General features: G+C 46.5%; 1 protein-coding gene across 4 annotated transcripts; it reads left to right on the top strand.

Annotated features, from left to right (window-relative positions):
* Positions 1-12,743: 12,743 nt before the first annotated feature.
* Positions 12,744-67,883, top strand: EIF4B (eukaryotic translation initiation factor 4B). 4 transcript variants are annotated; one of them, XM_044285489.1, is made up of 15 exons: positions 12,744-12,783; positions 31,291-31,506; positions 36,168-36,376; positions 43,805-43,921; positions 47,242-47,296; positions 50,801-50,953; positions 51,040-51,165; positions 53,734-53,931; positions 54,871-55,114; positions 55,835-55,926; positions 57,558-57,762; positions 58,366-58,418; positions 58,503-58,590; positions 60,298-60,343; positions 66,573-67,883. In XM_044285489.1, the coding sequence occupies exons 1-15, from the start codon at positions 12,771-12,773 to the stop codon at positions 66,645-66,647; spliced, it is 1,890 nt and encodes a 629-aa protein (XP_044141424.1). In that variant the 5' UTR covers positions 12,744-12,770; the 3' UTR covers positions 66,648-67,883. The 4 variants fall into 4 exon arrangements, with proteins under 4 accessions (XP_044141424.1, XP_044141422.1, XP_044141423.1 ...); XM_044285487.1 differs by having other exon boundaries at positions 58,500-58,590; XM_044285488.1 differs by having other exon boundaries at positions 58,363-58,418.
* Positions 67,884-72,089: the final 4,206 nt, after the last annotated feature.

Here is a 72,089-nt window from a genome sequence, read left to right as displayed (position 1 = left end):
GAGCCATCTGTAACATAGCCAAGACGGATCCGTCATGCACTCCATAGTAAGTCAATGGGAGACAGATTTGTTTTCTATTGTGCCAGATTGTGTCAGAGAAAACACAATAGAAAACGGATGTTTCCTATTGACTTTCAATGGAGTTCATGACGGATCCGTCTTGGCTATGTTATAGATAATACAAACATGGATCTGCCCAAAACGCGAGTGTGAAAGTAGCCTTAGCAAATGTAGTGCCAATATTCAAAAAGAGTCCAAAAACAGACCCTGGAAACTATAGGCCGGTAAGTTTAAAGGGACACTGACAGACCCAATTAGCATATTGAGTTATATATATCACAGTACAGGTCATATAAAGTGTATTAGAATCATGTAAGTATCCCCCCTGCCCACCTTATAAATACGGAAATATAAAGTTTTATAACCTGCTTGTCCGGTCTCCAATCTGCCCAAGTGGCGGCGTTTCATCTGAAAATGCGCCCAGCCAGCCGCTCCCAACTGCCGTTCTGAAGCCCCGCCCAGCTCATCAATATTCACGTGGCTGGGCGGCGGCTACAACTCTCCAGGTCCCGATCCTGCGCATGGGCAATCGAATCCTCCTGGCATCGATCGTGTGTAATCTTCTGCGCCTGCGCCCCGCCGTGGTTAGATCGCGCCTGCGTACACACCCTGCCTGCGTCCCCAAGCCTCTGCCTCATGCGCATGCGCCTGAAGCGCTGCTGCTATGAACAGTGTCTGGCGCATGCGCATGAGGCAGAGGCTCGGGGACGCAGGCAGGGTGTGTACGCAGGCGCGATCTAACCACGGCGGGGCGCAGGCGCAGAAGATTACACACGATCGATGCCAGGAGGATTCGATTGCCCATGCGCAGGATCGGGACCTGGAGAGTTGTAGCCGCCGCCCAGCCACGTGAATATTGATGAGCTGGGCGGGGCTTCAGAACGGCAGTTGGGAGCGGCTGGCTGGGCGCATTTTCAGATGAAACGCCGCCACTTGGGCAGATTGGAGACCGGACAAGCAGGTTATAAAACTTTATATTTCCGTATTTATAAGGTGGGCAGGGGGGATACTTACATGATTCTAATACACTTTATATGACCTGTACTGTGATATATATAACTCAATATGCTAATTGGGCCTGTCAGTGACCCTTTAACATCTGTCATGGGTAAACTGTTTGAAGGTTTTCTGAGAGATGCTATCTTGGAGTACCTCAAGAAAAATAAGCAAATAACGCCATATCAGCATGGCTTCATGAGGGATCGGTCATGTCAAACTAATTTAATCAGTTTCTATGAGGAAGTAAGTTCTAGACTTGACAGCAGCGAATCAATGGATGTCGTGTATCTGGACTTATCCAAAACATATGACACTGTACCACATAAAAGGTTAGTATATAAAATGAGAATGCTCGGACTGGGAGAAAACGTCTGTAAGTGGGTAAGTAACTGGCTGAGTGATAGAAAACAGAGGGTGGTTATTAACGGTACACACTCAGATTGGGTCACTATCACTAGTGGGGTACCTCAGGGGTCAGTATTGGGCCTTATTCTCTTCAATATATTTATTAATGATCTTGTAGATGGCTTGCACAGTAAAATATACATTTTTGAAAATTACACTAAACTGTGTAAAGTAATTGACATGGAAGAGGACAGTATACTGCTACAGAGGGATCTGGATAGATTGGAGGCCTGGGCAGAGAAGTGGCAGATAAGGTTTAACACTGACAAATGTAAAGTTATGCACATGAGAAGGAATAATGCAAGTCACCCGTACATACTAAATGGTAAAACACTGGGTGACACTGACATGGAAAAGGACCTAGGAATTTTAGTGAACAGCAAACTAAGCTGCAAAAACCAGAGTCAGGCAGCTGCTGCCATGGCCAATAAGATAATGGGTTGCATCAAAAGGGGCATAGATGCCCGTGATGAGAACATAGTCCTACCACTTTACAGATCATTAGTCAGACCACACATGGAGTACTGTGTACAGTTCTGGGCTCCTGTGAACAAGGCAGACATAGCAGAGCTGGAGAGGGTCCAGAGGAGGGCAACTAAAGTAATAACTGGAATGGGGCAACTACAGTGACCTGAAAGATGGTCAAAATTAGGGTTTTTCACTTTAGAAAAAAGATGACTGAGGGGAGATCTAATTACTATGTATAAATATATCAGGGGTCAGTACAGAGATCTCTCCCATCATCTATTTATCCCCAGGACGGTGACTGTGACGAGGGGACATCCTCTGCGTCTGGAGGAAAGAAGGTTTGTACACAAACATAGAAAAGGATTCTTTACGGTAAGAGCAGTGAGACTATGGAACTCTCTGCCTGAGGAGGTGGTGATGGAGAGTTCACTAAAAGAGTACAAGAGGGGCCTGGATGTATTTCTGGAGGGTAATAATATTACAGGCTATAGCTACTAGAGAGGGGTCGTTGATCCAGGGAGTTATTCTGATTGCCTGATTGGAGTCGGGAAGGAATTTTTGGCTGGTACCTCACAGTTTTTTTTTTGCCTTCCTCTGGATCAACTTGCAGGATAACAGGCCAAACTGGATGGACAAATGTCTTTTTTCAGCCTTATAAATTATGTTACTATGTTGCTATTACATCAAAAGTCTGAAGATCAGTACAGACATAATACTGCTTACAGCGGTATCATACAGTCTAGGAAGATAATCCTGTGCAAGCTCAACAACCCGACTATGAAGAGATAGTAAAAGGCACCAAACAGCTCAGTTCCATCCTTTAACTGCCACCAGCCATATCCTCTGTTAGAAGCTGTGACAGGAAGTTTACAATCACATGACCGCACAGTGTTTTGCAGTCTGCGGATGCCGGCCGTGTGCATTCCGCAATTTGCGGAACGGAACGGGGCGCCCATTATAGAAATGCCTATTCTTGTCTGCAAAACAGACAATAGGACATGTTCTATTTTGCGGGGCCACGGAACGGAGCAAAAAATGTGGCTCAGATGCGGACCCAAACAACGTTCGTGTGCATGAGGCCTTACAAGGAGAGATCTGCAATGGAAAAGCCATATCCCCTGAGAAAGGACACGCCAATTGGGCTGCCAGCTTGAAATAAATCTAGTAGAGAATTGGAGCAATGAATGTGGCGATCTCTGGATCCATGTGAGGTACACGGCTGGTTCTAGATTTGTTAGAAAGAGACTCTATGATCTCAAACTACATTAGTCATGGGATAACCCCTTAAAGGGTTTCTACCACTTTGATTTCACATAATTAGGTGTCAGACACTAGCGATCCGCTAGTGTCTGCTCTGCCAAACTATCCTGCTATAATAGCTTTTGGGGCAGCCGTTTACCTAAAAAAAGAACTTATATGGATATGTTAGTGACCCTCTAGGTCAGTGGTGGCTAACCTTGGCACTCCAGCTGTGGTAAAACTACAACTCCCAAGATGCCCCGCTTGCTTGGCTGCTCTCAGAATTCTATAGAAATAAATGGAGCATGCTGGGAGTCGTAGTTTCACCACAGCTGGAGTGCCAAGGTTAGCCATCACTGCTCTAGGTGCTATGGGGGGAACCGCCAAGTGAACAGCGTGCAGGGGTTGTGACGTTTCGGCTGTGACGTTTTCTTTGAAAAAATCAAGAACTACACGCTTCGACATAAAACAGAAGTTGAGAAAATCAAAAGGGACAAATGGCATCGTGATCTGGATGATTACCAGACGGGCCAGGTGTATAATTGGCAGCAACAGACGCAGAGCAAACCACGCAGAAAGAAGGGGAGAAGGTTTGAGCAGAGTCGATTCGGCTTCACGACGGGCGAGTCTGACTCTTCGGATGACACAGGCAAATTGGCTTTTTTAGGCCCCCCACCACACGGCCAAAACGGAGGTGCCGTAGGGGGGGAAGAAACCATCACAGATCCCAGAAAAACCTTACCTCCACCGTTTCAAAAACACAAGAATGCACGGGGACGGACGACGAGACGCAACCAGATTTAACATCAAAACTGGTTGTCAACATTTCTACAAAACCACTATCCACTGAACAACATCGTGTTTTGGGACGTGGACTGTCCTTTTGCCCTGGATATGACAGGGACTGGTTTGAGTTGGAACTTGACCTCCATCGCTTTTACCGTACATTGAGATTGAAGGCCTTCTTTCTTGATAAGGAGGAAAGGAAGGCAGTATCAGCTTCTGAGGGAGCTGGGAATGCTGACTTTATTTTGAAGACATTTGATTTGAGAAACAAAAGTGTTTTTTCTCCACCGCGTAATAACCACGTTGTGGAGGCATATATTGATATTGTTTCTAAACAGATTGAGACATTGAGAGAACATAAGGAGAGGAGGGCTACATCGAACCTGACAAGGGGGGAGAAAGAGGCACTTAGACAACTGACAGGTGACAAATCCCTGACGATTAAATCTGCTGATAAGGGAGGGGCGGTGGTGGTGATGGACACAACAAGCTACGAACGGGAGGTACATAGACAGCTGGGTGACCGGGAGGTATATATTGAGCTTCAGAATGATCCCAAATGGGACATCAAACGTGACTTAGAAACAATTATCGGTGAAGCCCTGGTGGAGGGTATCATCGATAAGGATGTCAGGGACTTTCTCCTGGTCACACACCCGGTCACTCCCCTGTTCTATGTACTTCCCAAGATACATAAAAGCTTGGTCGACCCCCCTGGTCGGCCGATTGTGTCGGGCAGGGATTCGATTTTTAGCAATATAGCCATATTCCTTGACAGGGTTTTGCGAATCCATGCCACCAGCGCCCCTTCCTATATCAGGGATACGAGTCATTTTTTGTTGAAACTCAGAGAACTGAGTTTACCTGCCGATCCCATCCTTGTCAGTTTCGATGTAGTCTCTCTATATACCTCCATAGAGCACACTTACGGGTTGAATGTCGTCGATGTGGCCCTGGCCAGCACCGGGCTCTCCCTGGGCGGCCGTGACTTTGTCCTCCATCTCCTAGAGGTGGTCCTGAGGCGGAACTACTTCCGTTTCGGGAGCACCTATTATCAACAATTGCGCGGAGTGGCCATGGGTTCGAACGTGGCGCCCACGTATGCCAACATGTTTATGGCGGAGGTGGAGGACAGACTCATTTACCAAGCGGCTCTGTTCGGGAAAGCCCGGTGCTGGTGGCGCTACATCGACGACATTTTCGTGGTGTGGGGAGGCTCTCAAGGTGAATTAGAGCACTTTTTTGGGTATCTCAATGGTATGGTGCCCGGGCTCGGGTTCACCATGACAATGTCCACAGCATCTTTGCAATTTCTCGATGTGATGGTATATGTCAGGGATGGGGGTATCGAGACTGACATTTTCCACAAACCTACAGATAGGAATAATTTGTTAGATTTTAGGAGCAGTCATCCACGACGGATGGTTGAGTCGTTACCGTGGAGTCAGATGTTGAGGGTGAGACGGGTGGTATCGGGGGAAGAGCAATTTGGGATAAGGGTGGAGGAGATGGGGAAGAAATTCCTTGAGAGGGGGTACCCACGACGGTTGGTAGAGAAGATCTCACAAAAAGTGGGGGAGGTTGACCGGGAGTCCACGTTCCAGGGAAAGAAGAAGGAGAGGGATTCTAAACGGATTCCGTTTGTCTCGACATATGGATCCAAAAGTGGTGATATAGCGCGTATTATACGCAAAGAATGGCACATTTTACAAAAAGGTTTGCCCATGGTAGAGGAATTTGTGGGTTTCCCCATGATGGCATACAAGAGAGGGACCAACCTGCGTGACAGATTGGTGAAGACCGAGGTTGGGGAGCCGCATGGGGATGGGCAAAGGTATCTGGCACCAAGGAAGTTGGGATGTTTTCCCTGCCTTGGGTGTTGTAACTGTGGCAATATGCTGAAGGGTGATACCTTTGCCCATCCCTATAGCGGCAAGCCTTATAAGATCAAAAACTTTTTCACATGCAGGTCACGGGACGTGATATACATGATCACGTGCCCATGTGGCCTCATCTACATTGGGGAGACCACTATGGAAGCCAGGGAACGCATCAATTCCCACAAGAGTAACATCCGTAGGGCCCAGATTGACAAGCCGGTGGCAAAACATTTCCTGGAGCGTGGGCACTCGGTCAACCAACTCCGATTCAGAATCATTGATTCGGTTGGCCCTCTGAGACGTGGGGGGGACAAGGATCGGATTCTACAGAAGAAAGAACTTAGGTGGATTTTTGAAATGAGAGCCCTCCAACCTTATGGGATGAACATAGATTTTCCGATAACGAATGTGTAATGAGCCTGAGTGACCTTTGAACTGGTTCTCTGTGTAATGTTTTTAACTGTAGTTTGTTTTTTATTAAGGCACGTTTTTCACTTTTTCCTAGCCCACATGGAGTACGGCATGCCATAGAACTAAGGCTTGGGTCCAATCCGTGACCCCTAGATGAGTGTGGATTTCTCCCTTCACGCACCGCAGCAAAGGATGGGGCTAGACCGAGGTTGCAGCTTCGGCAATGCGGGGTGGATCGGACACTGGAGAGGCGGGACTGTGATGTCATCAGGGCCGGGTTTCGGCTGATGACGTGATGACACCGCCTCCTTTGTGGACGTCCCCCATCGTTGCCTTAAGCTGTGAAGGGAATGCAGAACAGCATTGCAGCCTAATCCGATCTAGGTTTGGATCGTGAACACTGCGGATGCGGTGGGGTGGAGTTATCGCACCCGTCTTGTGGGGTAGGGGCGGACCAGCCTGGAGGCGTCCCTGACAACGGCGCGCACGACGGGGGAGATAGGATGACGTGAGATCGGGTGGGCGGAGCCGCACTGCGAGCAGCTGATCCTAAGGAAACAGGCAGTGACGTGACCCTCTCTTTCCTGTCATGCGCGCCTGGCGCTTGTGAACGCCGAGGCACATGTGTGCCTGTCAGGTATGTGGGCGATAAGGATCTAATATGTATGATTGTTTGACACATGTAGTAGGAGCACCTGAGGACGCATCTGTGATGACCTCAGCACCTTAGTCACACTATCATTGGCCACTCTCTTATGAGTGGGTGTGTTTTAAGATATTTAAACAGGCACTTGTTAATGGCATTTTGTGTTTGATAAAGGCTGTGAAGCAGCCGAAACGTCACAACCCCTGCACGCTGTTCACTTGGCGGTTCCCCTAATAAAGGGATGTTTTACCGGTTATGCTGCCTCCATCTTCTTTCTTTGGACTGTTCATGAAGGAGCCCTGATGAATCTTGGACTCCAGGTAGGCTGCTGCATACCGGATGACCTCAAGCTCTGGTGAGTGCGATTCCAATACTAATTTTTCTGTTACTAGGTGCTATGGGGGCGTCATTAGCACCTAGAGGATTGGTCTACCTTCTCAAGATGCCGCCGCCCAGCGCCTCCCTCCAGCCCGCCCATCTGCTTCAGAATGCATCAAACGGGCGACTTCACGCGCATGCGCCGTGCGCGGCTGTATTCGGCGCATGCGCAGTGAATGTCCGACCGCTTCCCTGCTCAGACATCTCCACTGCGCCTGCGCCGATGACGTCATAGCGCTCCATCGGCGCAGGCGCAGTGGAGATGTCTGAGCAGGGAAGCGGTCGGACATTCACTGCGCATGCGCCGAATACAGCCGCGCACGGCACATGCGCGTGAAGTCGTCCGTTTGATGCATTCTGAAGCAGATGGGCGGGCTGGAGGGAGGCGCTGGGCGGCGGCATCTTGAGAAGGTAGACCGATCCTCTAGGTCAGTGATGGCGAACCTATGGCACGGGTGCCAGAGGCGGCACTCAGAGCCCTCTCTGTGGGCACCCGCGCCTTGGAAAAAGTCTATGGCGTACCAATATGCTTTAGACTTTTCCTGCCATTCGTCAGCACAGGACGCACTATGAACAGCACAGGCAGCACACTAAATGTAAGCTATTAAGCTATTATAGCTAAATGATAAAGTACATGGAAGATATACTATATTGGTATTCAGGTTAAATTGCCGTGTTGGCACTTTGCGATAAATAAGTGAGTATTTGGTTGCAGTTTGGGCACTCGGTCTCTAAAAGGTTCACCATCACTGCTCTAGGTGCTAATGACGCCCCCATAGCACCTAGAGGGTCATTAACATATCCATATAAGTTCTTTTTTTAGGTAAACGGCTGCCCCAAAAGCTATTATAGCAGGATAGTTTGGCAGAGCAGACACTAGCGGATCGCTAGTGTCTGACACCTAATTATGTGAAAACGAAGTGGTAGAAACCCTTTAATATCAGCATACTACTTAGGGTGCATTCACAACCCTGTGCAGCTTTCCAATCTTCTGATCCAATCAGATCCCTTATTTTGAGAGTTTGTTATGATCAGTTTGTGTCACTTGCGTAAGAGATCAGTTGCAACACGTGGGACGCCACGCTAAGCACGAACATTCGGTCACTCCATCGCCTCAAAAAGTAAGTAACTTGTATGATTAAATGACGGTGTAGCAGCAGATGAACATGCTATAGCTGTGAAGATATTTATTCAATAAATCGAGAGGACATTATATCCATCTATAGAATACTGGTTACATTGGAATCTTTTATATAAAACATCTGCAAATATAATCGAGAACAAACATTGAGACTGTACTAAATAAATTATTTGGTCATGATTCAGGAATCATGAATCAGTAGCCATCTCTTGGACCGTTGCCTAATACCATTGTGCACAATATTAATCTTCCAGTTTGGTTACATTATTTTTATATATATATATATCTTATGTTATTTTTATTGATAATTTTTGTGTGATTTAATTGAGGTACAGTTCACCTGATTTTTTTATATATGATTATATCAAATAAACAATTATATTAGTAATATATTGGCTAGTGCTCTATGTGAATCCCGGATGCAGGTGTGCCCCTCTCACCTATTTTTTATATAATCAATTTTTTTTTATTATTTATATATTTTTATATGTAAAATTGGGAAAGGGGGTGATTTAAATATTATATTTATATATATATATATATATATATATATTTTTTTTTATTTTTTATTTACTTAATAACTATTATCCCCCTTAGGGATCTAGAACCTGGGATCTTTTGATCCCTTGTCCCATTCACCCTAATCAAGCTCTATTAGGGTGAATGGCATTCTAACACACTCCCTGCTGAGCTGTGCTTGGTGCACAGCTTAGCAGGAAGCTTACTATGTCAGGCCTGGGAAGCTTCAGAAGCTTCCAGGCTGCCATAGTAACCAATCGGAGGACTTTTATTTGACTGCAGGGGACCGGAAAGGGAGCCGCATCCAACTGCCTTAATTCATAGATGCCGCAATCGACGTTGCGTTCCCAGTTATTGTGGCCAGCTGGCATCCGCCACATATGGAGCAGGCTCACTGCAGCAGCCCGCTCCATACAATTCCCGGCACAAAATGCCATACATGTATGGTATTATGTGTTAAAGGGTTAGAAAATCACATCAAGTATGAAAAGAGGTCAAGCAGTGTCCAAGTCTACATATGTTACAATCTGCAACGACAAAGGGTAATACAAATAACAAAAATCATAACAAGCATAGCGCTTGCCCTCTACCTTAAATGACACATAAGGCCTTATTCACACAGCCAGTGTTTGCTCAGTGATTATGAGCCAAAACCAAGGCTACATGGAGATAAGGTATAATGGAAAGATTTGTAGCTGTTTACCATTTTTATTGTTGCACTAGCAACGTGATTTTTTTTCAGCTTTTTCTTCTGGAATAATTCAGGTTTTTTTTCAGATCACTTTTTTATATATACAGACGTGGACAAAATTGTTGGTACCCTTTGGTCAATGAAAGAAAAAGTCACAATGGTCACAGAAATAACTTTAATCTGACAAAAGTAATAATAAATTAAAATTCTATAAATGTTAACCAATGAAAGTCAGACATTGTTTTTCAACCATGCTTCAACAGAATTATGTAAAAAAATAAACTCATGAAACAGGCATGGACAAAAATGATGGTACCCCTAGAAAACACAGAACATAATGTGACCAAAGGGACATGTTAATTCAAGGTGTGTCCACTAATTAGCATCACAGGTGTCTACAACCTTGTAATCAGCCATTGGGCCTATATATATGGCTCCAGGTAATCACTGTGTTGTTTGGTGATATGGTGTGTACCACACTCGACATGGACCAGAGGAAGCAAAGGAAAGAGCTGTCTCAAGAGATCAGAAAGAAAATTATAGACAAGCATGTTAAAGGTAAAGGCTATAAGACCATCTCCAAGCAACTAGATGTTCCTGTGAGTACAGTTGCACATATTATTCATAAGTTTAAGATCCATGGGACTGTAGCCAACCTCCCTGGACGTGGCCGCAGGAGGAAAATTGATGACAAATCTAAGAGACGGATAATCCGAATGGTAACAAAAGAGCCTAGAAAGACTTCTAAAGAGATTCAAGGTGAACTTCATGCTCAAGGAACATCAGTGTCAGATCGCACCATCCGTCGTTGTTTGAGCCAAAGTGGACTACATGGGAGACGACCAAGGAGGACACCATTGTTGAAAACGAATCATAAAAAAGCAAGACTGGAATATGCCAAACTACATGTTGACAAGCCACAAAGCTTCTGGGAGAATGTCCTGTGGACAGATGAGACAAAAATCGAAGTTTTTGCCAAGGCACATCAGCTGTATGTTCACAGACGAAAAAATGAAGCATATCAAGAAAAGAACACTGTCCCTACTGTGAAACATGGAGGAGGCTCTGTTATGTTCTGGGGCTGCTTTGCTGCGTCTGGCACAGGGTGTCTTGAATCTGTGCAGGGTACAATGAAATCTCAAGACTATCAAGGAATTCTAGAGAGAAATGTACTAGCCAGTGTCAGAAAGCTTGGTCTCAGTCGCAGGTCATGGGTCTTGCAACAGGACAATGACCCAAAACACACCGCTAAAAACACCCAAGAATGGCTAAGAGGAAAAAATTGGACTATTCTAAAGTGGCCTTCTATGAGCCCTGACCTCAATCCTATTGAGCATCTTTGGAAGGAGCTGAAACATGCAGTCTGGAAAAGGCACCCTTCAAACCGGACACAACTGGAGCAGTTTGCTCATGAGGAGTGGGCCAAAATACCTGCTGAGAGGTGCAGATGTCTCATTGACAGTTACAGGAAGCGTTTGATTGCAGTGATTGCCTCAAAAGGTTGCGCAACAAAATATTAAGTTAGGGGTACCATCATTTTTGTCCATGCCTGTTTCATGAGTTTATTTTTTTACATAATTCTGTTGAAGCATGGTTGAAAAACAATGTCTGACTTTCATTGGTTAACATTTATAGAATTTTAATTTATTATTACTTTTGTCAGATTAAAGTTATTTCTGTGACCATTGTGACTTTTTCTTTCATTGACCAAAGGGTACCAACAATTTTGTCCACGTCTGTATATACCTTATCTGTATTTTGGAATTTTTAGGCTTATAAACTGAAAGAATTGTATGTTTTTCTAGATTTCAGCTATTTTTATTACCATAAAAGAGACTTTTTATTTGTGTTCAATCTTGTCTACTGTAAATTTCAATATATTACATGTGCACTTTCAGGCAACGGTACAGTATGAGGACTATTCACGCAGGAAACTGTTGTCCCTCAACAGTCAGAAGAGACTATTGGCGGCTTTTATTTTTTCTTTACATTATACTTTTTCACTGGAAATAGGAACAGGGGAAATTTGCCTAGTTGTTAGACCCAGCAGCAGCTTCCAAGAACTGGAATCCCGGCAATCATGTAGCCCGCACATGACTACTGGGATGCATAGACGTAGTGGCAGTGCCATCCATACAGAATATGTAGTACCATACTGTACTGAACAGTGGCGCTATTACACAGCCCATCACTGCACTTCAGTAATACAGGTATTTTACTAGTAAAATGCATTGGGGACTGTAATTTGGGGTCCCCAAGGCACAGGCAACATCTGTGCGGAATCCGCAGACGGATCCAGACCTATTCAACTTGAATGAGTCCGTGATCCGTACGCATTTTTTGCGGTGCGGGGCCACAGACAGAAAACCCACTGACGCACTCTGTAGTCCTTCCATGCCTCCTTTCCGCACCGCAGCTTCTGGACCTATTCAAGTGAATGGGTCCGCATCCGCGGTGCACATGGCCGATGCCTGCATATTGCGAACCTGCTGTTTGCGGGCTGCAATACGGGCACGGCCGTGTGCATGAGCCCTTACAATGTACCTGGAAAGACCATTCTGTATGATGGATATATTGTAACCTGAGTGAGCGCTTATACAGTCCTATAGACCAAGGGCTTAAGATTGAGTGTGCCCCTTAAACATGCATGTCAAGTGGTGTGAACAGAGGCTTACACGGTGTATCACATACCGCCACTGCTGCATTGATTGATCTGGATCTATGAATGCAATTATTGGAGAATAGTGATTTGTTTCTCCTAATTCATTATTTGGACCGATTTGCATTTTTCCATACAATACAAATAAAATGCACAAATGGTTCTGTCCAAATTTGGCTTTGTATGCACAAAAATCATCTTTATGAACAGATATAGGACTTTTTGGGGGGAGTATATTCAGGTTGCGAACTGCAGACCAGCCGCTACTTCCGAATATACCACTGTAAAGGAAAACCGGACCGAGAAGAGTCCCCCAGAGGAAAGCTGACGCTTCAAAATGAGCGTTCCCTCAACCAAGATGGCGGCGTGGGTGTCCACTGCGTAATTACGTCACGTAGCGTCTCGCTTTCCTTTGCTGGAAAGACCTAGCGCAGAACGCACGTGACCGCCTCATCCGGGTCTTCGCGTTCTTTCACAGTCGGCCCAACATGGCAGCTTCAGGTGAGTGTGTGAGAGGAATACAGGGTCGCGCCCGGTACCGCGTGCGGAGCTGTCCGCTAGACGCGACACTTTCCGTGCATGATGCTTAGTGTGCATCGATGCGGCCCGTGACTTTTCCGCCCGTCAGGACGCGCTGGAAGCGCAGTGCGTGGCTTTAGACACGCTGCAGTATAATCCCCGGCCTGGGCCAGGCCGCACCCTGTCTGCGTGCGGGAATCGCCGCGGGACCCAGGCGGCTGTGGCCGGCATTCGGCTGCGTTTTATAGCTGTGGGTTCGGGCAGCTATGCCGTGTACTCTCCGCTGCCGGCCGCATTGCGCAGAGCAGCGGGACCAGGCTCACACTGAGGGTCCGGAGCTGTGTAGCGTCGATTACATAAGGTGTAGGACACGTATCCCCCCTCCGTCAATGGTATGATCTGACTGGAGGCTAGACGCTACATATCGGTACCTAGACCGGGGATGAACCACGTGGCTCTAGGAGGGGGGTAATCCTCGCTCATCTTGTTGTGGCGAGCAGGCCTTGGGATATAATGGCGGTAAAGGTCAGTGGCTGTGAGGCCTAGCACTGAACCCCCGCCTCCCGCAGCATACAAGTGACTGGACGTGAGGAGGACACGTCAACACTGGCAGGTCTCTGGAAACAACAGTCCTGCTACCTGTGCTCTGCCGGCTGTTGTGGAACTACAACGCTCAACGTGTCCTGGCAGCCATGGCATGCTGGGAGTTTCACAACATGTGAGGTCCCCTCTGCTGCATTGTGCTCTACTGGGATCACTGACAGGAAGTGTAGAAAGAGGGTCTGCGTCATGAGGACCCCGCTCTTCTATATGGACAGTGGGATGAGTGCAGACCTTTACTGTGACCAGTCCACGGTAATGACCCGTTACGGATAGCAGGTTGTCAGGCAGGGATGTCACCTGTGGTCCTCTAGCTGTTGCAAAACTACAACTCCCAGCATGCCCTGATGGCGTTTGTGTGGGCATGATGAAAATTGTAGTTTTGCAACAGCTTGAGAACCACGGGTGACAGCGCTGCTTTACGGCAGTGTATGACGCCAAAAAGAGCTCATTACTGTAAAATAAACTCATTTACTACAAACTTCAATTTTCGAAACTGCGTGGACGCTCAGATGTCGGGCCATGTCCACGTGGAGCTGCTCCTGTGTAAGGCCACGCCCCCCCCCCCTATAGGCGGAGCGCCCCGTGTTGGTAGTAACATGCAGGGGGTGAGCCATCTGGATCCGAATAATATACGGGCCTCCAGCTTTTGTTCCAAAAATATCTAATTCTGTAAAATACATAAGCAGTGCTTTATCCTGTGAATGCATAATCACCGTTAAAGGGGTGGTCTGACCCCAACAGTGCGATCAGCTAAGGCTGGGAATGCTGTTCAGCGGCGTGCTGTCCCAGCTCTGAGGGGCAGGTCTGCTGCAGACCGGCAGTGTGACATCCTGTCGGTCATTGTGTGCGCTGCTGCTGCGGTCACATGTTCCCAAGCAGCACGTGTGCACTGAGGCCAGTGAATGGCTGCAGTGGTGCATGTGACAACTGTTGGCACTGGGAGCGCCAGGATTGGAGAGCTACAGCGCTGGAATGGAGCGCAGGTGAACAGGTAAGTGGCTTTTTTTTTTTTTTTTTTTTTTTTACACACATTTCGGGCCTAAGGGGGTTTTAGCTAAAAACATGCGGACCCATTTCAACTTGAATGGGTCCGTGGTGAGAAACAACGGAAAGAAACACCACGGAAGCACTCCGTAGTGCTTCCGGTGTTCCGTTCCGCATCTCCGGAATTGCCGACCCAAGTGAATGGGTCCGCCTCCGTGATGCCAGGTGCACACGGCTAGCGGCCGTGGATTGCCGACCCGCCGTTTGCGGGCCACAATACATTGCTTTCTAGCATCCTTACAGTTAATAAAAACGTTACCTTTATGATCAATCCTGGACTTATAAAACCGTCAAACATCTTTTTAGCATATGCAAATGAGGGCTCGCAAGTGCCCAGGGGTGACGTTACCCTCGTAGGTGCCCTGCTAGCTCAGCCTTTTCTTCGCTTCCCCCCGCCCCTTCCTTCTCTCTGCCCGCCCATCCTTTCCCTCTGACCGCCTATCTACTAACTTCTTGTTTTGCCGAGATCCTGCGCACTCAGTCCGTCGGCCGGTGCCATGCGCACTGCGATGCCCATTCCTTGTACGGCATCACAGTAATTAATGCGCTGGCTAACTGCGCGAAGCCGGCGCATGCGCATTAATTACTGTGATGCCGTACAAGGAATGGGCATCGCAGTGCGCCGGCTGACGGACTGAGTGCGCAGGTGCGGGATCTCGGTGAAACAAGAAGTAATGGATGGGCGGAGGGAAGGAAGGGATGGGGGGAAGCGAAGAAAAGGCTGGGCTAGCAGGGCACCTACGAGGGTAACTCCGCCCCTGGGCACTTGCGAGTCCTTATTTGCATATGCTGCAAAGATGGTTTTTGCCAGTTTTATAAGTCCGGGATTGATCATAAAGGTAACGTTTTTATTAACTGTAAGGATGCTAGAAAGCTATGGAAAGGGTTACAAAGGTGAAATGTTGATGACAGACTCCCTTTATGACTGAGTATACAGAGAGCTGTCAATCACTGATAGGACCGCCCCCTGGACTTCGAATGAGCAGGAATTTTTATGAATAAAACAAGTGTTTAATATATGCGTCGCAGGGAAATGATGAAAATGGAGATTTGATCAAATCCCTAACGCTGGGTTCACACCAGAGCGTTTTACAGCGCGTTCCTACGCGCTGTAAAACGCACAACAGGCAAGAACCAATGATTCCCTATGGGAATGGTTCTCACCTGGGCGTTTTACAGCGCGTACGATCGCGCTGTAAAACGCCCGACGCTCAAACAAGTGCTTGAGCTTTTTTTTGGGCGTTTGTCGCGCGTTCCCGCACATAGAAATTCGGGAACGCGCGACAATGTGTGAACGCCAGTCTCTGTATGCGCGATTGTAAACGCCCGTACAATCGCGCATACAGAGCGCTCGTTTCAGAACGCTCAGGTCTGAACCCAGCGTCAGGGAGAAGATCAATTCACGGAAGATGTTTAAAATAACATCTGTGGGGTGATTTCCCTAAAGAAAGTAAGTGATTTGGTTCAAATCCCTTAACTGTCTTGGGGCTCTTTTCACACTTGCGTTCTTTTCTTCCGGCATAGAGGTCCGTCGTCGGGGCTCTATGCCGGAAGAATCCTGATCAGTTTTATCCTAATGCATTCTGAATGGAGATAAATCCGTTCAGGATGCATCAGGATGTCTTCAGTTCCGGACCGGAACGTTTTTTGGCCGGAGAAAATACCGCAGCATGCTGCGCTTTTTGCTCCGGCCAAAAATCCTGAACACTTGCCGCAAAGCCGGATCCGGAATTAATGCCCATTGAAAGGCATTGATCCGGATCCGGATTCACGCAAGTGTGAAAGAGCCATTAGTGAAAAGATTAAATAAACAAGTAAGGAGTCCTGGGGGGGGGGAAAAAGCAGTCGAAGGACCTCTTGATTACCTCATAGACATGTGACCAGTAATATTGCTATGTTACTGGTCACATGGTGGTGATGTCATCAAAGGTCCTTTATCCCATAGCGCTCACAGTTCGCTGATAACACTCCTGGCCAAGGGTTTAGATATAGAAAAAAAATCTAACTCTGACCAAAGTTGTATCTGAAGAACAGTTTCATGAAACTATCAGGACGTTTTTGAACAAGCGGCATGATAAAGAAAAACCTTTTGTGGACTCGCGAAAGGATAGAAGAAGTTATCAGTCATTGAGCAATTAAAATTTGCACCACTACTTAAACGACGACGGACACATAAACAATACGATGTTATGGAAGTAGGTACTAAAAAATCTTTGATTTTGAAGAGAAAGTCTGACTCCGATCCAAATATCTAAATAATATAATTTCATATTATTATATTATCAAAAATATTAAACTTTTCAGTAAAACCGTTAAGGGATTTGAGGATCAAATCACTTACTTTCATTAGGGAACATCATCTTCCGTGAATTGATCATCTCCCTTAGGGATTTGCTCAAATCTCCATTTGCATCATTTTATATATATAGCGCAGCCCCTCCTGCACTATAACATGCTGCCTTCAGCTTAGATGCCATGTTCAATATGACAGGTTACTGTAAAAAACAAACAAAAAAACAGTATTTTTGATTTATTTTAAATAGAGCTGCATGGACTCTGGTGATGTTGCGGTGGTCGCTTCATATCTGGCTCGGTTTATTAAAGGGGTTGTCTTATAGACAATGGTGGCATATCGCTAGGATATGCCCCCATTGTCTTATAGGTGCGTATCTGGCACCATTGACTTTCACTTTTTTTTTGTGCCTGATGCCGTATCTTCAGTTTCTCATGTCGCACACAAAAATGCTTTTTGTCCAGTATGGGAACGCAACAAACCGGAAGGGAATGCATTCTGGTGCGGTTTTGAGACTCCGTGCTGGATCTCAAAACTGGACAGCACAACGCTGATGTGAATGGAGCCTAATTGTGTGAACATTCCCTGACACTGTGATCCGGATTCTGGTAATCTTCTTCTGCGTCATGACATCAGTAAATTGGATTGATTAGGTGGGCAAGCACTTCTTACTCCTTTCCTTAAAAAAAAAAAAAAATAATACAAATACATCCCCATATTCAACATGCACAGACAGAAGTCGTCTTTTTTTCTTGCTCTCCAGGTCCTCCAATGCCTCCCCCCCCATCCGGAACAGGGAGAGGACTGCTTTAACTCTTCATATCTTGGGCAATGGTCTTATTTGAAAACTAACAATCAATGCTTAAAAACAAGACCAGGGCTGCAGCACTCGCTGCTATACATGGGGAGTTATAGGCTTTAAAAATCAGGTCAGGAGTAAACTGTGGCCACGGCATTAAATACCAGTTCAGTAGAGGAGACTGGAGTTAACAACATCATACATCATTATAAAGTTGTGGAGCCACATTCAGGCCGGGAGGTAACACACACAGTGTTTTTCCCAGAATGAACACGTAATTTTTCAGCTGTTTTTGATGCAGTTTTTTTAGCCAAAGCAAGAAGTGGATCCAGCAGAAAGTATAAGGATCCCGTTACATGGACTGATAGGCCACTTGTGTTCCGAGACTTGGCCTGTGTAAGGCCAGACACAAATAAACTTCTGGCGTGTTTTTTACTGGTAAAAAAAACTCTAGGCACAGCTGAGCCCCCAGAAGTTGTGTGTCCATCCAAGAAAGCAGATGGGATGTCCAGCTTTTGAGGAACAGGTTAGCCTTTTTTAAAGTATCACCATCTTCTCAGTGGTCTAGTTACTGGAATTTCCCATCTCTGTATAAGTATGACGTCTGTCTATAGACTCAATATTAAATCGCAAGCTGGAAATATCATTAACCCCTTAAGGACTCAGCCCTATTTCACCTTAAAGGGAACCTGTCGTCTGAATTTTGTGTACAGAGCTGAGGACATGGGTTGCTAGATGGCCGCTAGCACATCCGCAATACCCAGTCCCCATAGCTCTGTGTGCTTTTATTGTGTAAAAACACAGATTTGATACATATGCAAATTGCCCTGAGTTGAGTCCTGTATGTGAGATGAGTCGCGTACAGGACTCATCTCAGGTTAATTTGCATATGTATCAAATAGGTTTTTTGACACAATAAAAGCACACAGAGCTATGGGGACTGGGTATTGCAGATGTGTTAGCGGTGATCTAGCAACCCATGTCCTCAGCTCTATACACAAAATCCCGGTGACAGGTTCCCTTTAAGGACTTGGCCATTTTTTGCAAATCTGACCAGTGTCACTTTAAGTGGTGATAACTTTAAAACGCTTTGACTTATCCAGGCCATTCTGAGACTGTTTTTTCGTCTCACATTGTACTTCATGACACTGGTAAAAAGAAGTAAAAAAAAAAAATCATTTTTATTTAAAAAACAAAATACCAAATTTACCAAAGTTTCAATTTCTCTACTTCTATAATACATAGTAATACCTCCAAAAATAGTTATTACTTTACATTCCCCATATGTCTACTTCATGTTTGGATCATTTTGGGAATGATATTTTATATTTTGGGGATGTTACAAGGCTTAGAAGTTTAGAAGCAAATCTTGAAATTTTTCAGAAATTTTCAAAAATCAATTTTCTCGCCCATTTTCCTTGGGGGACACAGACCTTGGGTATAGCTCAGCTCCCTAGGAGGCGTGACACTAAGTAAAACTGTTAAGCCCCTCCTCCATCAGCTATACCCTCAGCCTGGAGATAGAGGCTACCAGTTTTAGCTTAGTGTCCAAGGAGGCAAGACACTCCCTGCTACTGCAGGGCTGTTTTCTCCTTGTTGTAATTTTATTTTATTTTTGTTTTTTCCTAGAGATACCAGAGACGCATTGGGCCTCTCTGCTCTCCCGGGGTGAGCTGCGCCAGTGCCAACTTATCTGCACTGCTGCCTCCCCCACAGAAGCAATAGGAGGATCTGGGCAGCAATGGCTCCCCTACATCCCGCCAGCTAGGGGGTCGCCCGCACGCAAAGCCCCTCTCCCAGCTTCCTGCCACTGCGGTGCCAGTAGCTGAAGGGGCGACCCTGCTGGAAGGAACTGAGGGTGAAGACAGGTGAGATGGCTTTTCCAGCCCATACCCTGTCCCTATCGGCAAGCATGTACCCCTCTGGGTTTGAAGGGGGGCACCCGTGGTCGCTCATTCTGAGCGCTCCAGCAGACCCTCCCCAGCTCTCCTCCGTGTATCCTGCACCCCCACGCCGTTTTCCCCCATTTTCAGGCTACTCTTCAAGTCGGCTGATCTCTCCCTCTCTCCCTCCCGCCGCCGCCCGCTCCGTTCCGAACGGGGGGCGGGGCTTATGCCCGACATGACCATATCGGCATCGGCGGGGCAGGGGACAATGGTGGCAGAAGGTCACCCACCTGGGAATAATCGCCGCACTCTTGGGGCCTGCGGGCCCTTTATTTCATGGCACCCTGCTTCTTCTTAGCCCTGCGAGGTTTTTTCGGCAGCAGGGGGCGTGGCTTACGCGCGCGCGCGCCATTTTGGGGGCGGAGTTAGGTTCTCCTTCACAGGAGACATTTCAAGCGCTGGAGGGGGCGGAGCTTGTTCCCCGCGCTTCTGCTGAATTCTTCCCGCGTTTCCTCACTCCTAGACAGGAAGCTGGGACACGTGGGGGACTCTGAGCACCTGGTGTATCGCTCGGCTTCTGTGGGCGCTATCTGCAGGCTCTCTGCTGTTTGCTGCTCCCTGCTGCTGCTGCTGCTGCTGCTGCAGCTGCTGCTGATCCTCTCTACTCCTGACGTTCTTCTGAGGCACTGGTAGGACAGTTAACCCTCTCCTAACCCTCCTGGTCATAGCTGCTATATCCCTTGTGGTCTCTGTATTGGGGTACGACCACTTTTTCAGCATGTCAGATCCCACGGGTGCCCCCAAACCCTGGTACCATGCCTGTACCGCCTGTAAGGAACTTTTTCCGCGGGGGCAATCTGAGCCGCATTGCCTTGCATGTCAGGCCCCGGTGCAGGGCCCGCTTCCCGCTGCGCCCCCCGGTGCCTCTGAACCCCCTGACTGGGCTAGGTCTCTGTCTCAGGCGGTGGAAAGCCTTACACACGTAGTGGGCCGTCTCGTGGATAGACCGCCTCTCCCGCAGGCTGCCACAATCCCTGTCGCACCCGCTGGGACTACCGTTTCTGCCGCCCCCACTGATTCCCTGCCTCCCAGCGAATCTTCCAGGGCCCGGCATATTCAGAAACGTTCAAGGGTTGAGCGCACATCTTCTCCAGATGCTTCGCTCTCTCCGCCATGCGTGCGAGCTCAGTCAAGTCTATCCTCTCAAAGGGATACGCTTTCTGAGGGAGAACTGGCGGATTCGGACGTGGACATGGACTCAGAGCTTCCGTCCAAATTGGCGTCCGCGGTGGGGCATCTTATCACTAGCATCCGTGATACCTTTCACATACACGATGACCCCCCCAACTCTGAACAGGCCGGCGTGTCCTTTCTTCGCCCCAGACAGGCCTCCAAGGTCTTTCCCATCCACGCAGATTTTTCTTCTGTGGTGTCCAAGGCTTGGACCCGGCCTAACGTCCGCTTTGTTACACCCAAAAAGCTGGACATTTGTTATCCCTTTCCAGCGGATTCTGTGACCACGTGGACGTCCCCGCCTAAGGTTGATCCTCCCGTGGCTCGCCTGTCCAAAAGCACTACTATTCCTGTACAAGACGGATCTTCCCTCCAGTCTGCTGAGGACCGTCGTACGGAATCCCTCTCCAAGGCCATATTTACTGCCTCTGGTTCGGCCCTTAGACCGGTCTTTGCCTCCGCCTGGGCTGGTAAAGCGGTCTCTGAATGGGGTTTGCAACTGGAACGGGAGTTAGGGTCGGACGTCCCTCTACAGGACCTCCGTTCCTTAGCCCAACTAATTGTCCAGGCCGGAAAATTTGTCTGTGAGGCCTCTCTTGATGCGGGTGCCCTCATTGCCCGTTCCTCTGCCCTGGCAGTTTCTGTCAGGAGGGAACTCTGGCTGAAGGTTTGGGCGGCGGACGCCGCTTCCAAACGCTCTTTGGCTGGCCTACCGTTCTCGGGTTCCCGCTTGTTCGGAACCCGTCTGGACGAACTTATATCTGAGGCCACGGGTGGGAAGAGTACTCACCTCCCCCAGTCCAGGCCGAGGGGCGCCCCCCGCGGTCGCGCTGGTTCGTCCCGTTTTCGGTCCTTTCGCAAGCCCACCGGGTCTAGACCCGCGGCCGGTTCTTCTTCCTCTGGCCCAGCCCAGGATAGACGCAAGAAGCCGTTTTTTCGGACGCAATCTACCTGGCGCAAGCCCCAGCCCACACGGGCTCCCTCAGGCCAGCAGCCCTCTGCCTGAAGGTGCGCCCCCACCCACCCGGGTGGGGGGCCGCCTTCTACTGTTCAGGAACGTATGGCGGGCCCACATCTCAGACGCATGGGCGCTCGAGATTGTATCTTGCGGATACAAGATCGAATTTGCGTCCATTCCGCCAGACCGTTTTTTCCGGGATCCCGTACGAGCGGCCGCCTTCTTCACGGCCATTCGCTCTCTAATGGACAAGGGTGTCGTCGCCCCCGTGCCTCCGACGGAAAGGTTCAGGGGGTTCTACTCGAACCTCTTTGTGGTTCCCAAGAAGGAAGGCTCAGTGCGACCGATCTTGGACCTAAAGCGCCTGAACCGTTTTCTCCGACTGCAGAGATTCCGGATGGAGTCTCTCAGGTCCGCAGTGGCCTCCCTGGAAAGAGGGGATTTCATGGCCTCAATCGACGTTCAGGATGCATACCTCCACGTTCCGGTTGCTCCATGTCATCACCGCTTCCTGCGCTTCGCGGTGGGGAACGATCACTTCCAATTCGTCGCCCTTCCCTTTGGTCTGGCGACGGCTCCTCGAGTATTCACCAAGGTCCTGGCCCCTGTCTTGGCCCTTCTGCGTTCAAGAAGTGTTTTTCTTCTCCCTTACTTGGACGACATCTTGGTCAAGGCACCCTCCTTCTCTCAGGCATCCGGCAGTGTGGGACTCACTCTGGAGACCCTGACGCGGTTCGGTTGGATCATCAACCACCCCAAGTCTTCTCTTACCCCCTCCAGACGGCTGATCTTCCTGGGGATGCTCCTGGATACGGAGTTGGCGGAGGTCCGCCTCCCGTCGGACAAGCGTCTGGCCCTTTGCGGGTCTGTTCGCGGTCTCCTCCGTCATCACCGCCCTTCCCTCAGATCCAGCATGCGGTTGTTGGGGAAGATGGTTGCCTGTTTCGAAGCGGTGCCGTTCGCACAATTCCGATCCCGCACCTTTCAGAGGGCAATTCTGTCGGCCTGGGACAAATCACCGAGGAGTCTGGACAGGACCTTTCTTCTGCCTCCCCTGGCTCGGGCTTCCCTCAGCTGGTGGTTGCATATCCCTCTACGGGGGAGGTCCTTCCTCCCACTGAACTGGCTGGTGATTACCACCGATGCCAGCTTACGGGGGGGGGGGGGGGATTTTCCCTCCCCGGTCCGTCCAGGGCGTTTGGTCTCTATCGGAGTCCAGACTTCCAATCAATATTCTGGAACTGAGGGCGATTCTTCTGTCCCTCAGACACTGGACCCATCTACTGAGGGGCCACCCTGTTCGGATCCAATCGGACAATGCCACGGCTGTGGCATACATAAACCATCAGGGAGGCACTCGCAGCGCTGCAGCGATGCAAGAGGTGACCCTCATTCTCCTCTGGGCGGAGGCGCATGTGCCGGCCTTATCCGCAATTTACATCCCGGGGGTGGACAACTGGGCGGCGGATTTCCTGAGCCGGTCCACCATCGACCCGGGAGAATGGTCCCTGCACCCAGAGGTGTTCGAAGCCCTTTGTCTTCGCTGGGGTCGCCCCGACGTGGACCTCATGGCTTCCAAATTCAACCACAAGGTCCCCCGATACCTGGCCAGGGCACGGGACCCGAAGGCGTACGGCGCCGACGCGCTCGTCCTTCCGTGGCGCGAATTCTCCCTTCTGTACGTCTTTCCTCCTTTCCCCCTCCTGCCACGGGTTCTTCGGAGGATCGCGGCAGAGGGCGTTCCCGCGATTCTGATCGCCCCGGATTGGCCCCGCCGGTCTTGGTACGCCGACCTAATGTTGCTGTTGGCAGACGCACCGTGGCCACTGCCCTCCAGGGAAGACCTTCTCTCTCAGGGACCGATCTTCCACGAGCATTTAGGCTCGCTACGTTTGACGGCGTGGCTATTGAGACCGCCGTCTTAACGCGACGGGGTTTCTCCGCGGACGTAGTCCGCACCATGATCCGTGCTCGTAAGCCCGTGTCCTCTAGGATCTACTATCGGGTTTGGAGGTCCTATCTGGGGTTCTGTGAGTCCCGGAGCATCCCACCTCTCCGGTTTTCTCTTCCCACGATCCTGTCCTTCCTCCAGTCGGGTCTGGACCTGGGGCTGAGCCTCAGTTCTCTGAAGGGACAGATTTCGGCGCTGTCTATTCTTCTCCAGCGTCCCCTGGCCCCTCTGGGGCCAATTAAGACCTTCTTACAAGGGGTGGCTCACTCTGTTCCGCCGTACCGCCCTCCAGTTCCATCCTGGGACCTGAATGTGGTGCTCTCGGCGCTCCAATCAGCCCCCTTCGAGCCTTTACGGGAGGTCTCCCTTCGCCTTCTGTCCTGCAAGGTCATTTTTCTTGTGGCCATCACATCTCTCCGACGGGTGTCGGAGTTAGCGGCTCTTTCTTGCTCCGAACCTTTCCTGATCTTCCACCAGGATAAGGTTGTGCTTCGGCCTGTCCCGTCCTTCCTGCCAAAGGTGGTCTCCGCCTTTCACATCAATGAGGACATCGTCCTTCCGTCGCTCTGTCCCTCTCCTTCCCACCCCAGAGAACGGGAACTGCACCGTCTGGATGTGGTCAGGGCGTTGAAGATTTATCTGGAGGTCACCGGATCCTTTCGGCGCACGGACTCCCTGTTTGTGGTTCCGGAGGGTTCGCGCAAGGGTTTGGCGGTCTCCAAGGTGGCTATTGCCCGTTTCATTAAACTGGCGGTGTCTGAGGCTTATCGAGCCAAGGGTAGAGCTCCGCCTTTCAGCGTCACTGCTCATTCCACCAGAGCAGTCGGAGCTTCCTGGGCGCAGAGGCATCGGGCCTCGGCTGAACAGTTGTGCAAAGCAGCCACTTGGTCCTCTCTGCACACTTTCACAAGGTTCTATAGAGTGCATACGCATGCATCAGCGGATGCTGCTTTGGGCCGCCTGGTTTTGCAGGCAGCGGTTTCCTGATGCTCCGGTGGTGGTCCGCCTTGGGTTTGTGGTCCCTCCCTTCTTGGACTGCTCTTGAACGTCCCAAGGTCTGTGTCCCCCAAGGAAAATGGGCGAGAAAAGGAGATTTTTGTATAACTTACCAGTTAAATCTCTTTCTCGCTCTTCCTTGGGGGACACAGCACCCACCCTTCTGTGTTTTGTTACAGGGTTATGGTCTGGCGCCCCGTTGGGTTGCTGGCTGGTTGTTTCCGTTATTGGTTGTTATCCTTTCACTACTTGGACACGCAACTGGTAGCCTCTATCTCCAGGCTGAGGGTATAGCTGATGGAGGAGGGGCTTAACAGTTTTACTTAGTGTCACGCCTCCTAGGGAGCTGAGCTATACCCAAGGTCTGTGTCCCCCAAGGAAGAGCGAGAAAGAGATTTAACTGGTAAGTTATACAAAAATCTCCTTTTTTGGGACCAGTTCAGGTCTGAAGTCACTTTGCGAGGCTTACATATTAGAAACCACCCAAAAATGACCCGATTCTATAAACTACATCCTCAAGGTATTCAAAACTGATTTTGCAAACTTTGTTAACCCTTTAGGTGTTCCACAAGAATTAATGGAAAATAGTGATACAATTTCACACTTTTGGCAGATTTTCCATTTTAATAATTTCTTTCCAGTTACAAAGGAAGGGTTAACAGCCAAACCAAACTCAATATTTATGGCCCTGATTCTGTAGTTTACAGAAACACCCCATATGTGGTCGTAAACAGCTGTACGGGCACACGGCAGGGTGCAGAAGGAAAGGAATGCCATGCGGTTTTTGGAAGGCAGATTTTGCTGGACTTTTTTTTTTGTTTTAATTATACACCATGTCCCATTTGAAGCCCCCCTGATGCACTCCTAGAGTAGAATCTCCAAAAAAGTAGCCCCATTTTAGAAACTACGGGATAGGGTGGCAGTATTGTTGGTACTAGTTTAGGGTACATATGATTTTTGGTTGCTCTATATTACACTTTTTGTGAGGCAAGATAACAAGAAATGGCTGTTTTGGCACCGTTTTTATTTTTAGTTATTTACAACATTCATCTGACAGGTTAGATCATGTGATATTTTTATAGACCAGGTTGTCACGGATGCGGCGATACCTAATATGTATACTTATACTATGTATATGTATACAAAAAATGGTTTATTTAGCACAGTTTTTATTTTTTACAGTGTTCATCTGAGGGGTTAGGTCATGTGATATTTTTATAGAGCCGGGCAATACGGACGCGGCGATACCAAATGACGTTTTTGTTTAATTTTTAACATTGGGACTTGAACTTTGGGGGGGTATATTCCTTTTACAATGCATTCTAATACTTCTGTATTGGAATGCATTGGCTGTATGAGTAATACAGTGAGTATTACTCATGCAGCTTCCGGGGCCTGTGAGATCCAGGGGGCTGGATCTCACAGGCTCTTCACCTGAAGGCAGTGCCATGCCTTCCTTAGACATAGGGTCCCCCCCACAGCCGCATGGGGACCTGATGTCGCCGCCGCAAACCGCAGGTCTGAATTGTCACGGGACACCCCCCGGCGTTGTGACAGGAGGCCCGCTGAATGATTTTAGCCGGCATCCTGTCACAATTAACCCCCGCCGCAATGTAAATTTAAACTTAGTATGTACCCGTACGCCCTGAGTCCTTAAGGGGTTAAAGAGTGTGTCATTCACAATAGGGATCGACCGTTTATCTGTTTTACCAACATTATCGGCCGATATTCAGGATTTTGAACGTTATCGTCATCTTTTTTGCCGATATATTGATAACGTATGGGGAACAAGGATCTCGCTGCTGACAGCGCTCTCTGTGCTCCCTCAGCAGCACAGGGGAGAAGGAAGCAGTGTCTCTCTCCCCCTGTGCTGCTGCTGCCGCTGCCACCAATGAGAGGAGAGAGGACAAGAGGAGGGGGCGGGGCTGTGGCCACTGCGCCACCAATGAAGATAACGCATTCATTCAAATTCAACAGGAGGCGGATGCTGGCTGCAGAATCACATAGCCGGCTCCCGACCTCTATGACAGCAGCTGCGATCTGCGGTAGTTAACCCCTCAGGTGCCGCACCTGAGGTGTTAACTGCCACGGATGGCAGCTACCGCTTATAGAGGTCGGGAGCCGGCTATAGCAGCCAGCTCCCGCCTCCTGTATATGAATTAATGAGTTATTTTCATTGGTGGCGCAGTGCGCCCCCCCCCCCCCCCCCCCCCACCCAAGCCCTCCAGTATTAATCCCCTCCTCCTCACTGGCTCCGATCTGTTACCATGGCAGCCAGGACGCTATTGAAGGCCTGGCTGCCATAGCTCCCTTGCTGCTGTGTGCACAGAGCAGCAGGGAGAGTGTGAAGTCCTATTCACTCTGATAGAGCTCTATCAGGGTGAATAGGACAAGGGATGAAAAAAAAATCCCAGGTTCTGGCCCCTAAGGGGGGAAATAGTTATTAAATAAAAAGTGTAAAAAAAAAAAGGTGAGGTCCTATTCACCCTGATAGAGATCTATCAGGGTGAATAGGACAAGGGTTTTAGTCCCTAAGGGGGCTAATAGTTAGTAAAAAAAAAAAAAACCCCACAAAATATTAATTATAAATTAAAAATAAAGATTTCCCAAAAAAAAACACGTTAACAATAAACATTCATTTTCAGCAAATTTGTGTAGGAATTTTATTTTTTTTTTTTAATGGAAATTTGCTCAATATTGGTATAAATTATCGGCCTGAAACTTCACAGATTATCGGTATCGGCCCTAAAAAATCAATATCGGTTGATCCCTAATTCACAACTGAAGAATGATCTAGTGCAAATGGACAGTTCTTTTAAAAATACAAGCTTGTGAGGACATAGATGAAAAGCTGGATGATATTTAGAAGAGAATGTTTGTGTGACCCCTAATAGATAGTCCATGGGCAGGGCTTTATCTTGGAGTGTCGGCCAGTGCTGGACGCTTCTGATAAAAGCACAGAGATAATGTTCAGCTTTGTAGTTTCTGCTTCTTAGTATTTTCTCTGGGCCCTAACTGTTAAATTGGCAGTCTTTTGCCTTTTTCAACAAACTGACTAAGGCCGGGTTCACACCAACATTCGTAATTTCTGTTCTGCTCAGTTTCGAAAATAACTAAATTGCTGGATTTGGTACGTAACTGACATGAACGGACTTAAAAATACCCCAGTGACTATATTGGGGTCCGCATGCTTTCTGTTCGGGACACTACTACTTTACATATTACTTTTTTGTCCCGCCCTTTTGAAGGAATCTCCGACGCAGACCTCGAGCAGGGCCTCCAGTGCAGGCGTGCTCAAGTCCTAAGCTCAATATTAGCTGCTGACTGGTCCATAGCTGTATCAAGCCAAGTAGTGTGGTCTAAATGGACAAACTCTTGCAGGGGGTTGGCATACTTTCTTGCTTAGTGGTGCTATGTGGAAGTGCTGAGGGGCTTTTTGTATGGCATGCTGCCCTTGACCTCATGTGGTAGGCACTCTGCGTGCCAGTATACCATGCTTCGTTGTGATCTGTATATCAGGTAGGTACTGTCCCCTAGAAGCAATGATTCAAAGGGAGAGTAGCGAGCATACTTTATTTTTATTTTTTAAGGCCTCGTGTACACGACCATTGTGTGCATCCGTGTCCGTTGTGCCGTTTTCCGTGATTTTCTGCAATGGGTCCGTTGAAAACTCAGAAAATGCACTGGTTTTTTTTTTTACGGACAACGGTTCACGGACCCATTCAAGTCAATGGGTCCGTGAAAAAACACGGATGCACACAAGATTGACATCCGCGTCCATGATCCTTGGCCGTAGGCTACTTTCATACAGACGGATCCGAAGATCCTTCTGCATAAAAGCTTTTTTCAGAGCTGAGTTTTCACTTCGTGAAAACTCAGATCCGACAGTATAGTCTAACACAGAGGCGTTCCCATAGTGATGGGGACGCTTCAAGTTAGAATATACTACGAACTGTGGACATAACTGCCCCCTGCTGCCTGGCAGCATCCGATCTCTTACAGGGGGCTGTGATCCGCACAATTAACCCCTCAGGTGCCGCACCTGAGGGGTTAATTGTGCGGATCATAGCCCCCTGTAAGAGATCGGGTGCTGCCAGGCAGCAGACCCCCCTCCCTCCCCTGTATTTAACTCATTGGTGGCCAGTGCGGCCCCCCTCCCTCCCCTGTATTTAACTCATTGGTGGCCAGTGCGGCCCCCCTCCCTCCCCTGTATTTAACTCATTGGTGGCCAGTGCGCCCCCCCCCCCCCTCCCTCCCCTTAATTGTGCGGATCACAGCCCCCTGTAAGAGATCGGATGCTGCCAGGCAGCAGGGGGCAGTCATGTACACAGTTCGTAGTATATTCTAACTTGAAGCGTCCCCATCACTATGGGAACACCTCTGTGTTAGAATATACTGTCGGATCTGAGTTTTAACGATCTAACTCAAATCCGATGGTATATTCTAACATAGAGGCGTTCCCATGGTGATAGGGACGCTTCAAGTTAAAATATACCATCGGATTGGAGAAAACTCCGATCCTATGGTATATTAATAGGGACTCCTGACTTTACATTGAAAGTCAATGGGGGACGGATCCGTTTGCAATTGCACCATATTGTCAACGTCAAACGGATCCGTCCCTATTGACTTGCATTGTAAGTCAGGATGGATCCGTTTGGCTCCGCACGGCCAGGCGGACACCAAAACGACTTTTTCCTTCATGTATGTGGATCCTTTAAAAATAAAGGAAGACCCACAGAAGAGAAAACGGACACAGATCACGGAACTACGGAACCCGTTTTTGCGGACCGCAAAAAAAAACGGTGCATGAGGCCTTATTTGTATTGAATAGCAACCTTTCGTGTGAGTCGAGCAATCAAAAAAAAATAAAAAACTTAGTGTACTTTCACACTAGCGTTTTTCTTTTCCAGCACGGAGTTCAGTCATAGGGGCTCAATACCGGAAAAGAACTGATCCGTTTCATCCCCATGCTCTCTGAACTGAGAGAAATCCCTTCATGATGTCTTCAGTTCAGTCACTGAACAGCGTTTTGGACGGAGAAAATACGGCAGCATGTTGCTGTATTCTCCGTCCAAAATTCCAGATCGGTTGCCTGATCCGGCAATAGTTTACATTGAAATGTATTAGTGCCCGATCTGGAATTAAAAATACTGCAATGCCAGGTCCGCAGACCGGTAAAAATGTGAAATAATAGAAACAGATCCGTTTGTCCGTACGACATCCGGAGGGACGGATCCATTCTTGCAATGAATTTGTCAGACGGATCCAGATCCATCTACAAATGCTGTCCGTTAACATGCAGATTGCCGGATTCGGCAGGCAGTTCTGGCGACAGAACTGCTTGCCGGATCACTCTGCCGCAAGTGTGAAAGTAGCCTTAATACTACTGAGTGCAATGTGGTCTTTGGGTGAATGCAGATTAGGCATCACAGATCCACAGCAATTTGCAGTATATGTGTGGTTGCGAATTTGAAAAGCACATCCATTTATAGTTGGAAAAATCCACATGGAAAAACTAGCATGCTGCGGATTTTCTAATCAGATTTTTTTTCTACCTCGTGTGGTTCAAAAAAAAGAATGTATCTAGGTGCTGTGGATTTTTCCACTGTAGGAAATATATTGAGCCAAATGTGTGAATGTGACCTTAAATGGTCACTTTCAACAAATGTGTAGATCAATAGTGCAGGTGACTAGAAGGAACTTTGTAATATATACATCTTATTAGAGATAAATGTCTTTTTCCGTTCACATAGCTGTATGAAGGCTTATTTTTTGCGGGACAAGTTGTACTTTCTGATGCCACCATTTTAAGATGGCATACAATGCAAGAAAAACTATTAAGAAAAAAAAAATACAATTTCTCCACTGTTCTGTGGGTTTTGTTCCCACGGCGTTCCGTTTGTGGCAAAACTGACCTCTGCACTTCATTCTCTGGGTCAGTACGATTACAATGATACCACATATGTGTAGGTTTTTATGTCTTAATAGTGTAAAAATAAATTTAAACAGAATTATTATTTTTTAATTATCTCCATATTCTGACCCCCATAACTTTTTCCAGTTATAGCTACTGAGCTGTGTGGGGGCTCGTTTTTTGCAGGGCAATCTGTAGTTTTTATTGATACCATTTTGAATTGTGTGTGACTTTTTGATCACATTTTATTAAAAAAATTCAGGTAATTGCAGCCTCAATGCCCTAGGTCTCTTCAGAGAGACCCAGCGCATTGGAATCAATTACCGACATCCTCATTGACCACACCCTTTAAATGCTGTGATCTCGCTTGATCACGGTATCTAAAGGTTTTAATGACCACAATCGTGATTGGCCAGGGGTCTCATCTGTTTGAAACAGCGGAGACCCACCGGCCTGCTGCACGACTGGGCTTTATGTTTGCACTTGGCTCCAGCGCAGTCATGTACAGCGCTGGTAGCGAAGGGGTTAAATGTATGTGTGCCCAAGTGGCCATCAGAATTCTGAACAGAGCTTTATTGCCCCCCGACACACAAAGCAATATTTCCCATATTGTATTTTTTCCCCATTAACATGAAGCTGTAATAGTATGGTTCCGAGGTTTATTATATGGTAACACCTTAGTGCTTGTCTGTATTTATTGTATATGTAGAGTGATGTCCTCTTCATCAGTGTCAGGATTTTAGTGCCACTTTATAGAGGTTTGTTTCCCCGCTATAAATGACTTCTCTTATTATTCTCTAACCCTCCAGCTAAGAAGAAGAACAAGAAGGGGAAAACTTTGACCCTCACTGACTTCTTGGCAGATGATGGGAACAGTGGAGGAGGAGGAGGAGGAGGAGGAGGTGGCGGCGGCGGTGGTGGTGGTGGTGGTCTTGGTCTTGGTGGTGGCGGAGGCGGGAGCAGCAGCAGCTATGCCCCGAAGCCAGTCAGTTGGGCTGATGAGACTGATGATCTTGAAGGCGATGGTAAGTGTTTCTGCATGATCTGAGCAAAGAAACAGACTATATCTACCGTGTAAAACGCATAAAAAACATGTTCATCCACTAGATATATACACTCAGGTTAACAGGAGCTGACCAAAAGCACTAACCCCCTCTGCTCTAGGCCCCAAAATTAGTGACCTTGACCCCTCCACTCCATTAAACCACCATGGTAGGTTTGATAAGAAAAAGGTATTTTTTTGCGTTGTCTAAAACTGGGGTACGTCTATTATTAATATTATTTATTTATTATTTTCATATACTGTATGCCCGATTAAGGATCAGAATTGAAAGTGACCACCAAGTGCATGTCCTGGTCTGCATTACACATGTCCCATTGATTTCTGTGGGCACTGTGTAATGCTTACATTCACCTTGTTGTTGTGCTGTAGAGGAATTGAACACTTAAGGAGGTATTCCAGTTATTAAAATGTAGGGGTGCACCGAAATGAAAATTCTGGTCCGAAACCGAAAATTCAGGATGCCCTTGACCGAAAACCGAAACTGCCTTTTTGCCCAAATACTTTTAAAATACTTTTTTTTTTTAATGATATTTATAACAGTGCCATCCACAGACCCCCCCCACCTCATAACAGTGCCATCCACAGACCCCCACCCACCCGATAACAGTGCCATCCACATACCCCCACCCACCCCATAACAGTGCCATCCACAGACACCCCCCCCCCCCCCCCCCCTATTGCCGCTCCAGTACAGACTAGTTATAAAATGTGTACAATTAATAAGGATTCTATTCATGAGGCCCCCTCTGCAGTAGGACATTCAATATAGCCACATCCTACTCACAGGGCTGTTATCTTAATGCTGGCCGGCCGGGCAGACGAGCGGCAGCGTCACGACTGACGTCACATGCCTGCGCCGCCTCCTTCATTCAGAAAGTAGGCCGGGCACATGACGTCAGTCAGTGACGCTGCCGCTCGTCTGCCTGGCCGCCCTGCAGTAAGATAACAGCCCTGTGAGTAGGATGTGGCTATATTGAATGTTCTACTGCAGAGGGGGCCTCATGAATAGAATCCTTATTAATTGTACACATTTTATAACTACTGGAGCTGGGGGCCGGAGCACAGTGAACGCACCGGCCCCCAGCTCCTCCTCCCAGTCCCTCCCCGCTATTTTCTGCCGATATGTACCAATATCGGCCGAAATGGATTAGGCCCATTTTCGGCCAATATTTTCGGCCGCCGGAATTTCGGTGCACCCCTATTAAAATGTATCACCTATCCACAGAATAATGGAATAAACGGAGAGAACGGTTGGGCATGCTTGGAGCCTCTCTGTCCGAGCTCTGTACTCCTGACAGCTCCCTTCATTTGGGGGGGGGGGGGGGGGGCTCCATGGAGTACAGCAGGCATCCTCAAACTGTGGCCCTCCAGCTGTTGCAAAGCTACCATTGCCAGCATGCCCTAACAGCCTACAGGTATTGGCCTACAGCAGGGCATTGTGGGAGTTGTAGTCTTACAACAGCTGGAGGGCCACAGTTTGAGGATGCCTGGAGTTTAGGGTCCCCCTTCTAGTGATGGGTGAGCATTACATTCGTAGGACTCCCACTGATAATGGGCTAATAGTTAACCCCTATCCTGCCGATTAGGGAATACCGTTACATAACTGGAATATCTCTTTAATGCCATGTTTCCCCACAGTTCCCAGCTGATCGCTGGGAGGTCCCATCAGGGGGAGACTCTGTGATCGTCTTATCAATGGACCTTGAAGGTGTCCATGGATGTGAACCCCCCCCCCCCCACCCTTTAAAGAGAATCTTTTCATTTTACTCAAATGTTTTGTGTATAATAGGTTTTTATTTCAATAGTAGTCAACTCTATTTTCAGGCATTTTCAGTTTAGTCATGGGCATGTTATGCAGCCTAGCATCTTCTCTACTGCGCTGGTGTTCAGGGCAGTAGTGGTAGAATGACAATATCTTTGATGTGTTACCATGGCCGCCAGGGGGACTAACAAATTCCCCATGCCTGCCATATGTGAAGGCCTGTTTGGCCATGGCAGAGGCATTGCCAATATACAGATTAGAAATACTTCGTAGTATAGAGCAATCAAATGGTTGCAGCCCACAGTCTCCCTAATAGGACAAAAAAAAAAAAAAACTCAAAAGCATAATAGAGACCCCTCCCAGACCCACATGGTCTGCAATCCTAAGGACCGTTACAAATGAAGAATGCATTATTTATAAAGTTGTGAGCTGATCACTGAGGATTCAGCTTCTCTAACCCCCTGCGGTCTGCCGTTGTCACTAGTACATTTTATCCACAGAAGCCAAGCAGGAGATGTTACCTTACAGGGTGGCCACTGTACAGAAACCCAACTTGAAACTGTAAACGGTTGGTATAATTTTTTAGGGGGCATCTGTCACCAACTTTATGCTGGCCTCCCTGAGGACTCCCTCTTTGAGGACAGGATCATGTTATGCCGATTCCAGAATGTAGTTCTCCCATTTATAAGATACTGGGGTGGCGTCATGCTGACAGGGGAAGTCCTCGTATTCATGAGCGGTGGATTTCGCTCCCCGCACCCTCCTCCTGATAATGAGCTTTATTTATAGAGCACCAACATATACCACAGCGCTGTACAAATTAGACATCACTGAGTTACAAACTACAGTAATGCACAGTTCAAACGATGGGAGTGAGGGCCCTGCTCGCAAGAGCTTACAATCTGCACATAACAGAAATGGAGCTGGATTTGGCATGCCAGAGTAAATGTGGTGTCAGGCTCCCTGTAACCTGTTTATGGCCATGCTCCATACATGTATTGCTTATGGGCCTGGGCGTTGTAAGTGAACGGCATGATTTTAAAGGGAGTCTGTTACCTACTTTACACCTTTTAAACCTGTCATCATTGCCCTTTAGGTGCTATAAACAGTTAACAGATGGGACCTTTCTTTTTGTTTTCTGTGTACTTGAAGTTGCAAAAACGAAGTTTGATATATTCTAACTATGTGCAAGTGCCCATGGGCATTCCCTATTGCTGTAAGTGCCCATGCCCTCCAGAGACTGCTGTTGAGCTGTCCTCCCATATCTCCCATAAGCCCATTGTGCTTACATCGCTTGCTCTGCTCCCTGAAATCCCACTCCAGCTCACTTCACTGCTAGACACAAGCATACGCTGAACACTGCCCACTGTGCGCAGCTGCATCAATGAACTGACTGCGCACGCCTGGGTCCAGCAGTGAAGTGAGCTGGCGCAGGATTTCATGGAGCAGTCAGTGACGTAAGGACAATGGGCTGTCTTACAGCGAGACATGGGAGGAGAGATCAATGGCAGTCTCCTGAGAGCATGAGCACTTGCAGGTCATTAGAATATATAGTCAAACTTTTTTCAAAATCGGATACACAAAAAACAAATTGTCTACAGGGCAATGATGACGGTTTAAGGGGTTGTCCAGGTTCACAGCTTCTTCTCCCACTCAGCCACTGTGACATGAGCATTGGAACATTTCATGCTCTGATGCTCTTCCTGTCTGTTTTGACTAGCAGTGTTACCGGTAACGCCACTGGCAATGATGGGCAGGCTTTAGTGCTGCCATAGCCATTTTACGGGCTAGGGCAGCGCTAAGGTCCGCCCATTAGTGCCGGTGACATCACCGGCACACTGCTAGGCAGAAGCCTCCACCTAGCTTACCCATGGAGAGCCCGGTACGTCACCAGATCTCCAGAAAATTCCCTTGCCCTTGGAGCTAAGTGGGGGAAGAAGGGGATATGTCCGGGTTCTGTTCTGAACCCGCACAACCCCCTTGATATGTGTAAAGTAGGTGACAGACTGCCTTTAAAGGGGTATTCCCATCTGTCACTTTTATGGCATATCTACATGATATTCTGTAAAATTCCAATAGATGTGGGTTCCATCTCCAAGACTCCCATGTACCTTGAAAATGCATCCATGTTTGCTTGCTGCAGTGTATGGAGAGGTTAGCCATGCATGTGCGGCTCTCTCCATTCACTTCTAGTTCCAAGGACAGGCGAGCAACTGCCCTTAGCTGTCTCACAACTCCAGTACCGGGGGGGAATTATTATTTTTTACTTTGCATACCCCGAAGAAAGCTAAAATAAGAAAAATATTTCTTAAAAAAATAATGAAAAACCCTATATGTCATAAAAAAATAAAAATAAAATTATTTTGGTATCCGCAGTGTGCTAATTAAGGCCCTTTCAGGCCTGATTATTAAAGGGGTTCTGTACTTTCATGTAACTGATGATCTATCCTCTGGATAGATCATCAGCTTCTGATCGACCGGGGTCAGACACCCAGGACCCCCGCCGATCAGCTGTTTGAGAAGGCCACGGCCCACTGACGTCACGACTAGTATCAACTAGTGTGGGCTCGGCTAAGCTCCATTCAAGTGAACAGAGCTTAGCCCCGCCCACGCTAGTTGATACTAGTCGTGACGTCAGTGGCCCGGCGGTAAACAGTGAGAAGGCCGCGCCGCTGCCTTCTCAAACAGCTGTTCGGCGGGGGTCCTGTGTGTCGGACCCCCGCCGATCAGAAGCTCATGATCTATCCAGAGAATAGATCATCAGTTAAATGAAAGTGCAGAACCCCTTTAAGGGGATACATTTTGCTGATTTTTATTTATTTTTTTCTCACCAATTTTGGCAAATTTTAATTTATTTTCAGTCTCAACCACATGGCATAGCAATGATGACGATGCATACAGAGGACACGCAATTGATCGCTCCATCCTGCCTACGGCTCCTCGAGCTGCACGTGAACCTGATGTGGACCGAAGCAGACTCCCCAAAAGTCCTCCTTTTACTGCTTTCCTTGGAAATCTTCCGTATGATGTTAGTGAGGAATCCATCCAAAAGTTTTTCAGGGGACTTAATGTAAGTGCTGCCTCTTACAAAACGTAGCTTTGCCTAATGATATAAAGTGGGGATGTTTCTGAAAGGTCACATGTGGAGTAAATTGTCCGTAATCTGGAATTTGTTCATCTTTTGAAAAAACGTAATTAAAAGGGGAATGATGTTACTCTGTAGAGTAATGCATCCCTGTAAAGTGGACATGTTGGTTCTCAATGGGAAAAATGACACTATGCACATTTAGATTTAGTATACCAATAAATATATAAAAATGGATTTTTCTACATCTCTTATGCAGACATTGTTTTGATGGCGTCATGTAATCCTGCAGTTTTATACTTCTTCCATTTGTCCCCTAGTTTCTGCTAACATACATTTGGTAAGTTAGCCAGAAGTTGGACATATAGAAGGTAATACCACTGCATGACAACAGGGGTGTGGAAAAAAAAAAAAAAAAAAAACTTGTCGAAGGACTAAAGCGGTGGCTCGATCTACTTGTCCCTCATGACAATCTACTTGTCCTGATACAAAAAATAATTTAAAATCAAAACCATATTTCAATGCACCGCCACGCTTCCTTATGCAGGGAGGTGGCTGGCTTACATTCCAGTCTTTGTGGTGTGAAATGACTCTCATCCTCGTTCACACCAGATGATTCTGTCCAGAATGCACTACATCGCGGCCGACCCACTATGTTGTGGGGCAAGAGGGGGCGTGACGATCCATTGAAGTGAATGGCACCGTAGCCACAGCCACAGGCGATCGGATGCACGGGAATCGCAAGGCACAATTATGCCTGAGGTCCGGTCAAAATGCTGCTTGCTTGGTTGTTTGTTTGGACTGGACCGCAGGCATAATGTGCCTTGCGATCCTGTGCAGCAGTTGGGCATGGTTATGGTGCCAATCACTTCAACAGACCACTACGCCCCCACCTGCTCCACAATATAGTTAGCCTAGTCAGCCAGCCGCAATGCGATGCAGTGAATTCTGGACAGAATCAGGCCGGAACGCCTTGCCTGGTGTGAACAAGGCCTTAATGTGATCACAGCTCCCTGTCAGAGGTCGGATGCCGGGAATGTTTCTACAATGTTTGCATTGGTGGGCAGTGCACCCTTCCCCTCGCCCATCATTGGTGGCAGCGGCAGTTCCAATTGGAGTCCCAGCAGTGTAATGCTGGGGCTCTGATCGGTTACCGTGGCAGCTAGGATGCTACTGAAGTCCTGTCTGCCATGGTCAGTTACTCAGCAGAATTATACTTACATTCGCTGTGGCCGCCCGGCGCTCCTTCTTCTTGTAACTCACAGGTCTGTGCGGCACATTGCTTATGCGCCGCACAGACCTGTGAGTTACAAGAAGGAGCGCCGGGCGGCCACAGCGAATGTAAGTATATTGTTGCTCAGTAACTGACCATGGTAGACAGGACTTCAGTAGCGTCCTGGCTGCCATGGTAACCGATCGGAACCCCAGCATTACACTGCTGGGACTCTGATCGGAACTGCCGCTGCCACCAATGATGAGGGGGGAGGGCACACTGCCCACCAATGATTTTAATACTGGGAAGGGGGGGGGGGGCGCTGCCCACCAAGGATTTTAATACTAGGGGGGTGGGGCACACTGCCCACCAATGCAAACATTGTAGAAACATTCCTGGCACCCGACCTCTGACAGGGAGTTGCCGTCCATGCCATTAACCCCTCAGGTGCCGCGGATGGCAGCGCCCTGTCAGAGGTGCGTCCCCATCACCATGTGAACACCTCAGGTTTAGAATATACCATCGGAACAGAGTTTTCTCCAATCCGATGGTATATTTTAACTACAAGCTTACCCATCACCATGGGAACGCCTCTCCACGCCCAGCTAGTGGCCGATCCACTGCTCCGGTAAACAAAGCCATCTCGGCCCTGCTGCTTGCCCGCAGCAGGGCTAAGCTACTGAACAAACTACGTGCCCGGCGCCCGGAATTGCATGTCCCAGGCGTCGGGCGATACGGTTTTCACACCCCTGCGACAATTTTTTATTTTTTTCTGTTTCCATGGAGAGATACAGGGGGAGATTTATAATCTGTGCTATGTGCTCCGGACATGATATCCCCTGCACTGTTGGAAGATGCACCACATTTATGGCGAGGAGCAGGCCTTGTCATGAATTCGATGCATCCTTCACCAGTCTTTGCGCCTAAACAGAAATATGACAGTTCTTCTGGCTTCATTTTTGCCAGAAAACTTGCGTATATGAAGATAAATTTGTCATGGCTGCTGGCCACTTTTCAGGGGGATGATAAAGGAGCTGTAGAAACAAAACAGTTGGTAATAATTAGAGATAATTAGAGGTGTTGACCAGCCTTGGAGCAGACAACCCCTGCGTTCTCCTCACCTGTCCCCCTGGAACATTAAAGGGGTTATCCAAGACTTGTAAGCCCAGGCCCCTCACACAGATTGTACTTCCCTGGCACCCACGTTGCTTCTGATGTCGGCGCGGCCACTGCTGCATCTTCCGGCCTCGCGGATGAAAACATCTGGCGGGGGAGGTTGGGGAACCAGCCTCCCTAGCATCAATTGCGATGCTAGGAAGGCTCGTTCCCATTGCAGCCTGGTATTGGATAACCAGTGCCCAAAATTTGTGCATTGCTTACTGGTGTGATACAGTCCTTAACCCCTTAAGGACACAGCCTTTTTACACCTTAGGACCAGGCCATTTTTTGCAAATCTGACCAGAGTCACTTTAAGGTCTGAATTGACCTGCGGTTTGCCGCGATCGCCGACATGGGGGGGTCACGGGACCCCCCGCGCATTTAGCCGCACGGCAGTGATCGGAAATGCACAGGGCGTACATGTACGCCCTGTGTCCTTAAGTACCAGGGCGTACCTGTAAGAGGTTAAAGGGTTATTCTGGTTGTTTGAACTTTTCCTCTATCCACAGTAATAGGGAATGACAACTAGATCGGTGGGGGTCCTACCGATGGGGCATCGTACCCCCTGCAGCCCCCCTGAAATGAATGGAAAGGTTGGTCGCACATGCGTGTGGCATTTTCATTAATTTGTATGGGAGTTCCAGGAATAGGTGAGCGCTGTCATCCGCTATCTCCGGGATTCCAGTAGAAGTGAATGGAGCGGCCACACACTTGCCCAACTGGCTGCCCTGTTTATTGCAGGGGTATGGGGCCCCCATTCTAATGACTGGTGTGGGCCCCACGGTAGGACCCCCACCGATCTGATAGTTATCCCCTATCCTGTGAATACAGAATAACTTCAAACAACTGGAATACCCTTTTAGGGTGAACCTGTGAAGTAATTTATGCTGCCCAGTTTGAGAGCAAGGTATGGAAGAGGGAGAGAAGATGAGTTTTGTGATATGTAAATCTATATGGCTTGAGCAGAATGTGCATATTGGTTTGGGGAGGGCTGTCAATCATTCCGTGTGGGCCGGGTAATCAAGACTCTACTCTCATTTAGGAATCCTATCAGGATTTATTCAAATTTTTTTACCCCTAAATCCTGTTCCAAAATCATATAAACTCATACATAATAGAACTCAGCTTCTCCCTCTATCATCCCTTTGCAGGATATCTCATGGTGATGGGCCCCTTAAAGGGATTCTGTCATCAGAAATGAGGCCTATAACCTTAGTAATACACTGAATCCTAAAGTGACTTTATCAAATGCGCCTGTGGCTCTATAATCATAAAAAAACAGGTTTATATCACCTGTCACTCACTTCAAAATGTGTCCAAGGGGAGGTCTCATGATGCAGGGTGCCCGGCTGTAGTCATCTTGTTTAGGTGCCCAGCGCCGCCTTCTGAAGTGAAATCGCCGCCCTCCCTTTAATTAGATCCGCCTACCTCGGTTCATTGCTGCCTCTCTAACGTCCGCTCGCTTCAGCCAGATCCCTATACCTAGTGCGCACGCGCAGGATCTGGCTAAAACGAGCGGACGTTAGAGAGGCGGCGATGAACTGAGGTAGGCAGATCTAATGAAAGGGAGGGCGGCAATTTCATTTCGGAAGGCGGCGCTGGGCACCTAAACCGAGATGGCTGCAGCCGAGCACCATGAGACCTCCCCTTGGACACATTTTGGAGTGAGTGATATAAACTAGGGGTGCAGCGAAATTCCGGCGGCCAAAAATGGGCCTAATCCATTTCGGACGATATTGGTACATATCGGCAGAAAATATGGTTAGTTATATACGTTCGGGCGGCCGGCCGGCGGCGCCCCTCATGCTGTGCCTCCTAAACGCTTGCCGCTCTAAAGAATCTCCGGCTCAGTGCTGCGCAGCCTGCTGTGTCTGCTCTGTGCTACTGCTGCTGTTAGTGTAGCGTGGCCGAGCTCTGTTCGTTCCGCGGTACAGGAGCTTTTGTTTCCTGTACCCGGCCGGACTGACAGGAAGTGCTCACTTAGTGTGCACTTCCAGTCCGGCCGGGTACAAGAAACAAATGCTCCTGTACCGCGGACCGAACAGAGCTCGGCCACGCTACACAGGCTACACTAGAGGTGACAGGGGAGGGGGGGGGTGTGTAAAATGAGTGACAAGGGGGGGTGTAAAATGCGTGACAAGGGTGGGGGCGGGTATAAAATGAGAGTGACAAGGGAGGGGGGGGTAGGGGAATGAGAGTGACAAGGGAGGGGGGGGTAGAATTGAGAGTGACAAGGGCGGGGGGGTAGATAGAGATGAGAGTGACAAGAGCGGGGGGGTAATAGATGCGAGTGACAAGGGGGGGGAGTAGGAATGAGAGTGTACAAGGAGGGGGGGGGAAGTAATGAATGAGAGTGACAAGGGAGGGGGGGGGGAGTAGAATGAGAGTGACAAGGGAGGGAGGGGGGGGGAGTAGAATGAGAGTGACAAGGGAGGGGAGGGGGGGAGTAGAATGAGAGTGACAGGGAGGAGGGGGGGGAGTAGAATGAGAGTGACAAGGGAGGGGAGTAGAATGAGAGTGACAAGGGAGGGAGGGGGGGGGAGTAGAATGAGAGTGACAAGGGAGGGAGGGGGGGGAGTAGAATGAGAGTGACAAGGGAGGGAGGGGGGGGAGTAGAATGAGAGTGACAAGGGAGGGAGGGGGGGGAGTAGAATGAGAGTGACAAGGGAGGGGAGTAGAATGAGAGTGACAAGGGAGGGAGGGGGGGGGAGTAGAATGAGAGTGACAAGGGAGGGAGGGGGGGGAGTAGAATGAGAGTGACAAGGGAGGGAGGGGAGTAGAATGAGAGTGACAAGGGAGGGGGGGGAGTAGAATGAGAGTGACGAGGGGGGGGGGAGTAGAATGAGAGTGACATTTTTTTTTTAAAATAACCACTTTGGGTGGCATTGTGTGTATAATATCTATGTATCTGTTTAACTTTATATTTTAATTCACTTTCCTTTTTTTAGTATTTGGGCAAAAAGGCAGTTTCGGTTTTCGGTCAAGGGCATCCTGAATTTTCGGTTTCGGACCAGAATTTTCATTTCGGTGCACCCCTAATATAAACCTGTTTTTTTATTATTATAGAGCCACAGGCGCATTTGATAAAGTCACTTTAGGGTTCAGTGTATTACTAGGGACATCGCCATATGTTTAGGTTATAGGCCTAATTTCTGATGACCGAATCCTTTTAAAAGGGACGACCTGTCGCCTGTACTATACTGCACTCGCCAAGGGCAGCATAGTGTAGTGACAGAGCTGCTGATTTTAGTAGTCTATCACTGCTGAGCTGTCAGTCAGTACTTTTATAGTACTGACACGTCGAAACCCACAGCTCGTGCTGCTGGTGTGAGGGAGTAGAGTCCAGTGAGGCTTGCTTCCCCCTTAACACATAGGAAAGAACCCCGGAGGGAGCAGCAAGCCTCGGCTCCTCAGCACTGCGGGTTTTGGCATGTCTGTACTAGAAAAGTACTGCCTGCCGTCAGTGACGGACCACTGAAATCAGCAGGTCTGTCACTACACTGTGAGGGCAGCGTAGTACAGGTGACAGGTCCCCTTATAAGGCAGTATGTCAGCTCCTCCCTGCCTATAAAAATACCACCCCCCCAAGTACAGAAATTAAATAGTTGGGCGGGCCTACGTTTTTCAGTGGCTGGGGCTTCAGTTTGATGTGATTTTACAAAGTTGAAGTGGCCAGTCCTGAGCAGAGCAAGTGCTCAGACACTATCTACACCATGCCATGCTCCTCCCCAGCTTATGATTACCACCGTATTCACTGTCCTACGCCACACAGCCCGGCACTAAAATCACACTCTGGCAGTACAGTCTGTGATGCCAAAGGTAATGTATTGCGCATGTACAGTGTGGGTGTTCTAAGAGCAAAATGGAGCTGATGAAATCCCTTTAAGGCCATCCACACCCTTTAGACCAAACATTTGTCCCAGCCAACAGCTATCTCTCCTGACCCTTAGGCCTCCTGCACACGAACATGTGCTTCCCGTTGCCGTATTGCGGATCCGCAATACACTGTCTGTGTTCCGTGGCCATTCCGCAGCACTGATGCGGACCCGTTCACTTCAATGTTCCCTCTCTTGTGCGCAATGAGAGGTCGGGAGCCGGCTATGTGATTCTGCAGCCAGCTCCCGCCTCCTGTAAATGAATTAATGAGAGGGTTATCTTCATTGGTGGCGCAGTGGCCATAGCCCCGCCCCTCCTCTTGTCATCTCTCTCATCGGTGGCAGCAGCACAGGGGGAGGGAGACACTGCTTCCTTCTCCCCTGTGCTGCTGAGGGAACACGGAGAGCGCTGTCAGCAGCGCAATCCGTGGTCCTGATTCGTTATCGGAATATCGGCAAAATAGATGCTGATGCCGATAACGTTCAAAATCCTGAATATCGTCCGATAATGGTAAAACCCATAATTTGTCGATCCCTAGTCTGCAAATCTGGAGAGGTACGGAACCCTACGGGAGCACTACAGAGTGCTTCCGTAGGGTTTCGTCCCGTACTTCCGTTCCGCAAAAAGATAGAACATGTCCTATCTTTTTGCGGAACGGCAGCTGTCCCACGGACGGTGTTCGTGCATTGCGGGCCGCAGCACGACTACGGGGCGCACGTGTTCGTGTGCAGGAGGCCTTATACACACGTAGGCTCGGCTGAACATGTACATGTCCTGAAAAGGTGTTTGGGAGAGTTGGAGGCCCCATACACTTTAGCTGGATGTTCGGGCCTGTCTAAGCTGGTTTGGCTGACATCTGATAAGTATGGTCAGCCTTCTCTAGGACATTTACTAAATACTCTATTATAAAAGGTGTGTGTGTTTAACATTTTCTTTTCCCCCATTTCATGCCTTAGGTAGAGCTTCCCATGTGAATAATTTCTATAGCGGGAGATTTTGTAGCTTTGCCTTCAGTTCTGTGTATTTTAGATTTGTATGAATGAAAGCAATGATGTACACTACATGATAGGCCTTCATCTAAAGATCATGGTAGTGCTTAAAGGATTTAAGCCATGTTTTTCATTTGGTACCTGAATGAGTTATGTGTTTTTCTTCCTCACATGCAGATTAGCGCTGTCCGTCTACCCCGGGAGCCAAGCAATCCAGAAAGATTAAAAGGTTTTGGCTACGCAGAATTTGATGACCTGGATTCTCTTCTGCAGGCTTTGAGTCTTAATGAAGAAGTAAGGAATTGGTGCAGTTTTTAGAATTCTCTACAAGGAAGATAATGTGTGCCAATTTGAAACTTGCTAGCGGTGCTCTAAATGAATCGTGGAATCTTAGAAAATGTGTAGGAGCGATAACTTCCTTTTTCTCCAGATCTAATTCATAGATACAGTAACTTTAAAGGTGTCTCCATTCATTGAAAGTTCATAAAAAATAAAAACTATAATGGGTTTAAAAATAAGGCTAGTTTCACACAGGAACAGCCTGCGAGAGTTTATCATATCTGGCATAGCCGGATACTGCCTAGGTCTGCCGGAGCCCAAGGATTATAATGGAAACCGCTGGGGATCTGGCCTGTTTCTGGCCAAAGAAAAAAACGGTGCAATGCCGTAAACAGGCTGGATCCCTGCCTGGTCCTGTTTTATTCTATGGGGCCTGGCTATGCCAGATACAATGAACTCCAGCAGGTTGTTCCTGCAGGCTGAGTTTAACGTTAGTGTGAAACTAGCCTACCAAACATTACCTCTCCAATTCCTGCTGCTCTCAGGCTTGACACACAGGAAATGGCTTGGATTGCCTGCTCAGTATTTGGAATATGTGAGTTGGCCCTTTAATATTGGGACCACCAACCTGAATATACCCAGTCAGAGTTTTGTGTTATTATGTGGACACCATTTAGGTGAATTGGCATCCATACATGGAGGTCTTCCATCGGCATTCTGACTCTTGGGAGTAGAGGTAATGGTTGAGTGGGATTATAGGGACAGTGGGACTGGCATGTCCTGACTGGACAAACCCTTTAATAGCTGTATTTAGCATAGTAGCTTTCACTTTGTGGAAATTACTGGTAGTCTGAACTCATGAACTAAGGAAATCTCCTTCCACGTGTCGGATCATTTTTGGCAGGATTTCCCTTTACAGTCACTAACTAGTCGAAGGGGCCCGACTGTGCGTTAGCTGTATAAAGATAGAACTGCTGAGTGGGTGTATTCCCCCCACGTGACTACATGCAGAGGATAGTGCTGAATCGGATGGTTCACGTCGGTGTATGTGCTGACATCCGCAGCAACAACCATGCTCTTGTGGATTCAGACCTGTTTGTGAAATGCCCAGCTGAATAAAACTACTGTTCTGTAATATCTGGAGCCTCGAGTGACCGCCTGTGGCTGCCAAAGAAATGTTATATTTGAATTGGATCACCGAATATTATACTAGGTGGCCTTATATTGGGGTCTTCCTGACTTTTCCACTTATTGACGAGAAGTTACCAGGCTCATTAATTAACCAGGGGAGGGAAGACTGAGTGCAGCCAGTTTCCCTCTGCAGTAGTAATAAGAATAGTAGTGAAGTTTGGGGAATGTTAGTAAGACCTTGTTGTTGGGCATCTCTTACCTGTCACCACCAAATGCAGTGCAATCTGCAGGCAGCATGTTATAGAGCAGGAGGAACTGAGCAGATATAGTTTTATGGGAAAAGCTTTAGTAAAGTTTGTAATTTATACATTTATATCTCCTGTACAGCAATCAGTGACAGCTATCCCTGTATACACACACAGAGAATGCTGCCAGTCACTGATGACGTCCCCGTGTACAACAAAAGTCAGAAATGGCAGAGAGATAAATGCATAAATCATGAGTTTTACTGAATCCTCTTCCACAAAACAATATATCTGCTCAGCTCCTCCTGCTCTATAACATACTGCCTGCAGGTTGCACTACATTTTGTGTTCACAGGTCCTCTTTAAGAGTTTTGTTTTTTGAGATCGACCATATGATTCCCTCTCAGTAAATAATTTTTTGTTGGATTTCAGACTCCCAGATGGTAAAGCGTCCTCCCTACATTTCTAATGGCCTTGTCCCTTACAGCCCTGCAGCTGACATCTGACCTTGTGAATAATGTCTTAACTGCCCACTGCCCAGTCATGGAAACTTAAAGGAAACCTGTCACCTGGATTTTGTGTATAGAGCTGAGGACATGGGTTGCTAGATGGCCGCTAGCACATCCGCAATACCCAGTCCCCATAGCTGTCTGTGCTTTTATTGTGTAAAAAAACAAAACAATTTGATAGATATGCAAATTAACCCTAGATGAGTCCAGCGTGAAGGAGCCCAGCACCGCCCCGCACCCTTAGAATCTCCTCATTGCATGCGCAATTTAGGCATAGTGTTCCTTCCCTGTGCTGGCATCAGCCTCAGGGGACAAACTGCGCATGCGCTAGCTCGCGTATCACGAGATTACGGCGCTCTGGCTTTTGGATGTCAGGGAGCAAGGAGGAGAGTCGGGATGCGGGGCGGTGCTGGGCTCCTTCACGCTGCACTCATCTCAGGGTTAATTTGCATATGTATCAAATTGTATTTTTTTTTTTTTTTTAGACCATAAAAGCACACAGAGCTATCGGGACTGCATATTGCAGATGTGCTAGCGGCCATCTAGCAACCCATGTCCTCAGCTCTATACACAAAATCCCGGTGACAGGTTTCCTTTAATCCATGAAGCTCCTGACTGGTCTGATGGTGATGTCGCCGCCTGCCTAAAGAGTTTGCAGCTCAGTAGTGAGTGTTTCAACTAAAAGACTCAACTCCAGCACTCGCGTCAGAGGTCACGTTCTGTGAGCTTGTGTGGCTTTTCGGGAGCCCCGTCCCTCTGAGTGACACCTGTAGCGGTCTCCTTTTAGGACGCTAGAAGCAGGGCACTTGACATGTAGGGATCTCCTGAGCACTTGTGATCACAGTGCCAGGATTATGAACACTTTTGATTTCTGTAGGTATGTCTGCACCATTCCCCGGGTCACCTACACCCTAACTGCTGACAGACTCCCTTTAAGGGTATGTCTACATGGGATGGATACACAGCAGATTTGTGTGTGGAAAATCCACACTGTTTTCTATTACTATCTCATTATATGCAATTTTAAGAACTCAAATGCTGTGAAAAGAAGCCTGCAGCCTAAATTGACCTGCAGTAGCAATTCTAAATCCATATTATGTCCGTTTATGCTGGAGACGTTCACCACGGGTTTCACCCTTAGCAATACAAGGCATATCCATGCTGGTTACCAGGGTTAGCCTTTGGTAGATTTATTATTATTTTTTTTTATTTTTTTTTGCTTAAGCCTCATGCACACAACTGTGTGTATTTTGTGGTCTACATTTTTTAATAGTCCAATAGTAGAAATGCCTATTCTTGTGCGCAAACAGACAAGAATACGACTTAATAATTTGCGGGACAGTGAAAAAGCGTTATAAAATTTTTTGTGTGTGAACAACATCTTGCTGTGTTTTTTTTTTTTTTTTTTTTAAATGTCTGACTTTGCACACTGACCAATCTCTTATTGCAGTCTCTTGGAAACAGAAGGATACGAGTGGACGTGGCTGATCAATCACAGGATAAAGGCAAGTGCTTCCACTTTTTTAGAATTAGGTATTTGAATTGTGATAGAACAATTGACAGGTTTTTAAAGCAGGTTTACCATGAAAATGAATACAACATAGTTGTAGTTAAAATCTCGGAAAACCTCTTTTTAAGGCAAAAATTAGTCATGTCGTTAAGGCTACATGCACACGAACGTTGTTTGTTTCCATGTCCGTTCTGTTTTTTTTGCGGTTAGGATGCCAACCCATTCATTTCAATGTGCTGTCCGTGTCAGTATGTCTGTTCGTTTGCCCCGCAAAAAAAATTGTGCATGTCCTATTTTTTTTTTTCTAGTTTGTGGACAAGGACAGGCATTATTACAATGGATCCGCTAAAATAACAGATGCCATACGGAATGTCGTCTTTTTTTTTTTTTTTTTTTTTGCGGACCGCAAAACGCATACTGTCGTGTGCATGTAGCCTAAGGGGTTAACAATGCAGTCGTCACTTGAGTTGTGCACCAACTAGATTGACTTACAGACATAAATAAAAAATCTACAATAAGAAAAAAACTTGCATTTTATTCTTTGACTGGGTGAGTCAGCCTAGACCTAGAGCACCTTACATGTGAGCCACCACATGTTTCTGTTTCAGCTTCCTCACTGCCCCTGCGCTGAATACTGAATGGCGCAAGATTTCCCGAGCGCACAGGGCCGGTGTTCTGTCATTCTGGTGGACCTTATTGAGATGTGAGTCTCCTCTAGCTGATCTCACACCCCCGGAAATCCAACAATCAGCAGCCTCACACACAGTCGCACACCCCTGCAAATCCTCCAATCACTATCCTGCGGGTGCAAATGTAGGCCGGAGGAGGACTGCATGCAGCTCAACCCGTCCTTTAAAGGCATCGTCTGCAACTCCCTCATGGCCATAGATATCGCCATGTCCGAGGCTCTGTGTCTGTGCCCACAGCACCTAGTCTTGGGGCAGCGCCCGCTCCATGGTCAAGCTCATTGGCATAGCCATGCCACAGCTTCCCCTGGATCCTGGGCACAGTGATCTGCCTGTGGAAAAGCAGAGGAGATGCCCAGGACCCGCCTACATTTGCACCCGCAGGATAGTGATTGGAGGATTTGCAGGGGTGTGTGACTGTGTGTGAGGCTGCTGATTAGTGGATTTCCGGGGTTGTGAGATCAGCTAGAGGAGACTTGCATCTCGATAAGGTACACCGGCATTAGGAGACCAACGCTGCCTGGCCCTGTCAATCTAGTGTAGCAGGGCGTGGCCAGAGGTGGGAGAATGGAGCCTCTAGGAGCAGGGGCAACGCCCCCCCTGCACCTAGAGTCTAAGTAGCATATTTATATGAATATTTATATTTCTGAAGTAACGGGGGCATAGATAAAAATAGGAATAGGCTAGTTAGGTTCAGCTGACATTAGCACATCGCTAATGTCAGACCGTTTAATAGGGTTAATTCTGTTGACAGAAACCATTTAAAGCTTTTGTCTGGGACTTACAAAAAATTAGCTAAGAAAAGGCAAGGTGATAAAGGAGAAATAATAATAAAAAAAAAAAAACGTTTTAAATCTTCCTGGGTCATTGTCATTGTTTGTCCTGTAGTGATAACCTACAAGTGACCAGTGCAGCCAATCACTGGCCTCAGTGGCCTTGTGCTGTACATGCTAGCAATACCACCAATGACTAGCTGCACTGGTGGCGCTGGAAGGACATGATATTGAATGTGAGTTTTTTTTTTTTTGTATTCCTGTTACAACTGGACAACCCTTTTAAATGTGACGGTCCACCCTAAGACTTCACTTTCTTAGGACTCATGCACACGACCGTTGTGTGCATCTGTGGCCGTTGTGCCGTTTTCAGTTTTTTTTTTTCGCGGACCCATTGACTTTCAATTGGTCCGTGGAAAAATCTGAAAATGCACCGTTTTGCAGCCAAGACCGTGATCAGTGTATCCTGTCCGTCAAAAAAATAAAACCTGTCCTATTTTTTTGACTGACAACGGTTCACAGACCCATTCAAGTCAATGGGTCCGTGAAAGAACACGGATGCACACAAGATTGGCATCCGTGATCCGTGGCCGTAGGTTACTTTCATACAGACGGATCCAAAGATCCGTCTGCATAAAAGCTTTTTCAGATCTAAGTTTTCACTTCGTGAAAACTCATATCCGACAGTATATTCTAACACAGAGGCGTTCCCATGGTGATGGGGAAGCTTCTAGTTAGAATACACTACAAACTGTGTACAAGACTGCCCCCTACTGCCTGGCAGCACCCGATCTCTTACAGGGGGCCGTGATCAGCACAATTAACCCCTTCAGGTGCGGCACCTGAAGGGGTTAATTGTACTATCATATCCCCCTGTAAGAGATCAGGGCTGCCCCCCCCTCCCCCCTCCCCAGTTTGAATATCATTGGTGGCCAGTGTGGCCCCCCCCCCCCTCCCTCCCTCTATTGTAGTAATTCGTTGGTGGCAGTGTGCGCCCCCCCCCCCCCCCCCCTTCCTCCCTGTATTGTAATAATTCGTTGGTGGCACAGTGTGCGCCCCCCATCGCCCCCCCCTTCCTCCCTGTATTGTAATAATTATTCGTTGGTTGCACAGTGTGCGCCCCCCCCTTCCTCCCTGTATTGTAATAATTATTCGTTGGTGGCACAGTGCGCGCCCCCCCCCCCCCCCCCCCCCTCCCTGTATTGTAATAATTATTCGTTGGTGGCACCGTGTGCGCCCCCCTTCCTCCCTGTATTGTAATAATTATTCGTTGGTGGCGGTACCTGAGGGGTTAATTGTGCTGATCACGGCCCCCTGTAAGCAGCAGGGGGCAGTCATTTACACAGTTTGTAGTATATTCTAACTAGAAGCGTCCCCATCACCATGGGAACGCCTCTGTTAGAATATACTGTCGGAAATGAGTTTTCACGATCTAACTCATATCCGACAGTATATTCTAACATAGAGGCATTCCCATGGTGATGGGGACGCTTCAAGTTAAAATATACCATCGGATTGGAGAAAACTCTGATCAGATGGTATAAAAGGGACTCCAGACTTTACATTGAAAGTCAATGGGGACGGATCCGTTTGAAATGGCACTATATTGTGTCAACGTCAAACGGATCCGTCCCCATTGACTTGCATTGTAATTCAGGACGGATCCGTTTGGCTCCGCACGGCCAGGCGGACACCAAAACGACTTTTTTTTCATGTCCGTGGATCCTCCAAAAATCAAGGAAGACCCACGGACGAAAAAACGGTCACGGACCTACGGACCCTGTTTTTGCGGACCGTGAAAAAAATACTGTCGTGTGCATGAGGCCTTACTGTGTATGTTGGGGGTGATTTTTGTAAAGCATTCAGCCTCTGCAGTACTGTATGGGATCAGTGTGCCTCCTTGCAACATTTCAGCATTTTTCAGCTGCAGCTGGTGCATCCATCTGGTTTACACTGCCACCTTTGAAAACAGTTTTGGATAGTGGTTTAAAATATATTTTCTTACATGTTTTCATTAATCCTGACTTGTCATGTGTACAGAGCGGGAGGACCGTGGTAGTTCCTTTGGCAGGGATCGAGATCGCAATAGAGATTCTGACAAGACAGACTCTTCTGATTGGAGGGCACGCCCCACCACAGACAGTTTTGATGATGCTCCTCCTCGCCGTGGAGACGATAGCTTCGGAGGAGATAGTAAGTTGGAATGTAATTGAACAGTTTTGGTATTCGCCTGCTTTGCCAAAGCACTAAGACATAAATTTTTATTTTATTTTTTACAGGGTATCGTAGTGACCGCTATGAGTCTGATCGGTATCGTGATGCCCCACGTAGGGATGATCGATATGATAGAGACAGGGGAAGAGACCGTTATGATGACCGTGATCGCAGAGATTTTGACAGAGGTGGTGAGTGCCATTAAGGATTCTTGATTTTGTGATCGACCTTATATTTTATCATTGTCAAATGAACCTTTATAATTCCCTATAATGGTATTCATCAGTTCACCCTACAATCATGATGGTAATGGTGATTATCGGGTCAAAATGTTTTAATGTTTCTAACAGATTTCAAATTCGTATGCCTATAGTACCACTCTATTCAATTTCTGTGGTACTAAGAGAAACAGCTAAGCACTGTACTTTGCGATCTGCACCAGTCCCAGAGGCTTTGAATGGGGCAGCATCGCACATGGCTGACAACCTCTGCATTCAAATTCCTGCTCACTGCTGTTGAGCAGTGAGGATTAGATGCTTGGGACCCCTGGTTCAGTGACTGGTGAGGTTCCAGCTGTGGGACCCCAGCAATTAGACAGGATAGGTGATTATTTGTGGGGAAAACTCCCTTAGTGTCCCTACACACATGAATTTGCACTGGTATGTTTGTTTTTGTGGTTTGTAGCAGCGTTTTGTGGCAGTTGAAGGACAGAGCTGAGCATGTGCTTCCATCTCAATGAGCTCAACAAAGAATTTTGAAAAAGGAACAAACAGCAGGTGGTGCTATACAGATTTCAGTGAATAACTCAGTGGCTATACTACATTGTTAATTATATACTGAAAAGAATGAGCTGTAGTTACTTAATAATAAAATGTAGCTTTTAATAGTTGCCTTATAATAAAATAATTGGCCCTAAAATAGTTACTGATAATACGTATACTCAAAGTACAATATATGGAGCTACTGTCGAAGTAAGTCCCCACTATATAATCATATTCTGGAAGACAAAATCACATCGTGGAGTAGGAATAGAAGTGCACGGCTGCAATTTGGATGGAAAACCATTAGTCCTACCGCTCCGTAGATTGGTTCCTGTGTGCAGCAGTTTCTTCTCGGAGAAAGTGGAATTGCTGCAAAAGGATAGGGGTCCGGACTAGATCTCCCTAATAATGCCCTACAGGGGGTGCTATACTGGCCATGATAGCCTAACCACGGAGCACCCACCCTGACAAGAAAAACCCTGTCCGAAACCTAAATTGATTGACCCTGGTTAGCCCTCTCCTACTGGATCCATACATGCATGTTTTGCTTTGAGATGAGTACAAAGCTCATAAGGGCAAACCTAAGGGAGCTAGGCAAATCGCCAAAAGGAGAATTGGTTAGCCGAGGTGCAAACAAAAAGATACTAACTGTGCACCTTGGAAATCAAAATGATAAGCCCCGAGTCCTGATATGGCTCGGGTTGGCAAATCTAAGGAGGGGACAATAGATGAATGCCCTCTTCCTCCTAACAGGGAATTGCAGTCATCCGCGTGCTCTATTGCGGATGACCAATTCATTGTTAGGAGGAACAGTGCTTTCTGAGTGTGAGCTGCAGGGAGTCAGTCACCCTCCCTCCCACCCATGCAGCTGACCGAAGTAGATTTTTACCTTTTATTTTTTTTAATCCCCTTTGGCTGCGTAGTGGGAGGGGGTATGGCCTAACCGGGTCAGGGGCGTGGGTCTGAGGGCGGGTTGTTTTAGGTCCGTCTTTTGAGGATGGCCTGAATTGCCACCCTACCTGCCCCCTTAACTGTGACATCCACAGCTCCCTGCCCCTTTAAAGCTGACCTACAGCAGTGAAAAAAAAAAATGGCTGGGTTGTTAAGGAAACCTAGTGTAAAACTGTGTGCCTGTGGAGACTAAGGACCTGCAAGCTTCTATTGGCTGATAAGGGTCATGTGACTAAGCTTCTATTGGCTAATGCATTTTTTGGGGAATATATCAAGAACAGTACGTGCTAGAGAGCCGAGACCCAGTCTAAAACCTTCCCGGACACCTGATGTACCTGTTTGCCAAATTTCATGATTGTAAATGCAATGATGTAGGGACAACCCCTTTTAAATTTCAGCGCCTGGATTTAGAAAAATTTTTTTTTTTTTAAACCTCCACTATGTGTGGCAGCAGCGTTCTCCTCTCTCCTGACTGAAATCGGATACCAGCTCAGCTGAGCGTATAGAACGGAAATATAGCTTTTGGCAGTTATTGGTGTGTGGGCACCTTGGATGTCCAGCCTCGTATCAACTTTTAAATGTTCCAAACACACTGATGCAGTGTTCGGTCTCCTGAGGTCACCACTGTCTTTACCATACTTACAGCTCCACAGGTAAACATCTGGTATGGATGGGGGTTACGTGTGCTGCTGCTACCAATAACTGTCCACAGCAGTGACGTGTCCCCCAAGAAGCAGGTCACTAGATCATATGCTGGTTAGGGGGACCAGGCACCTCTGCGTCCCTGTTTTTCATAATCAGTCAGGTTTTAGATTTTCGTACTGCTGATCAGAACATGAAAGAAGGGAACTTATAATTGATACTGATATTTGTGCCTGATGTACATATGGAAATGTACTTATAAGCATGGATTTGTATCAGTGTTAGCCCATTAAAACAAGAAAAAACATTAAATCATAGACTAACCTTTTACTGTCCAATAAAGGTAATTTCGTAAATGAAACAGGCAAATTGTATTAATTCATGAACTGTTGTTGATTTTTATAGGTTATGATTCCCGAGGAGGTGGCAGGAGAGCATTCGGGACTGGATACCGTAGAGATGATGATTACAGAGGAGGTGGTGGTGCTGGTGGTAGTGGTGGAGGAGACCGGTATGGTGATAGGTATGATGACAGAAGAGATGACAAACCAGATAAGTGGAATGGCTTCTCCAGAAATGAAGATCGGAGGGAAGAAAGAGGAGGTATGTTATAGTGCATGTCTTTGTTAGCTATCCTTAGAGGTTGTCTCACTTTAGCATATGACAGTTATCATGTAGACAAAGTTAATACAAGGCACTTACTAATGTATTGTGATTCTCCATATTGCCTACTTTGCTGGACTGATTAATTCTTCCATCACATTATACACTGCTCCTTCCCAGTGTTTGAGCGAATGGACTTCGGATGAAACATCCAAAGTCTCTTCTCATACAACTTTGTTAGAATACTGTACTCAGCGAGCACTCCGGACAGTGTTGGTGTATTGGCTCAGATGTGCTGGACTTATTGCTTCGCGAAGTCTCGCAAGACTTCGTGTAATAACTTCAGAAATTCTACTGTCAAACCTTTTACCGAACTCTTTTGGTTCCTAGTGGTACCTTGGAACTGAACCAGAGTTCGGTAAAAGGTTTTTAACAGTAGAAATTAATCGGAGCGTGTACATTTTCATGCTGTACTAAGTCGGATCTCAGTACAGTATTAATCTGAAGATTTGAATGAAGAGACTTCGGATGTAGCCTCTGAAGCTTGGTCAGCTCATCACTAGTGACTGTATTTGAGTTATCCCCTCCCTTCTGATCCTCAGCTGTGTCATGTGATCAGCACTCTGACTTTCCAAATGCCACAACATCTTGTGTAGACAGGAAGCCAGTTACTCTTGTATTCCTTTCATGTGCCAGTTGGAGATCAGAGTGTTGGTCACATGACACAGCTGATGAACAGGAGGGAGGTTATAACTCACAAATAGTCACTGATTAGAAGATTACATTCACTACAGATTGCATCAGGGACCTTTTGAACATGTCGGAGTATGAAAATGTTCGTGGGAATGTGTCTTTAATGGCTTAGCCGGCTGTGCTATCTAGGCTGTAATTCTGCTCACTGTTAAGTAGCAATTAACCATCTCTTGTCTTTGTATATAGTAGGTCCAACTCAGAGGCCAAAGCTGGTTCTCAAACCACGTACTGCTCCAAAGGAGGAGGAAACCAGTGGAGCTCCTGCACCAACTAGTCGAGCAGCTTCTATTTTTGGTGGTGCCAAACCTGTAGACACCTCTGCTAGGGAGCGTGAGGTGGAGGAACGTCTGCAGAAAGAGCAGGAGAAACTGCAGCAACGTCATTTGGATGATGACCGGCCTCGACAGATAGAGAGGAAGCCAAGAGAAAGGTGTGGAGTGAAATAAGACCTGTTCATTGTGGATATTTTGCGTGGTGCTTCTTTGGGGCGTATTGTCGCGTGTAACACCTCTGTTTTTCATTGTACGCCTCTGTGGTCAATAGCAAGAACGCGCGTTTCCAAAATATAAAAACGCCTGTAAACAGCGCTTATCGAATACGCTCAGGTGTGAACCCAGCCTTAGACTTTATTCTGGGCAATCGTTTATTTTTTTTATATTTATTACATTATAAAAGTCCTTAGGCTACTTTTACACTAGCGTTTTTACGGGTTCTGGCAGGGTTCAGCAAAAACGCTTGTTACTGGTAATACAACCATCTACATTCGTTATGAACGGATCCAGTTGTATTATCTTTAACATAGCCAGGACCTATCAGTCATGAACTCCATTGAAAGTCAGTGGGGGGCGGATCCGTTTTCTATTGTCAGAGAAGATTGATCCATCCCCATTGACTTGCATTGTGGGTCATGATGGATCTGTCTTGCTCTGCATCCCAGTACGGAATGCCCTCTGGTATGGGAACGCAACCAAACGTAACGGAATGCATTTTGGAGCATTCCGTTTGTTCAGTTACATTTTGTCCCCATTGACAATGGGGACAAAACGGATGCATTTTTTTCCTTGATATTGAGACCCTATGATGGATCTCAATACCGGAAAAGAGAAACACTAGTGTGAAGGTAGCCTTATTCATGTATTCCATTATGTAGGCATCCAAGTTGGCGCAGTGAAGATAACCAGGAAAGATCTAGGACTGGAAGCGAGTCTTCTCAAACGGGCAACAGTGGATCATCTTCAAGAAGTTAGTAAACTGTATTGGACATAAATTAATTCACCAGTTTGGTCATTTCCTATCTGTCTCTGGTGCTGAATTGTACCTCAACATTACACTCCAGTGCATTTAAATGACAGATCTGCAATAGTCATCTGTTGGAAAGAAGTAGATAACAGTTGGGACTACAAGTTTAGACTACGCTGTTTGTAGTCTGTTACCATGGAGATGTGTAGGCTTGCACAGGAGCAGAAGGCACTTTTAGGCCTCTTTCACACTTGCGTTGTCCGGATCCGGCGTGTACTCCACTTGCCGGAATTACACGCCGGATCCGGAAAAACGCAAGTGTACTGAAAGCATTTGAAGACGGATCAAATGCTTTAAAATGCTTTCAGTGTTACTATGGCACCCAGGACGCTATTAAAGTCCTGGTTGCCATAGTAGGAGCGGGGGAGCGGTATACTTACAGTCCGCGCGGCTCCCGGGGCGCTCTAGAGTGACGTCAGAGCGCCCCATGCGTATGGATGACGTGCCATGCGATCACGTCATCCATGTGCGTGGGGCGCCCTGACGTCACTCTGGAGCGCCCCGGGAGCCGCACGGACGGTAAGTATGCCGCTCCCTGCTAAACTTTACCATGGCTGCCAGGACTTTAGCGTCCCGGCAGCCATGGTAACCACTCTAAAAAAAAAAAAGCTAAACGTCGGATCTGGCAATGCGCCGAAACGACGTTTAGCTTAAGTCCGGATCAATGCCTTTCAATGGGCATTCATTCCGGATCCGGCCTTGCGGCAAGTCTTCAGGATTTTTGGCCGGAGCAAAAAGCGCAGCATGCTGCAGTATTTTCTCCGGCCAAAAAACGTTCCGTTCCGGAACTGAAGACATCCTGATGCATCCTGAACGGATTTCTCTCCATTCAGAATGCATGGGGATAATCCTGATCAGGATTCTTCCGGCATAGAGCCCCGACGACGGAACTCTATGCCGGAAGACAATAACGCAGGTGTGAAAGAGCCCTAAATCAACCATCAGCAAAGTTGCTTCTTATTTCATTTTAGATGCAGGAGGGCAATAAGAAAAACTGCCTGTCAAAGTGCACAGTCTCTAAATGATTATTTTGAGCAAAACTGAAAAATAAAAATCCGTAATTCTGCAGCCCCTGTGTTCTTCCCATCACTAGGTGCAGATCCCACCTCTGGGACCTTGAAATGAAGAAAAGCACAGGGCTTGCTCTCCATTCATTGCTATCAGACATCCAATAGCAGACAATGGAGAGCAAGACAAACAAGCCCAGCCACCTCTCAATTCACTGCTATTGGACTGCTGAGAATAGCTGAGCCAGCGCTTTGCTATTCTCGGAACTACCACAGCAGTGAACGGAGGGTGGCCATGCCTGTGCGGCTTCTCTCCCTTCATTTCATGGGCACTATTCTAGAGAGAGGTGCTGGTATCTCTAGGATCAGCATCTATCTGACATTGGTGTCATATCCTAGTGATATGCCATGAATGTCCTTGATTGCTGTTACAGCAGTAGTAGCACCAATGGTTTTATTTGAAGATCTACAACAATAAAGCTAGAGTTTTTAACAGTTTGAGCTGGACATTCTTCTTCTACTTGGGGAGAAATATATCTTTAACTGGTTTAATTCTTTGCTCCACAGTCTCACGAAGAAGGGAAAGTGAAAAATCTGTAGAAAATGAAGTGTTTGGAAAAGAGGAGGAACCTTCTAATACAAAATCCAATAAATCTGACTCCATTCTCCCAATAAAAGTAATGCCTGCTCCTCCACCAAAGGAGAATGCATGGGTGAAACGTAATTCAGCGCCTCCTTCCAGTCGCTCCCTCAGTTCAGAGTCCTCTCAAAGGCAAGTATTACAAATGGCTGCCACAGCTTCCTGTCTTATAGCAGATTTTTTTATTTTATTTTTTTCTTGCATTTGGCAATTAAAGGCTATGTACACCTTCAGGAACATATTTTTATGATTGCATTTTACTCATTTTGGAGCTAAAATCATTGTAAGAAATTAAATTTATTAAAAATATTCAGCCATTCTGTCAAAAAGGGTTCACTCTCTAGCTGTGTGACTCGTACTTTCAGTTTGTGCTAGTCATATACACTTAATTAAGCCACATTCTTATCAGTAAGATAGAAATTGAGCTATAATGAGTTCTTTGGAAGTAGGAGAGAGAGAGAGAGAGAGAGCGCCTTTGGCCAAGCTGCCTGACAGGAAACGGTAAAATACAGAGCCTGCTACTAGAGAATCTCAACGCTGTACAGAGAAATGGGCTCCAATTTTTTATAAATACAAATTGAAAAAATGATTTTTAGCTCAAAATGAGTGCAGTGCAATAATAAAAACTTGTCCCCAAAGCTGTACATAGCCTTTAGGCTTCAAAAATTCAACATGTCCTGAAATACTAGGAGCTGTAAAAGATGTGTGAACTGACGTAAATTTATTTTTTAGTAGAGGAGAAAGAAACGATTCAGACAGGCAGCAGCCTGGGACAGGGCAAAGAGGAGGTAATCCGGCTTCTCTCTACCTTATTGTTTATTGGTGTAAAGTGTAAATGGGTGAAACAATGTGTGCTTATTATGTTACAGCAGATGAGAACAAAGACGATGATGATGATCTGGAGAATCTATCGAGCACCAGTGGACGGCCCATAGGAGAACGCGGTAGATCATCAGAGCGGTGTGTAGTCTTTTTTTTTTTTTCTAATTTCAAGTTTTTGTTACAAGTAGTGTTAGTGGTATATTGTCCATTGCTGAAAGCATAGCGAGTGGATGATAAAGAAAAAGTTAGGGGCACTGAGTAAGGGAATGGATGCATACACTGATCAGCCTTAACGTTAGGTCTCCTGAAAAGCACTGATTATCTCACCTGTCAAGAGGTGGGATTTATTAGACAGCAAGTGAAAAGTCCTATTTTTGAAGTTGATATGTTAGAAGAAGGAAAAAGTTTAAGGATCTTAATGACTTTGACCAGGGCCAAATTGTGATGGCTAGACGACAGGGCTTCTTCGTTGTGCAAGTGCTGCTTCCCCCTAGTTTTTCTGATCACCGGGTAATGCTTGGTCACCGATAGACAATCCTTTTCATAATCTATGTAAATTTGCTCTTACATTGATGTGAACTTCAGTGTGTGCAGAGTACTATGTACCATGTACTGTGTTGTGCTGATATACTTGTGTTAACATACACCACCTCCATGCAGCACCAGTCTTGGGGAGAGTTCAGATCACCGTTATTTTTCTGCTTTTCTGATCCGTTAGAAGAACATTAGAAAAATAACAACAGTAAATGAATTGATACTGTGCATAAGTTATGCACATTTGGCATCCGTTTGAGCCATTTCCATCTGAGATCCATTTTTTTTAAGATAGGGGGGGAAAGTACAGCGTTCAGGACTTTTTTTTTTTTTTCCATCTAAAAAAAAACGATCTCGGGTGGAAATGGCTTAAACGAATGCCAAATGTGCATAACTGATGCAGAGGATCCTGTTTCTTTTTTCTGTTGCTCTGATGGATCAGAACGGAAACATAACTGTGATGTGAACTCTCCCTATAAAAATTAGACTACTACTAAAAAAACAAGGTCCAGTGCTCGTTCATATCACACCATCATAACTATGTAGACCAGGCATCCTCAAACTGCGGCCCTCCAGCTGTTGTAAAACTACAACTCCCACAATGCCCTGTTGTAGGCTGATACCTGTGGGCTGTTCGAGCATGCTGGGAGTTGTAGTTTTGCAACAGCTGGAGGGCCGCAGTTTGAGGATGCCTGCTGTAGACTATAGACTGTGTTATCCATGTCAGTATAATAGTAGTGTGAAAGAAATGGCTGATATAGGACATTCCCCATCCATGTTTCTGTGATAGGTTAAGGCTACTTTCACATTTGCGTTCAGAGCGGATCCGTCTGAGACGGATCCGCTCATATAATGCAGACGATGGATCTGTTCAGAACGGATCCGTCTGCATTATATTGTAAAAGAAATTCTAAGTGTGAAAGTAGCCGCAGACAGATCCATCCAGAATTTACATTGAAAGTCAATAGGGGACGGATCCGTTTGAAAATTGAGTCATATTGTGTCAAATTCAAACAGATCCGCCCCCATTGACTTACATTGTAAGTCTGGACGGATCCGTTTGCCTCCGCACGGCCAGGGGGACACCCGAACGCTGCAAGCAGCGTTCAGGTGTCCTCCTGCTGAGCGGAGCCCAAACGCTGCCAGACTGATGCATTCTGAGTGGATCTGCATCCACTCAGAATGCATTAGGGCTGCACGGATGCGTTCGGGGCCGCTTGTGAGAGCCTTTAAACGGAACTCGCAAGCGGAGCCCCGAACGCAAATGTGAAAGTAGCCTAACTCTAGTTTCGCTTTTTTTTTATTCCATAGGAAAGAAAAGGATCCGGATTCAAAGAAAAGAGATGAGCAGGAAGCTGTAAGTTGTTCCTGGTCACGCCACCTGCCCTGCTTCATCCTATAGATATCTAAATGCATAGTTAATTAACTGGTTAAAGACTGTCAGCTATCTATTTACAATGTTCAGTCCAAGTCCCTGAAGCTTGCACCATAGTATATTTACATTGCTGCCTGATGGCTTAACCCCTTAAGGACCGGGCTCATTTTCACCTTAAGGACCAGGCCATTTTTTGCAAATCTGACCAGTGTCACTTTAAGTGGTGATAACTTTAAAACGCTTTGACTTATCCAGGCCATTCTGAGATTGTTTTTTCGTCACATATTGTACTTCATGATACTAGTAAAAAAAAAGTCAAAAAAATTAATTTTTTTGCATAATAAAATACCTAATTTACCAAAAATTTGGAAAAATTAGCAAATTTCAAAGTTTCAGTTTCTCTACTTCTGTAATACATAGTAATACCCCAAAAAATTGTGATGACTTAACATTCCCCATATGTCTACTTCATGTTTGAATTATTTTGGGAATGATATTTTATTTTTTGGGGATGTTACAAGGCTTAGAAGTTTAGAAGCAAATCTTGAAATTTTTCAGACATTTACAAAAACCCAATTTTTAGGGACCACTACAGCTCTGAAGTCACTTTGCGAGGCTTACATAATAGAAACCGCCCAAAAATGACCCCATTCTATAAACTACACCCCTCAAGGTATTCAAAACTGATTTTACAAACTCCGTTAACCCTTTAGGTGTTGCACAAGAGTTATTGGCAAATGGGGATGAAATTTGAGAATTTCATTTTTTTGCCTAATTTTCCATTTTAACCCATTTTTTCCACTAACAAAGCAAGGGTTAACAGCCAAACAAGACTGTATCTTTATTGCCCTGACTCTGCTGTTTACAGAAACACCCCATATGTGGCCATAAACTACTGTACGGCCACACAGCGGGGCGTAGAGTGAAAGGTGCGCCGTATGGTTTTTGGAAGCCAGATTTTGCTGGACAGTTTTTTTGACACCATGTCCCATTTGAAGCCCCCCTGATGCACCCCTAGAGTAGAAACTCCATAAAAGTGACCCCATCTAAGAAACTACACCCCTCAAGGTATTCAAAACTGATTTTACAAACTTTGTTAACCCTTTAGGTGTTGCACAAGATTCAATGGAAAATAGAGATATAATTTCAAAATTTCACTTTTTTGGCAGATTTTCCATTTTAATATTTTTTTTTCCAGTAACAAAGCAAGGGTTAACAGCCAAACAAAACTCATTATTTATGGCCCTGATTCTGTAGTTTACAGAAACACCCCATATGTGGTCGTAAACTACTGTACGGGCACACGGCAGGGCGCAGAAGGAAAGGAATGCCATACGGTTTTTGGAAGGCAGATTTTGCTGGACTGGTTTTTTGACACCATGTCCCATTTGGAGCCCCCCTGATGCCCCCCTAGAGTAGAAACTCCATAAAAGTGACCCCATCTAAGAAACTACACCCCTCAAGGTATTCAAAACTGATTTTACAAACTTTGTTAACCCTTTAGGTGTTGCACAAGATTCAATGGAAAATAGAGATACAATTTCAAAATTTCACTTTTTTGGCAGATTTTCCATTTTAATATTTTTTTTCCTGTAACAAAGCAAGGGTTAACAGCCAAACAAAACTCATTATTTATGGCCCTGATTCTGTAGTTTACAGAAACACCCCATATGTGGTCCTAAACTACTGTACGGGCACACGGCAGGGTGCAGAAGAAAAGGAATGCCATACGGTTTTTGGAAGGCAGATTTTGCTGGACTGGTTTTTTGACACCATGTCCCATTTGAAGCCCCCCTGATGCACCCCTAGAGTAGAAACTCCAAAAAAAGTGACCCCATTTTAGAAAGTACGGAATAGGGTGGCAGTATTGTTGGTACTAGTTTAGGGTACATATGATTTTTGGTTGCTCTATATTACACTTTTTGTGCGGCAAGGTAACAAGAAATAGCTTTTTTGGCATGTTTTTTTTTTTTTGTTATTTACAACATTCATCTGACAGGTTAGATCACGTGGTAATTTTATAGAGCAGGTTGTCACGGACGCGGCGATACCTAATATGTATACAATTTTTTTTATTTATGTAAGTTTTATACAATAACTTCATTTTGAAAACCAAAAAATTGTTTAGTGTCTCCATAGTCTAAGAGCCATAGTTTTTTCAGTTTTTGGGTGATTATCTTGAGTAGGGTCTAATTTTTTGCGGGGTGAGATGACAGTTTGATTGGCACTATTTTGGGGTGCATATGACTTTTTGATCGCTTGCTATTACACTTTTTGTGACATAAGATGGCACAAAATAGCTTTTTTTACAGTTTTTTTTTTTTTTTTTTTTACGGTGGTCACCTGAGGGGTTAGGTCATGTGATATTTATATAGAGCCGGTCGATACGGACGCGGCGATACCCAATATGTATACTTTATTTTTATTTATGTACATTTTACACAATGATTTTATTTTTGAAACCAAAAAAAATCATGTTTTTGTGTTTCCATAGTCTAAGAGCCATAGTTTTTTCAGTTTTTGGGCGATTATCTTGAGTAGGGTCTCATTTTTTGCGGGATGAGATGACTGTTTGATTGGTACTATTTTGGCGTACATGCGACTTTTTTGATCACTTTTATTACCTTTTTTGGGAAGTAAGGTGGGCAAAATTTCAATTTTCTCATAGTTTTTATTTTTTTATTTTTATGGCGTTCACTGTGCGGGGAAAGTAACATGACCATTTTATAGATCAGGTCGTTACGGACGCGGCGATACCTAATATGTGTAGTGTATTTTATTTTTTTAATTTTTATTCAGTGATAAATGTTTTTTTTTTTATCTTAACTTTTTATTTGATTTTTTTGACCCAGACCCACTTGGTTCTTGAAGATCCAGTGGGTCTGATGTCTGTAAAATACAGAACAGAACCTATATAGGTTTCTGCACTGTATTTTACTTACACTGAACAGGTCTATGCTTTCAGCACAGATCTGTTCAGCACCATGGACAGCAGGACGCCTGATCAGGCGTCCTGTTGCCATGGGAACCTTCCCCGTCTGCTCAGTTATGGTCAGAACTTCGCAGACGGGGAAGGGTAAGGACGGGGCTCTGGGGGGCTGTCTGGGGGCTCTCTCCTTCTCCCATCGGGGGGCTGCAAAGGCACAGCAGCCCCCCGATCGGAGAGGGAGGGAGCTCCCTCTTACTGTTAACCTTTTCCATACAGCGGTCCGTACGGACCGCTGTATGGAAAGGGTTAAACGGCTGACATCGCATCAACGATGTCAGCCGTTTATACCAGGGTGCCAGCAATGTGCTGGCACCCTGGTATACCCACTGTACACCAACGATTATGCAATGGGAGGCGGGCGGGGGATCGCGATCCCGCCTGCCGCACCGCCCGCCTCCCGCAACGCCCCCACTGCATGCGACACCCCCCCTGCACCACCCGCCGCCATCAAATCGTGCAGGGGTGCAGGGGGGGGGGTTAACAATATTGATTTCGGGCACTCTGAAGTTTCTGATCCCCGCGGTCAGGGACCGTGGGGATCAGAAACGGCAAAAAGCGCAGCAAACCGCAGGTCTGAATTGACCTGCGGTTTTCTGCGATCGCCGATACGGGGGGGTCAAATGACCCCCCCCTGCGTTGTTACGGGATGCCGGCTGAATGATTTCAGCCGAAATCCCGTTCCGATTAACCCCAGCGGCGCCGGAATTAAGATTTTAAGTTAGGACGTACCGGTACGCCCTATGTCCTTAAGGGGTTAATCCACTGTTGAGGAGCCTGGTGAAGACTGAAGCAGGAAATGTTCACTGCTTCTCTATTCTCATGTACACACTGCTCAATAAGTACTGGGTGCAGAACAGAGGCCTCTGCTGGTCCCAGTGGTCTTGATTAAACCATCAGGCATCAGTGGCAGTAGTTTAATAATGCTTATTACTAGCTGCATGCACAAGCTGTTACCAGCACATGTGCAGATAGGGGTTGGCCAGTGTCTATTACTTTTACGTTTTATGTTGAGTAACCTTCATCAATGTTAGAGTTTAGGTAAAAGGACTTTGTATAAATCTGTGTGCAGTAAGATCCACTGAGTGCCCATCTGATGTCTGATCCTTAGGATAGGCTATCAAATCAGTTGGGGTCTGACTCTCAGCACCTCCATCGATCAGCTGATTGAAGGTGCTGCAGCGTTCTGGTGTTTACCAGGAGTGGCACTGTACATTTTGTAGTGACTGTCTGGTATTGCAGCTCTGCCCTTCAGTCTCTCAAGTGAATGAGCTGTAATACTATTCATAGTTGCTATAAAATGCATGCAGAAGGGTGCTGATATAAAGCAGGCACCACATACAAATCTAAATATACTGGGTGCTTCCCATGTGCAACAAGCAATATGTATTAGCAAACCACAGTACAAATGAACATGCAAAGCACACCAGGCCAGAAAACCTTAAAAAAAATACAATTTTGTTAATGTCACCGGAGACGGAAATCAGAAAGTTAAAACACTTAAAATACAGAGTTCATGAGGAGCGTCAATTAATAAGCAACTCCTCCAAATACCACAGCCCAAGTCCCTGATAAGGCAAAAATCAACTTGCGAGGCCTGAAAGTGCCCCGTGCAAAATGTGCTGACAAAACATCATAATTTGACATCAATGGCAGATGCTAGACTATCCCAAATCTAATGAATGGTCCTGTAATATAAAGACAGCAAAAATAAGTTAAACCGTGATACAAGCAGAAGAAATAAAAAGTAAAGAGCAGCTTTATATAAATAGTGTATCGACGCTAACGCAGCTTCATCAGGGGTAAATCAACAATGGAAAGTGATTTTTATATATATATCACATACATGTACATGCACATAAAATCAGATACAGAGAGGCCAATAGATGTGGCCGATTGCGTCTGTATCAGAAGACAGTATGCACAAGCTCATCACATAATGAAGATGGATAGTGCTGTGTAAGGGACTCAGACATCCACAAATCTAGTATTGATGGCCTACAAGTTCCAGGAAATCCCCTTTAAAGAGGACCTTTTACCACTCCTGACATGCCTTTTTTAATAGCAGGAGTGGATTGGTTATATAGTTTTATGGGAAAAGATTCAGTAAACCTCATTCTGAGCTTCAAAGTCCAGGAGACTGTCCTATCGGTGATTGACAGCTATCTCTATATACACAGTCATAGGGTGGAGGCTGTAAATCACTAATAGGACTGCCCTTTTTAACTTCAAAGCTCAATTAAATGTATAAATTACAAGTTCTACTGAATGTTTTCCCACAAATCTATATACCAATGTGCTCAGCTCCTTCTGCTGAAGATGGATAGTGCTGTGTAAAGATCAAAACAAGGCTTGGAGTTCTCAAGCCTCGCTTTGGCTGTATGTATTTTGCAAAGAAGTATGATTTGCCCTTTTAAGAGTAATATTGTGAGATACAGCTACGTCTGGGAGGGGTCACAAGAGTGGTAGGACCCTGTGGCCCCTTCAGTTAGCCTATAAGTCCCAGGAAATCCCCTTTAAAGAGGACCTGTCACCTCTCCTGACATGCCTGTTTTAATAGCTTCATTCGTCCCCCATGTAATAATTCTGGAGCATCTATTCTTATGACTCTATGGTGTGCCTTTCCTTTATTTCTACTAGAAGTTATCAGTGAATTGCTAGCAGTCTGCAGTAAGGGTACAGAGGGGTGATAAGTTAGGAGGTGTCTCTATCCAGTCAGTACTGGTTACCACCCCTTTGTACCCTTACTGCAGACTGCTAGCAATTCATTCATAACTTCTAGTAGAAATAATAAAGGAATGGCACAACATAGGGTCATAAGAATAGATGCTCTGGAATTATTATTACACGGGGAATGCATGAAGCTTATAAAACAGGCATGTCAGGAGTGGTGAGAGGTCCTCTTTAAATAATGAACCTAAGTACCTTATAGTTGCAGTTTCACAGATCATAATAGTTCTGTAAATTATAAGCTGTAATTGTGGAGAAAGGTTTGCTCTCCTTTACAATACCCAAATGGCGCTTATATTTCCCTCCTCATCCCTTTCTCATTTCAGTTCAAAACAACTTGTGCGTTTCCTCCATACATATCAGTGCCCATACTTGAATGGCGTTACATTGTGCAAACTTGTCATGTAGCAAATAATTCCTTGGCAGCTTTCTATGGATTGACTGATTGTGTCAATGACTAAAAGGAATAACCTCATGTTTTGTTTCATTTTGCAGAAATTCGGCCAAGTAAGCAAGTACGCAGCTTTGTCCATGGATGGGGAAGAGGAAACTGAAGAATACGCCGACTAACGTGGGAAATGTGTCCATGGATTCCTTACTCCCTTCTCCTTTAATCTCCCATATGTCCTTTTCCATGACAGCCATTGGCATAAGCCAGAGCAAGACAAGTGACACCCCTTCCGGCTCTGTCCCCCCTCAGAAATCGAAATCCAACTTTGACTCTTCAGACAATGATCTTCAGTTAGAAACGCAATGAGCTGTTTGTTCTCTTGCATGCTGCTGCAGCTTTATACCGTGTGTGCGTGAGTAAGGAAGGGGCATAAATGCAGTGTGTGTTGTAGGGGAGCTCGATCACAGTTACCGCTTTAATCAGGGAGGGCAAGTAATCCAGATTCTAAGATCCAGATCATAACGAGGAGTGCTGCTGATACAGAGCACTTCCCAAGCCAAATCTGCCGCATAATACACATGTTATTAATTTTATGCCAATGAAACCATTTATTTTCAGGCATCAGATGTTTCAGTATCAATTCTAAATGACTACCAGAGCTCCCATTTTAAAGTCATTTACCGGCATCCAGTCAGTGGAGTGGATGTGCTGGAGGTGAATGCCTTTTTTTTTTTTTTTTTTTTTTTTTTTTAGTACGATATAGTAATATAAATCTCTTATGAAGCCCTATTTTACCGCTTCATTAGTGACGGGGATCTCTTCAGGTCCATGGTTTGCACGCAGTTGCCCGAATCCCGTCATCCTCGGTGCACCAGAGACAAGTAAGGAGCAAGTGCAAACCTGTTCTTTCCCTAAACATAGGAGACTCTCCCCCCCCCCCCCCCCCCCAGGCTTTGTGTGATGCTGTGGATTTCAAGGAGGCTGCTGTAGCAGTGAACATTTTGTCCACAAAGGAAGTTTTTTGTTTTTTAAATATATTGTACCTGCAGCAGGCAATGATACATCCGCATATTGCCTTTCACACTTGGCAAGCCCTATTTGGTCAGTCCTCTATCCCTCCTCCCATTCCCTTTTCATCAGGCCTTCCCTAATTTATAACTAACGTGCATCAAGAAGCTGCGTTCTCCACTCACGAACCAGCTCGAGATAACTTCGTTTAACATTTTACACTTCAGAAAGGAGTGTTACTCGAACGAAATATATAATAAAAACTTGTAATTTGTAATCTGCTTTCTGGGAGATGTTTTATTATCATGTAAAGTACCTTACCGGCCCTCATTTTTTTTTTCTTTTCTTTTTTTTTTCTGTTTCTCAGCACTGTCCCCCTACCCTCAAATAAACTAATCTTTAAAGTACGTTGTCTGCTTTAACCATTTTGTCTGCTGTGTGTAGTACTAGTTTTATCTGATCTGTTCTAACATGTTGTTTTTTTTATCACAATATATACTGTATGCAATATATATACATGTTTGACGTTGAGCTTTTAATAATGCATGTACTAGCATGATGATAAGGGGGGGGGGGGGTTTCTTCTGTATTCCCTGTAAAGAGACCTGTCCACCCTTTTGATGAGGCTCATTTTAGTAAATACATTCCCCGTTCTACACTGTGCCGATCCTCTCTCACTGTGTGCTGTCCGCATTTTTTGTGGACCCATTGAAATGAATGGGTCCGCATCCTATCCGCAAAAAAAACAAAAACTGAACGGACATGGAAAACAAAATACGTTCATGTGAATGTAGCCTAACACATCCATGTTTTAGCCTTATCCCCCCGCATTTCCTTTTGGAAATCCATGAATGAACTGGCACCTTGATATTACTATTCCTCTTGTCCATAGGGCATGTCCCTATACAGTTTTTGGCACTGTCTGCAATAATTGGCAGTGTCGGGGTTCCTAGAGACAGAACGCTTTGAGAAGGGCAATGGTTGTTTTCATAAATTTCCAGGAGGAATAATAGGAATGCTGCCCTGCAGAGTTCTAAGAGATGGGAAGTATTTACTAACAGACATGTCAGTAGACCTGACCGATCCTCTTAAAGGCGTTTCACCAAGAATAAATATTTATAGTTAGAAGGAATGTCATCAGAAAATGACCTATTGTTTAAACCAAGTTTTTGTTAAACATATATTTATTTTAATTTTCCATGTCACTGTCTGTATTTAAAAGGGAGCCTGTCACATTGGACGTGGTGTCTGAGCTGCAGGCAGCATGTTATAGGACAGTCTCCTGGATTTCAAGGATCAGCATGAGGTTTACTGAATCTTTTCCCATAAACAGATTTATCAATCCACTCAGCTACTCCTGCTACAGGAGGAGGAGCTGAGTAGATTGATATATCGTTTTATGGGAAAAGATTCAGTAAACCTCATGCTGATCCTTGAAATCCAGGAGACTGTCCGATCAGTGATTGACAGCTATCTCTATATACACAGTCATAGAGGGGAGGCTGTCACTGATAGGACTGCCCCCTGGACTTCAAAGCACATTTAAGTGAAATTAAAAATGTATCAATTACAGGTTCTACTGAATGTTTTCCCACAAATCTATATACCAATTTGCTCAGCTCCTTCTGCTCTATAACATGCTGCCTGCAGATTACTTTGACAGATTCCCTTTAAATAAAATCCTTTTCTTATCATTATCACAGGCAGGATTACAATGACAGATAATGCAGGATCCACCATTCACAATAGGTGATTGTCAGAGCTGATCTGTTCCTTCCTTGTACAATGACCTCTGCACAGGTCACAGAGCATGCCCAGAAAACTCTCCCCTAGAAGTCAGTCCCCTCCTGACCACTACGTCTGCTGTAAAGCATACTTCTAACTGCTAAGAACAGCTCGGACAAGAAGGCTGCCTCCAGGATCATTTTCAGGAAATAGAGTAAGAAAACCTATAACCAGAAAATAAACAGATTAGAAAAAATGCTTTCTGTCACTATCTGATTAGAACAGGCAGAAAAAAATTATGGGTGACCCATTCCCTTTAAAGAGGGCCTGTCACCACAAAATGCAGTTTGTGGGCAGCATGTTATAGAGCAGAAGGAGCTAAACAGATTAAGATGGTTATTTGGGAAAAGTTTCTGTAAAATTAGTTTTGTTATACATTTTATATCACTGCTCTTTTATGAACTTAAGACCACCCTTGTACAGTTATCTGTGTTTACACAGAGAAATCTATTAATCACTGATAACACCTCCCCTGTGCACAGGTGAAGTCAGAAAAAAATTATGTTGAAATCACAAGTTTTACTGAAACTTTTTCTACAAAACTCTATCAATCAAATTGCTCTATAACCTGCATTTTGTGGTGGCAGACCCTGGGTAATTTTTTTTTTTTGTATTGTTGTAGGTTTTCTTTCTCGCTGGTATCATTGGGGGACACAGGACTGTGGGTATAGCTTGCTGCTGCCGCTAGGAGGCGACACTAGGCTGAAAAAAGAATTAGCTCCTCCCCTGCAGGCTATACCCCATCCAGCCTGGAGAGAGCATGTCAGTTTTTAGCTTGGTGTCGTAGGAGGCCGACCTCCCTGCTTTATGCAGGGGGGGCTTTCTTTTTTTTTATTTTATATTCCCCCCCCCCCCCCCCCCCAACAGAAGCAAAAGGAGGACCAGGACAGCCTCGATCCCCTGCTTCAGGCCAGCCAAGGGGTCACCTAGGTCCACCAAAGAAGAATACCCTCCTGCCACTCTGGTGCCAGCAGCTGAGGAGGTGACCCCGCTGGAAAAGCTGACCTGCCGGCCCACTAGGGAGGGTGAAGAAAAGAGGAGGAAGATGGGGTGAGTACACTACACTGGGTAAGTAGGTTTAACCCTCTCCCTGCCTCTGTCCCTCTTTGGACAAGTACCGGACTCCCTCTTCCCTCTCTCTCTTCGGCCAGGACACTGGGCTCCACTCTTCCCCCACTTTTTCTTTGACAGACACCGGGCTCCAATTTTTGTGCCCAGGATTTCCGAGGGCATCCCTCCACTACCACTCACAGGGCATAGGGGGTTAATGGCCACAGTCCCACAGACACTGGTCGCATACAGGACCGCGCTGCTGCGGTCCGGACCTTTTTACTGCCAGCGGTCATGCACGCTCCGGAAGGATTAAAGCCCGCACAGGACGACCGGACCCTGGCTTCACTTGAGCCTACCTCCCTTCCGTTTCCGGTCCCAGCAGCTCCAAATCGCTCTGTACGCCGGCCGGCAGTGACATCCCGGTCAGCCGTGCTCCACAACTTTAGTCCCCGGTTTCACGGCCTACTAGGCCGCAGCTTTTATCCAGTTATTTGGGGGGGTGCGTTCTGGCGTGAATCCTTCCCGCCTAGCCTCCCCCAGTAGCTCGCTGAGCCCCGCCCCCGGTCCTCCAGGAGGTTAACCCTTCCTGGCCAGCCACCGCTTTTGAAGCTGGCACAGTATTATACTATCTGCGGTGCAAGGGGTTTTATTGCTGCGCATTTTAACCCCTCCCTGCCTCTTGCCCACTGGAGGCTGGGCATCAATTTTAATATAAATAAAAACTAAAGTGCATCCCAAATGGAGGAGGACCTCTGTGGTTTCCCAATCCACCATCCTGAGTTGTTTGATGAGCACCGACTGCGCAGGACCTTCCCACTCGCCCTCAGAGGTTGTGTGGTTGATGAGCACTACCTGCGCACTTCAGTGGAGCAACTCTGGACCTTCCCAATCTCCCTCCGGGGTCGCTTGGTTGATAAGACACCGCCTACACAGTCTGGTGAGTGAACCTCTGGAAGTTCCCATTCCACCCCCGGGTAGTTTGGATGATAAATCCCACCAGGGCAGTCTGCGGCTGCCATGGACAAGACTCTGAGAGTCAAGATTGCACACAAGCGGACCAGAGCAGGATGTATTTCCTCCTCGGTCACCCCCAACCTTCCTCCCCAGGGTCACACTCGGACACACCCTTCCTCCCTGGAGAGTTTCTGTCCGACGGGAGGGGCGGGGGATCACTGATTCGGACTCATTACCCAGCGCAATCTTCCAAGTTTGCATTCACTGTAGGCAGCAGTATTTGTCGTATACATTGCTCCCTTCCTTAGGCGGAGTATTTGCACTGTTACTGGATACAGTACTTGCCTTAGACATTACCTCCTTCCATAGGTGGACTAACGGCGCTAGCATGGGCTTCAGTGCCGGCGGTAGGCGTTCCCCCTTCTGTAGGTTGCTGAATTGCATTTCCATGGGTACAATACTTACCGTATGCATTAGCCTCTTCCATAAGTGGCGTTATGGCAGTGTTTCCCGTATGCATTACCCCTCTCTAGGTGGAGTAATTGCACTCTTACCGGGTACAGGACTCGCGATATGCATACCCTTTTTTCCTTACGTGGCATAATCTCTCTGCCATTGGATTCAGTTCCTGCAGTATGCATCACCCCTTTCCTTAGGCGGGTTGCTTTCACTTCCTCGGGATAATTTTTGCACTACCACGGAGGCAGTGCTCAACGTAGGCATTGTCAAACTCCATTGATGGGATACTTCTAGTACCGTTGGATACAGTTCTGAAGGTTGCGCTACCCCCTTTGTTAAGCGGAGTATTGCACTACCACTGG

Source organism: Bufo gargarizans, chromosome 3 (assembly GCF_014858855.1).
Source record: "Bufo gargarizans isolate SCDJY-AF-19 chromosome 3, ASM1485885v1, whole genome shotgun sequence".
Classification (NCBI taxonomy): Eukaryota; Metazoa; Chordata; class Amphibia; order Anura; family Bufonidae; genus Bufo; species Bufo gargarizans.
The sequence above is the reverse complement of the archived record's forward strand: the minus strand, read 5'-3'. Positions and strand labels throughout refer to the sequence as shown.

Bases quoted from the DNA above. Each gene is read 5' to 3' on its own strand.
- EIF4B (XM_044285485.1), top strand. The intron at 55,115-55,834 runs GTGTGGAGTGAA...TCCATTATGTAG, and splicing joins GAGAGGAAGCCAAGAGAAAG to GCATCCAAGTTGGCGCAGTG. The intron at 55,927-57,557 runs GTTAGTAAACTG...TTTGCTCCACAG, and splicing joins CAGTGGATCATCTTCAAGAA to TCTCACGAAGAAGGGAAAGT.